We start from the raw sequence: 71707 nt of genomic DNA, 5'->3' as shown, positions 1-71707 counted from the left end.
CAAATCCACCGGCTAAACGTGGGGTAAGGCGCCAAAATTCAAACCCACGAAGCCATCATGCATTGAAGAAAAAACCGCCAAGAACGTGGAGGAAGAAGCAACACTATAAATAGGAAAAGCAGCAGCAGAAAAAAAGGGGTTCCCAACTCAAACTCTGAAAATTCACCAGAAAGCTCTAAATGTCCGCATCAATGAGACTCAAGGAGCAAAACGTGATGATGGAGGAGTATGTTGCAGAACCAACACTTTAGTTTTCTTGTATTTAAGCTTGTTAATTTCCAGTTCCTTTATGCATTTTCCTGTCGAAATCCACATTTCTTGTAGCTTTTGCGTTATTTTGATGTATGTGACTTCTTTGTAATTGGCCCATGCTTAATGAAATTCAGTTCTGTTTAAACCGATTCGTTGTTGTCGGAAAACACTCACACGCACACAACACTTTGGCAAAGCGTTTTCTCAAAAGGACCCTGAATCTAAACTTCCTTTAGTCGAACTAAGAGGATATTTGTTTACCAAAAATCAGTGTAAACAAATTGGCACACCTGGTGGGACCGTTTTTGTGAAAACTAAGTTTTACAGAAGCGTTTTGTGTGTTTAGTTTATCGCATGCTATTTGGTATTTGTTACTTGCCTTGATTGTGATTTATATGCACCTGAGAAGTGGTAAGACTATAAGTATGGCAAGCAATCGAGGAAGAACCTCCCCCCAAGGGTCTAACGTGGGCAATCAGGGTAACCCGGGGGAAGTAGTGGTAATAATGATGAAGAAGTGTCTACTAGGATGGGACCTGGCACCACTATGCCAACCCAGAATGTGGCAATCTCTGCAGTTGCAGAAATGCCTGTATCTACATCAGTGCAGGCACAAATTGTTCCAACTGTTACGAGAGGAGACATGCCTTATGGTATGCCTATGTCTGTAATGCAAGGCATACAGGGCTCATACTCGACATTCCCCGAGAATGTTCCTCCATTTAGCATACCCCCCTTTGGGGCAAATGGAACAATGTTGAACTTAGGGAGTCAAGTCAGCCCTCCTGGCCCTATCCCTGGGTCCAGTTCACAGATTTATTTGTCTACAGGTATGAACACTGGTTCACTTCAAGCCATTAGGCAGCAAGTAGATGATAGTAACCATGAAATGGTTAACATGCTATCTCGACAGATAGGTGAACTAATTAACCCTGTGCTCCAAAATAGTAATGCCAATAATCAGCATTTGGCACGTCAAATGGATCGTTTGGCTACAGCCCTGGGGGCACCAGTCGAAATGCAACCAGCACCAGGGATTAACCAAATCCCATTGCCTAACCATGTCCCTGCCCATGTGCGCTATCAAGCGCCACAACGTCAAGAAATGGGGGCAAACCCTTTGTTTAGGGGAAACGAGGCAGTGCAGCCACCATTGCAAAATGTGTATATGGTAAACAGGGAAGAGCACGCTGATGGCGTACTAGAAAGAATTCGACACCAGAATGCTGGGGGGCAACAAAATGTTGCTGCCGTAGTGGAACAATTGTTGAACCAACATGGCTTCAACATGGGTTTTGCGAATAGACCCCATTTTGTGTCAGCCTTTACAGAAGAGGTTCTCGAATCGGAACTTCCTCGAGGCTGGAAGGTCCCCAAATTCACTAAGTTCTCTGGGGATTCAGGAGAGTCTACTGTAGAGCACATAGCCAGGTACCAAATCGAGGCAGAGGATCTAGCCATCAATGAAAATTTAAAAATGAAGTACTTCCCGAGTTCTTTAACTAAAAATGCGTTCACTTGGTTCACCACCCTAGCCCCTAGGTCGGTTCATACATGGGCCCAATTGGAAAGAATTTTCCATGAACAATTCTTTAGGGGAGAGTGCAAAGTGAGTTTGAAAGATCTGGCTAGTGTCAAAAGAAAGCCAGCAGAGACCATTGATGATTACTTAAACAGGTTTAGGATGCTTAAATCTCGATGTTTCACTCATGTCCCTGAACATGAGCTAGTTGTCTTAGCTGCTGGAGGTCTAGAGTATTCTATTAGAAAGAAAATCGATACTCATAATATTCGAGATATGTCTCTACTCGCAGACAGAGTGAGGCACATCGAGTTACTAAGGGCCGAGAAATCTGAAGAAAAGGCCAAAACTACTAAGTGGCCAAAGAAGGAAAAAGTAGCGTACATAGACGCTGATCCAGTGTGTCAAATTCTTACAATTGAGCTAAAAAGTCTCTTACAATTGGTAACTTCCTCCTATTTATAGAGCTTGGGCACTACCTGTTGGGCTAATTGGGCCTCTGAAGTTGAGGCCCAACTTAAGGTCAGGCTCTCGCCCTTGGGTGGGCTGAACCCTGGGCGTCGCCCTTCTAGGGGCTCGCCCAGTCCACTAGTCCACAAGACACCGAGCTCGAAGTATGAGAGCTAAGTGTGTCTTTTAAATGCTCTTACATGCATCCTATGGTGTGCTGGAATCTAAGCTGCCAACATGGCTTGAGGGAAAAAAGAAGAAAACTACGTCGCCGACATGGCGTAAGCGAAAGGAAACAAGCATCTTTAGTCGCCCAGTCCACTGGTCTTGGCAAGCAACCCAAACCGGCAAGTCCACAGGTCCGCAGGCGGCGGGAACGATCGCTTTGTACTGACGATTAGTTGGAGTAGGCGAGCGTCTTTCGTCGGCGGGCTAGGTGGCAGGCGTTAATCATGTACTGATCATCCAAGTGTTGGCTGGCGATGCCCTTGGCAGGCGACTAAACTTCATTGGCGACATCGCTTGTTAGGCGATGGCGTTTAGTCTTCATGGTGGCGAGGCGTTTGGATTTCATGGTGGCGAGGCCTTTCGCGCTTTCCCTTATTTCAAAAACCTTTCAAATCTCTAACTGCTCCATGTGATACGTCAGTTACGTCAGTTTCCCCCTTTCTTCGCAACCGTCACCTCACTCCTCATAACTGTCCAATCATGTGCAGTAACTCCCCATCACACGCGTCCCACTTCCCAAAATCCATAATGACTTCCAACCTTCCACACGCGTCCACCACGCGTCACCCTTCCAACTCCCTTCTTTTGCCTATAAAAACCATTTTTCCCTACAATCATCCTTTTCCGAAACCTCTCTTTACTTCTCTTATCGCTTACCAAGCTCCCTCTTCCAATTTCCGCTCTGGTGCCGTCGCCTTTCACCCTTTCCGCTACCCACTCTTCACATCCTTATCCGGTGAGTCCTTGTTCCCTTATCTCTGCATCTTATCTCTACTTGTCTTTTCCTTTTCCTCACTTAATTGTCAAAGATGGCTTCAAACCCTAACTCCCCTAATCACACCTCTTCTTCTTCTGAGAATGACCCTGACTCTACCGCAGCCGGCGGCCTCCGTCTAGAGGTCCCAGAAATTCCCCATTACCGATCGAGAACTTTCGCGACCCTGCCCCTTCCAGTCCAGAGAGCACCCTCCCACGAAGCTATAGACCAACCCTCCGTTTTCCAGGATAGGGAGCTTATCGTGGAATTCGTGAGTAACCTTGGCGGTTTGTCTGACGATGATGAAATAAACGACAAACTCAGGATTTGGCCCTGCAGCGCTGAGGACCGCCCCTGGCTTCATAGGGTCGACGACGGTGTGAAGAGATCCAATTTTTTCTTTGTATATGAGTATATGTTTGGCGAGCTTGGAGTCAGGCTTCCCTTTTCGCCCTTCGTTCAAACCGTTCTCCGTGATATCAATGCGGCTCCTTGTCAACTCTATCCCAACGCCTGGGCCTTCATCCGGTGCTTCGAGATCTTGTGCGCCTCTGTTGGCACCGCCCCATCTCCCACCAGCTTCTTCTACCTTTACGATGTTGACTCCAAATCCATCAAAAACAGAGGATGGATCTCTTTAAAGGCCCGAGCCGACCGTAAGTGCTTAAACCCTCACAAGAGTAGCGCAAAGTCCTCCTTCTCCCGGAGATACTTCCGCGTGGCGGTTCACCCCGCCTATCCTGAGGCCTTTACCCTTAGGGACGGGACTACCCTTTTTCCCCTCTACTGGACGGAGAAGCCCAATGGGATTACCGACCCTTCAGAAGAATCTTTGTCTGTCAACGACAATCCTTTTTGAATCTCCTCGCCCCGCTTCCTATTCTTGACTGCGCAACAGTCCTTGAGGGCGCTCGCCTCTCAAGGACACCCAAATACTTAGGTCATTTATAGTTTATTTTTATCATCGCCATTTCTCTTTCGTTTTTTCATCATCATTTTCTTATCCCTTATGTTGCTACTGACCCCCTTTTTTTTATTTATTGTTGCAGAAGATATGAACTTTACCAACGCCGAGCTCGTGAAAGCCCGCGAGAGGAAAATGACCCGTTTCTCTCCAAAGTTCAACGCTGAGGGCGACGGGAAAAAACGGGGCGGTGCTGAGATCCAAACCGAGGGCGCTCAAGCCCCCAAGAGGAGGAGATTAGTCAAACCCTCCTCCGTCGCCCCGGGGTCTGCAGTCGCCGGCTCCTCCAACCCCGGCGCTCAACCCACCGCTGCCGCTGTGTCCAAAGGCAAGAATGTTGTCGCCGCTGCTACCATTGCAAGCTCCCAGCCTCCGACTGGCGGGACGAGCCAACTCCCTGCCGCCAAAGCTTCCGCCGCCGCGGCCACCAAGTCTGCCACTGTCACGGTTCCTAATTTCGCTACCGCTGGTACAGCCACCGTTGCCGCCTCTAAGTCCACCACTATAGGCGCCACAACCGCAACTGCTGACCAGTCATCAACTGCTGGCACAACCACCAACACTTCTCAACCCTCAGCTGTTGAGAAGCTTGCCACCATCAACGCCACAATCGCTGCCGCGTTCTCCAATGCTTCCGTTGGGGAGAAAGAAAGAGAAAAAGAAACCCCCAAGTCTCCCCCTCGCCAAGTCGCACCTCCTAGCCCGCCTCCAACGAATGATGGGCATTCCATGTCTCCCCCTCCTCGTCAAGAAGAAAGACCCCCTCCTGATGCCGCCCCTACCTTCGAAGCAGCCCGGATCGAGCAAGCTCCTGGCAATAAGGGCGGCTACTCTAGCTACTACAACATGCTTCCCAACGCCATTGAACCTTCAGAGTTCTTGCTTATCGGCCTCAACCGTGACGCCATAGAAAAAGAAGTTTCGAGCCAGGGTATTAATGAGACCAAAGAGGAGACCCTTGCTTGTCTTCTACGCGCTGGGTGTATCTTTGCCCCCGCGTTTGACAATTTCAACACCGCCGCTGCTGAAACTGAACGGTTGAAGGTTGAGAGTGCCCAGCACCAAGAAGCCGTTGCTGCTTGGAAAAAGCGCTTCGACAAACTGTTGGATCAAGCGGGAAAGGAAAAGGTCCAGGCCGACAAGTTGATTGGCGCGGCGGGGAACAGGATCGGTGAGCTGGAAGACCATCTGAAGCTGATGAAGGAGGAGGCGGACGGCCTTGATGCAAGCCTCCAAGCTTGGAAAAAGCAAAAAGATCAAGTAGAGAAGGACCTGGCCGCCAAAGGCGTGGCGCTGGCTGCCAAGGAGTCAGAGCTTGAAATATTGGGCGCTGAACTGGAGTCAGCGAAGAAGGCGCTGGCGGAGCAGGATGGGAAGTCTGCTGAGTCTTTGGCTTCGGCGAAGGCAGATCTGGAGGCGGTGATGCGAGCTACTACTGAAGAGATCAAGAAGGCGGACGAGGCTCATCGGGCAGCCCTCGCCGCGAGAGATGCTGAGATAACTTCCCATCTTGCGAGGATCAAAGAGCTAGAGAGAGAGCTGTCGGTGGAGAAAGCCAAAGCTGCTGAGGCGAGGGAACAAGCCGCCGATATTGCCTATGACAATCGCGAGCGCGGCTTCTACCTCGCCAAGGACCAGGCTCAACACTTGTTCCCGGATTTTGATTTTAGCGCCATGGGAATAATGAAAGAAATCACCGCTGAAGGACTGGGTTGTCCTGATGATCCTCCTTTGATTGACCAACATTTCTGGACCGCAACTGAAGAGGAGGAAGAAGAAACAGGAGAAGAAGAAAGAAATAACGAATAGCGTAACTTTAATTTTTACCTAGCCTTTACAGCCCTCTGTAATGCACTTTCCCGTTATTTCTATATATAAGTAACCTTTTCGCCATCGCTTTCATATCACTTTTAAATACTTTGTAAATTTTGTTGAATGCTTGCTTTCGCCGTAAATCTTTTTGTCGCCCCTTCGCAAATCGCCGCATTCTTATTGTTAAAAAATTTAAGAATGAATTTCATAGCTAAACGCCCCGACGCACCGGAGTAATAAAATACTCAACATCCTGAGTGACCAAGCACTCGCCTTCCACCTTATTCATTCGCCGACCTTATATCTTGCGCTATTTTTCACGCGTCATGTAATTGAATTACGCCTAACGATTTCGTGCATTAATTTTAACTAGGGCTTATTGCTTGGCATTTCTTCGTCAAGACTTTAAACATTTTCCACAAAAGGATAAATGGCCTCCATTCTTGAGGGCTTTGCCCGCTCGGGGCTTACAATGCTTGGGTCCCAATGGCCATTTGGGGGTCCCAAGACTTTTGCCTAGTTAATGGCGCTCGTCGTATTCTGGCGAGACTTACCCAACACATCGTTTATGGGACCGGCGATCACATCAGACTTTCCGGGGGGAGATTCCAAGGCGTCAAAGGCCATTTGTGGAATCGCCGCCACCTTCAGGGTTCCAGCAAGCCCCTTTGGGGATCAAGCTTGTCCCACCTAGTGATCGCCGTAATTCTTTACATCGATCGGCAATTCCGATCGTCAGGGAATCCCTGTAATCTTTGGACATGAATTTCATGAATTTTCGTTTTATTGATGGAGCGCCTCGTTAAAAAACTCCTTTCGGAGAAAAAGAGCACGCTTTTGTCATGGCGATACATTGGAGAGTTTGGAGATATTTTTAGAAAAATTGAAGACATCTAACTTTGGAGAATTCATTTTGTTCATCAGGAGTTCTTCCTTGGAGCTCCTCACCTTTCCAACTTTCTCGTCCACGATCAACTGTAATAATAGCGCAGGCTCAAACCGTTGAATGACCTGGGTAGTCGCCTTCCATCAAGCTCTTCCAAGTGATAGGCCCCTGTACCAAAAACTTTGACAATGCGGTAGGGACCTTCCCAGTTCGGAGTCAGCTTGTTTCCTGAGGTTCCTGATCGCCACTTGAGGACCAGATCGCCAACTTGCATATCCCGGGGCGAACCCTGCTATTGTACTTGGCGGCCACGCGCTGCTTCATCGCCGTCTCTCGAATGTGCACCTCGTCACGCGTTTCAGACAAAAGATCCAGCTCCATCGCCATATTGGCTTGATTCTCCCCCTCAAAATCCGGCCGAGTCCGCCATGTGAAATTGTCAATCTCCACCGGCAACATAGCATCTACCCCATAGGTCATTCTAAAGGGAGTTTCTCTTGTAGTAGATTTCTCAGTGGTGTTGTACGACCATAGTACCACAGGGAGCTCATCCAGCCAGGCTCCCTTAGCTTCCTCAAGCCGTCGCCTTAATCCGCGCAGAATCACCCTGTTTGCAGATTCTACTTGTCCGTTCGTTTGCAGATGCTCCACAGAGGCGAACCTCATCTGTATGCCCATTTCCTTGCAAAATTCCCTTGTCTGGTTGCTTGAAAACTGGGTCTCGTTGTCGGATACGATCGCCCTTGGGATCCCGAACCTGCAAACAATGCGCTTCCAGTAAAAGTTAACTATTTTTGCAGAGGTTATTTTGGCTAGGGGCTCAGCTTCAATCCATTTAGTAAAGTAGTCCACCGCCACTAATATAAACTTCATCTGCGACCTGGCGGTCGGAAATGGTCCTACTAAATCCACACCCCACATGGCGAAAGGCCATGGGGCTCTCATCGTTACCAGTTCCTTTGGCGGTGCCTTGGACAAATCCGCAAACACTTGACATTTTTTACACCGCTTCACAAAGTCCATACAATCCTTTCTGAGGGTGGGCCAGTAGAACCCCGCCCTTAACACCTAGCAGGCCAAAGACCTTCCTCCGATGTGGCTTGCACATACTCCTTCATGCACCTCAGACATTATCACCTCATATTTCTCTGGCGGCACACACTTTAACAGCGGCGTCGAAAAACCACGGCGATACAAATGTCCGTCAATGAGAGTATAATGGCTCGCCTCTCGCCGTTGCTCCTTCGTGCACTGCTCCACTTCCGCCGGGTCCCCCGCCAAGATAGATATAGATAAGATCAGCTGAACTTCCCTGATCCAGTAGTACCCACTTAACATTGAAACTATTCAACCTTAATTGCACCACTATTGGGTCATCCTTGTGAGGTTTAATCCCCTCAAAGTCTGCCATCGAGATTGTTATGTCAGGGTGCTCGAATCCGAAAGCAACTTCATAAACTGAATTAACTGCACAAACATGACGCTTCCGCGTCGCGTGGGTGTCGCCTCCACCGCCAAATCCTCTGGCGATGGTGTTTATGGTCCCTACGGGCGGTCCTGAGTGTTGGGCGAACGTGTCATCAGCCCCTCTTGTGGCGATAGCCGCTGATTCTTGCTTCTTCTCGCCCTTATTGTCTGTTCGCTCCTCCTCTCGCCTATCCACTTTGTTGCGATCGCCATTGTAGCGCCACTCCCTTTGGCGATTTCCTCGATATTGTCCAGCACCGGAACGATTTCCCTGACGTTCATCGCTGTGACGCTCGTCTCCTCGCCCATCGTGCCTGAAGTGGCCCGCCCGAATCAACTTGTCAATCTCCCGCTGCAAAGTCCAGCAGTTGTCCGTGTCATGCCCGATGGACCGATGGTATTCACACCACTTCTTGGGATTGGCGTCCCGTGGTTGATACTTTGGGGCTTCTGACTCATCCACTAGATGTGCGTCTCTCGCCTCGCAGAGCATATCCGTTAAATTGGTATTCATCACCATGTCAGTCTCTTCCCGCTGGCGATGAGACTTAGATTGCCAAGGTCGGCGCTGTTCATAATCATCGCGCCGTGGATACAACTGTTCCCTGGACGGTTTTACCACTGCCTTTCCTTTATCCTCTCTCTGCCGCCTGCCATCCCCCTTGCCTTCGCCATACTTATCTCTTTTCGCGCGCCTGGGTGACGTGTTGCCTTTTTCGAGTTTCGCGCGCTTTCTTTTGAAAGCATCGTCCTCCTCATCAAGAATATAAGTGCTAGCGCGAGCACGCATCTCTTCCATTGAACGTGCAGGCTTGCGTGTCAACTTGCTGTTCAACCTTCCCGGTAACAAACCATTCTTGAATGCTAGAGCACAAGCTCGAGGCTCCTCATCCTCTACCTTGACCGATGCAGCGCTGTACCTGGCCATATACTTCTTCAGTGACTCTCCTTCTCGCTGGCGAATGTTGTATAAGTCATTGATCGTCACCTGCTGATTCTTATTCGCCGAGAACTGTACTAGAAATTTGGATGAGAAGTCTCTGAAATTCGAAATCGATCCGCGCGGCAAAGTTGTGAACCACGCCATCGCCGTCGATTTGAAAGTCGATGGAAACATCCTGCACTTCACCGCATCTGATGCCGCAATTATCACCATCTTCGTGTTGAAATACAGAAGATGATCCTTCGGATCAGAATCCCCGCTGTAAGAATCCAGAACCAACGTTTTCATATTATCTGGAATCGCCACATTCTCAACGCCCTCCGAGAACGGACGGAAATCAGCTACGGAATCCGCTTCTCTGCCTCCATCGTCTTGTTGCTCGCGGCGGTAGAAATCCAACTGAGCTTGTAAATGCTCATTCCGCTGCTGGATGTCGCCAATGCTGCGCATCATATGGCGCCATTCCTCCTGCGTCACTGTCGGTTGTCGCTCCGGAGTAGGTGAATTCTCCGGGGAGAGCTCCGGAGATCCGATCTGCGAAGGCGATGGAGGAGGTGGTGGTGATGGAGGAGGAGAAGGCGGCAAAGAAGTGCGTGTAGCCTGTACTCTCGCTGTTCGCACCGGAGAATCCAAGACAACTCGTTGAGGCCGCCGAGGCGGCGAGATTCGCTGTCGCACCGGCGAATGATGCTGCTTCCTGCGTCGAGTCTCCATCTAAATCAGGAATGACACAAACTCGATCGGAAAACGAACGCCGGTCACAGAATCAGAATCGGAAAACTGCAGAATCGCCTAATCGTAATCAAAGATAGCCTCTTGCACAGTCAATCCACGTGAACGGGAGTAGAAAGTTTATCGGTCCCCACAGACGGCGCCAAATGTTCTAGGAAGGAACATTAAAGAGAGGGATAGTACCTAGAGAGTGGAAGAATGTGCCTAGAGAGTGGAAGAATGTGCTAGAGGGAGAAAGAGAATGAGAGAGAGAGTGCTGAATTTCATGTGTTATTCGATCAAATGAGCTAAAAAGTCCCTTACAATTGGTAACTACCTCCTATTTATAGAGCTTGGGCACTACCTATTGGGCCAATTGGGCCTCTGAAGTTGAGGCCCAACTTAAGGCCAGGCTCTCGCCCTTGGGCGGGCTGAACCCTGGGCGTCGCCCCTCTAGGGGCTCGCCCAGTCCACAGCCAATGTCGATTTAAAAGTGAAGATTTTGCCAAACAGAGGAGTACTTCATTTTTTAACTGGAAGAACACAGAACATGAGGCATTCCACAAGAATGTTTCTTTCTTAAAATAGCCCAAACCAGTTTGTGCGTCTTCTCTGCTATGTTTTGTTTGTATTTGAAATGGTTATGTACCTAACCTTACAACTCAAACTACAGTATAGGACTCTCTCTGTGTTTGATGTCATTCATTATCCATCAATTTACATTTCCAGGTAAACTAGAAACATATCAAGGCATCTCAGCATGCTAATGAGGCTTTCTAAAACCCTCCAACCAGTGAAACTTTTCAACTGTAATACCAATACTGAATAGCACATTGTCTTCAGACAACAATGACAAAAACAATGAGATCACCCATCAATATACCAAAGTGAACAAATTAACAACAACACACAAAAACTCAAGCAGTGCAGCACTTGTCCAATCATATACAACTACAACAATCTAGCCAAAGGAGAAGATGGAAGGTGGGGTATATGAATCAATGAATCAATTGCCAAGTTAAGCACTAGCACCGTCACCAGAGTCACCACCACTAAGCATGGGGGAGCCATTAGGGGATTCATTGTCATTGACACCTTTATCGGTTCTCCTCAGAGCAATGTAGAGGTAAAACAAAGCAGCGCCGATGAGGACGGAGAGAAGGAAGTTGAGCCAGAGGACGGTGTCGGAAACAGCGACGGCAGCGAAGATGGAGAGGACGGTAACGATGAGGCGGTCCCGCCACAGGCGGCGGTTGGAGATGATGGATTGGCCTGCTTCTTTCATGTTGGAGAACATTTTCGATGAGGAAGACATTTCTTTGTGTCTTAAAGATTCAAGAATGAAGATGATGAGATGAGATGAGATGAAGAGTGGATTTTATTTTATATGAATGGAATGAAGCTTCCATGGTATGAAAGTTTGTGTGTGCATTCTGCGCGTGTCTTCCATGAACGCAACCAAGATGAAGCTTCCTTCTAGGGGTGGTGAGCAGTTCCTTGTTGACTCACTAACTACCGACCATTGTGGATGTTGAAAACCTGAAAAACATGTCATATGTGTATGTGTTCCGCAAGACAACCTGTCCATCCTTTAAAATAATCACATATGTTGAAGAAGAAAACTATATATTATTGAAGTGTACTTTAAGGTAGAATATAAATCTATGTAATTGAAACATCATATAATATAGTGATTCTTGTAGACAAAGCCAACAAACTATAATCATTTGTCAATTCAAAGCTGGTGGATTTTTTTTGAGTGACAAGAAAGTGGAACATCCAAGAATTGACAGTTAAATGAAAATCAATTTAAACCATGTTGCCACAAGGAACCCCATATATGGTAGACTCATCCACTTAACCTTGGTGGCCATCTATCCGTTGGAGATGGTGAATGCATCATGTATGGTCTTGAACCTTTCAAGGGTCCCATGCGATATAGTTTGGAATGTCGCTGAAGTTCGTCTAGCAACTCAAGCTTGACACAACCCCCGTGCTACTGATGTTTCCCTAGTAATGCAGCAACATCTTTATACCCACAATTACCATCTATGGCTACATCTATTACGCTATCAATATGACACTGAGTGTTGTGGAAACTGATCGATGTATAGGATACCACTATGTGGAGGAATTTTCATGCGCTTCAACATGGTGGAAGGAACAATAGATGGAGAAACCCAAATTGCTGTTATCATGAACTGAGTTCATATACTTGTCAACATGCTCAAAATAGGGAAGTTCATGTTCCGTAGATCCTAATGGTTCACGTTTCAGCATCCCTTTGTTCTTAGCTGATCCGGAGGAGGACACATTGAAGTAGTATCAGGCCATGCAATCTTCTGAACCTTGTGTTTAATCGACAATTTTCCGAGTACATCTAATTTATTGAAATGAATAATCAAACATTCAGTCTCATAATTTAAATTCAATTTTATTGAAGGGTCTTCACATGGTGGTGTGTCCCAAGAAAGTTTCTTCCAGAAGATAAGAATGGTCAGTAATGGAACACAAGTATGCCTTAGAAGTTCAAAGATAGCCCACAAATAGTTCTGGACTTACACTAACATTGCTTAGATTCAATCCTCACACGGTTACAATAACATCAAACACTATTTGTATTTCAAAAAGGAATCAAAGATCAGATGATTGGTGTAACTACTAGGAGTAAGAAATCATATTATGGCATCATAAGAATTAATTTTGCAAGCAAGAAGTCAAGTAGAACAAGTCTAAGAATATGGTTATATTTACAATTATGGTTAATGAAGAAACAAGTTCACCGTGACAAAGCAATAAACTACCACAATAATCAGCGCATACTAGGAATGCCTTATAGCAACAACAAAAAATGCATGCACTGATGCCAGAACACATAAGCTAGGGGTAATATCAATCCATTTGGATGGAATCCAAAGAGTACTTATTGGAGCCAAATGGGCTCTATGTCCTACAGACAACAGCTATATAACCTTAGGCCATTTGGATCTGATCTATATCAGTCCAAGTTATTATTTGAACAATTCTAAGCGGTAAACAGAAACATTCAGAACAAGTAAAGGATTTGTAAGTGGAAAATGTAGGTTATAACAATCCCTAAGAGCATATAAGTATGCAGGAGCAACTATATACAGTAGAAGATCATGCCCAAGTGCTCATGACTTCAAGACTTGGCCAAGCCAATGAGTATCTACTTAGAATTGAAAGAAGCTGGCCATACAGCATAAGCAGGCCTAATTGTGCAGGTTGAGAGACCATTACTTCCAATTCTCCCTTCATTCATGCATTCTTTCAACTAAATAATGCCCAGAGCAAAGTTGCATAGAGTACATAAACTGAAGAAACACATAAAAAGAAAGATTCCCTAAGAAATGAAGTCATGATATATTCCCAGCATTCAAGTAAAGTGAAAGAACTATCCAGCATCATTAACCTTACAATTCAAACCACAGTATAGGACTCTCTCTGTGTTTGATGTTATTGTAATTGAGCTTCGCACAAGAAGACAGTCTTCAACATCTATCAAAATACTTTTACAGGTAAACAAGAAACATATCAAGGCATCTCTGCATGCAAATGATCCTTTCTAAAACCCTCCAACCAGTGAAACTTTTCAATTGTAATACTAATACTGAATAGCACATTGTCTTCACACAACAATGATAAAGACAAACATATCACCCAGCAATATAGCAAAGTAAACAAATTAACAACAACAACAAACACTCAAGCAATGCAGCACTTATCTAATCATCACACAACTCAACAATTCAGCAAAAGGTTATTTATCATACTCTACTTCTCATTAGATGAATTCACAATTCCAATCTACTACATGTTCAGTTGTTCACTATCACACACACAAACATATAGAAATGAACTGCTAAAACAAAATAGAAAGAAAGACATGGAAGGTGGGTATACATGTATATGAATCAAATGCCAAGCTACTAGTGAAATCTACAGTTAAAGAATAGAATCCAAAATTGACAACATTTTCCACAAATCACTAAGCACAAATGCCAAACCCTAGTGTCAGTTCACAGTTGTTGATAGTTGTTGATGACAAAATCAAACTCGGGTATAAGCACCAGCACCGTCACCAGAATCACCACCAAGCATGGGTCCATAGGGGGATTCATAGTCATCAACACCTTCATCAGTTCTCCTCAGAGCGGCATGGAAGCACACCAAAGCAGCGCCGACGAGGAAGGAGAGGAAAACGTTGAGCCAAACCCCGGTGGCCGCGACGGTGATGAGAGTGAACACGGCGAGGCCGATCACGATAATGCGGTCGTCGAGGGTGAGGACGCCGAAGAGGCTGACAGGGGGATCAGCGGCGTCGCGAGAGAAGAAGAGGAAGTTCCAGGCGGCGAGGAGGACGGCGAAGAGGAGGAGGGCGAAGGGGTGGTAGACGAGGCTGAGGGCGAGGGCGAAGAGGAGGAGGATGGCGTAGTGGAAGAGGAAGCGCGTGAGGTTGAGGGAGATGCGCGTGGTGGCTTCGGAGAGGGAGGATGGGAGGGAGATGGCGGAGAGAGATATGCACTCGCGGAATGGGCGGCGCGTGGCGATGATGGATTGGCCTGCTTCTTTCATGTTCGAGAGCATTTCCGATGAGGAAGACATTTCTGAAGATTCAAAGAAAGAAATGAAATGAGAATTTGAGTTTTCTTTTCACAATTTCTGAGAGTTTCTTCGATGAATGCAACAAAGATGAAGAAGCTTCCTTGTTGACCCACTTACTAGTCTACTACTCACCAATGTGTTTTGATTTTTGGGTTATTATCAACCTTTTGATAATTGGGCTTGTTGTCAATCATGGCTTTTTTTCCATGGGCTGCATTTTTAATTCAACCATAGCCCACAATGATACTGCATATTGGGACAAAACTACATACCCACCTCTCACAATATACCATCATCTAGGGTTGTCTATTGAACAAAAAAAAAAAGGTTGTCTAAAAAACTACTATCGACTGAAAATCGATTGACCTGACAAAACCGTCACTCGAGAAACCGAATTTGAACAACCCGTAGCAATTAATCGGTTGGTGGCGGGTCTTATTGTTTTGATGTTTTTCACTCGACAAAACTGACTATTTTGACGCGGGTCCGACTGAAACCGACCGATTTACATATGTTCCCTCAAACCCATCTAAATAGTTCAAAACTTTACATTATTCCCACTGCTATCTTTGTTGCTTGACATATCACCTTCCTCAAACTTTTCTCTTCTCTTTAACAAACATAATTCTGAAAGAGTCCTTGAAGGCTAGTTAGGTTTTGTTTAAGAGTTCCTTCATTCAGATGAGTGTGAACTATCCAAATACGTCACTGTCATGCACCATCAAGGCGGAGCCAACTTCGTAATGCATTTTCTTCTTTTTTTTGAACTTTTTATGGATTAACAACTCGTATGAACCCACCCGACAAAACCTGACCCGTGCAAACCGAACTCGAACAACTCGTAGCCATTAATCAGTCGGTGGCAGGTCTGGTATTTTGATATTTTTCACCCGATAAAATCGATTATTTTGGCCTGAGTCCGACCGAAACTGACCGATAGACAACCCTACCATCTTTCAATCTTTTCATCATCCCTTCCTCACGACACCACCATCCTTCAACCTTTTCACTATCTCCATTTTCTATCATCTTCCTTACCATTCTCCATCATCTTCTTCACCATCTTAATCATCTTACACACCCCTTGTGCATTTGATCATCTTACCCAATAACATATTAGTTTTTATTTCTCCTATGATGCACCTTATTAATAGGTGGTCTATATCTATTAAGTATAATAACAGCAAATTAAGCCACTAGACATCAATTATCCAACAAAAAGAAGCTTAATAACAATCTCTAAATCCAAGGGGTAGTGGCGCCAACGTCGTGCTTAGTCCTCTATGATTTAATAGGACCCAAACCGCTCTCACTAGCCTTCACTAGACCACCGTGGAAATGGTCGCGCCACAAAAACAAGGGGTAGTGACCATGCTTAGTCCTCTAGGGATTTTAGAAAATAGGATATGGGGTTTGAAGGGTGAGAAAGACGTTGAGAGTGAGGGGAAGTGGTTCAGACTTAGTTGATTAGGGTTTGTATCCCTGAAAACATTAATTTTTTAAAAAAAGTTATTAAGATTAAGATTAAGAATAAAATAATTATGCTTTTTTGTTTGTTTTGCTACCCACTGGACTAATAAGCCTTGTCAGCCATGGAACTATTTGGAATTCCCCTTGCAAGAAGGAAATTCACTTGGGTTAGGCCAAATGGTCAAGCTCAAAGCAGGCTTGAGAGGTTCCTAATCTCAAATGTCTGGAATTCTTTTTGGCCTAATAGCTAACAATTGGTCCTAAATAAGCGACATTTTTTTATCATTGTCTGCTGCTTATGAGATGTACTAACCATAATTGGGGGCCCAAACCCTTCAGAGTACTGAATTGCTGGTTTCACGATCCAAGTTTCAAGACTTTGTGGAGAAGTCTTGGTCTGAGCAACATGTTAATGGCTGGGGTGCTTTCGCGCTCAAGGAAAAATTGAAGGGTTTGAAATTTGATTTGAGAAAATGGAATAGGGAGGTGTTTAGGGACTTAAGTTCTAAAAGAAAGAAATGAGGCAATAATTAAGATAAATGATTTGGGTTCTATCAAGGTTCACTTCACCGTCATACAATCATACAAGCACATACGACCATTAATCACCCAATCATATAGTAATTCCCCTATATACTTAACTATGCCTAAAACTTCTCATGAACCAACTTAAGCTTCAAGATCAAGGGTTTGATTTTTGAAACAACACTTATAAGGATTTTTGGAGTTAAAACCTGGACCTTTAGTCCTCAAGGCTAGCAAAACAAAGCTTGCAAATCTCCTCTTGAAGTCATTACTTCATGAGCATATTGAAACATCAAGACTCAACCTTTTGAACAAAGACAAGGCTTATGATGAGTGGTCTCTTACTCGGCTTCCATTTTCAAAACCTATACTTCAAAACACAATAGCTTGATGCTCTAACAACAAGCATCAACCTTTTTCAAAACTCCTTTCACAAACAAGAAGCCAAAAAAGTTACAAGCTCATCACAAACGCAATAACAACTCAGATTTTGAAGGGATTAAAGAGAGTGATGGCTCCTTTTTGAGTTTGGAAACAATAAACATGATCCTCACCTTGAGTGCTAGCTCCTTCGTGAAGAGTAGAAGAGCAAAAGATCATTTCTTGATGGTGTTTGGAGGTGATTAGTGCATGGGTTCAACTCTAGGAAGAAGAAAATGAAGGTAAGCTTCTCTACACTCTCTCTCTCTCACTCTTCTCTCTAAACTTCTCTCTTTTCCATCACCTCAATCAGAAAAATATGATTGAGTGAGCTTGAAGAGAAGGTGGACGGCTAGCTTGACATAAATGGGAAGAATTGTGAGCTTGGCCTATTTCATCATGATACTAGTACATAGCTCTCGATTCATGAGCCAAATCTATTTCTTTTCCCTCCACAACTCAAAATCTTATTGTACAACTCCAACCTAAGAGAATGACTGATTAATTTCGTGATTTCCTCATTTACAGGCCGGAAACACTACCGGGCGAGTTTCTCGACCCCATAGCAATATTATAGTCAAAATTCACCAAATTATGCGTATATTATCATAATGATAAGGAAAATATTTATTTCTCCCTCGAATAATAATTCGATGGCAAGAAGGTGCTCTAAGCGAAAATGCATCGTATCAACCGTTTTACAAAGCGCAGCCGAATTCTCCAACAAACGAAGAATGAAACACTCATAAAATAATTTCAATAATGAAAATATTATTTCCATTGGATTAAATAGGGCTGAGCAACGGTCGGTTGCGGTCGGATTCGGGCCGTAAAAGCCAAATCCGATTGAAACCGAAACTCCAAAATCCTGGTCCGTTTCTGTCCGACCAGAGCCTCGGTATTGTCGGATTGCGGGTTTGTCGGTGAACGGGTTCACGGGTGGGTTTTGTCAGGTCTGTAAGTTAGGTTTGGCAACTTTTTACATTGTCCAAACCCAGAAAATTTTCGCCAAAAAGAAGAAAAAGAAGAAAGAATATTGCGCATAAGGGGTTGTAGGCTCAGTGGTGATTTTAAGGTGTTGTGAAGCGGAGGAAAATGATGAACGATGGTGATTCTTCCATGGTACTGCAATGCTGTGCTTGGTGGCTTGGATTCAACAGAGGAGAAAGAGACGAAAATCGATTGTTAGTAAGCTCTCATTCAGCTTCATTGCGGTATGTCTCCAGGTTAGGATCTGAATCGGGAAGTGGCGAGTAGCGACTATGGGTTTGTAAAGCTTCAAGCTTGGATGAGGAACAAAGCACTTAATACTAAGCCACTGCAATTCATTTTCTGCTATGCAAATGACATTGGTACTGTGATGAGACTAGAAAGATAAATGAATGGCATGAATGAATATTCTAGAGTCTAGACTTTATGTAATTATGTGGTAGATTACTAGATTTACTTATTATTTAATTCACCGAGGGAGTTAAATGATGGCAATGGAAGGCCTAATGGCCTATGAGTCAGAGGCTAAGGTATCGAAGCCACGTGAGTAGCATAGCTTTTCAGAAAAAGTAATACTAGAATAAGAAAAGTAATATTATTGAGGGGAAAAGTAAGTAAGTTTGGTCTGCTGTTATGTCTGGTTCGGTCGGGCCAGTCACCGACGGTTTTTATTTTTCTGAACCGAACCCGCCCGTGTGAACCCATATCGAACCGAAAATGTGACCCGCTGACCCGTGAACCCGTTTTGGACCACCCGTTTGCATTGAGTTGGGCTCGGGTGAACCGGGTCCGGTTCGGTCCGGCTTTTTTGAGCAGCCCTAGGATTAAATCCATCATTCAAAGTTAAGCATAAGATCATAGGTAAACATCAATATCTCGTCCTCTTCAAGCAGAAGTCATTATACGAAACAGAAAAGTTTGACAATTATCAGAAGACAAATGGATATGTTTGGCACCTAACCCTGCACACAAAAAAAGAGTTGTTTATAAAAGATGAAAAGGGTTGTGTTTTTAAAACAAGAAGAGAGCTGAGAGCTGGAGAGAAGTAAAAAACAAGGAAAAGACGCTCACGTAGTATTTTTCCTATTGCTTGCTATTCTTTTGGCATCTACTTAAAGAAGATTTCAGTCGTGTCATTGATGAATAATGGCATAGAGGATCGGATAGATCAACGACCCGAATCAGCTTCAAGCTTCAAGCTCCATCTTTCAAGGATATCCCTTCCCTCAAGCTCAGCTTCTAGCTCCTCCTCATGCTCGTAGCCAATAACGATAGGAAATACATTGTCAACCTTTTTTTATCGAAATAGTATCCGCAGAGAAGTGCGGGAGAGTGAAATAGGGGTGTGATTATGATCGGCGACAACAGAAATAGATCGGGGATAAGAATAAGAAGAAGCAGAGACTAGGGTTTTGAGGTGAGAAGAGAGAATCCTCCTCCACATGGCGAAGATCTCAGGTCATGCCCTCTTTCTGTTACTCTCTCTTGGTAGTGAATTGAGGTGCTAGGTTTTAACCTCTATCTTTTGCTTTTTTTTTTTTACTTAATACTTCTATGTATTTGGGTTCTAGCACCCATTGTGCTTGAGTTTGAATACAATTTGGCTTATCATAAGAAAACTAAAGTTATGTTCTTTATGATTTCTTTGGTTTTGTGGAGCAAGACATTAACGTTATATTGGATGATGACGATGACGATCTTCCCACTCTTCAAGGGATTCTACAAGATATGAATTACATGACCAAGGAAGCTTCGCCTACTGATATACTTATGGTTTTTTTTTTTGCGACCATGGGATTGTTTGGATGGTGGCATCAAGATAAAGGAATTTGAGTCCATCTCAAGTAGATATTTAACATGTATGTTTGACAGACCAATTTTTAACTAGTTATGATATAATTTGTACTCTTTATTTATATAGGTCGACAATTAAGGGATTGAGCACTAGAAACACAAAATCAGTGTTTTCAAGTTAGTATTAAGTTGTTGTTATTCAAGACATTTTACAAAATGCTTTAGTATGGTAGATGAGTTTAATGACCCTTAGATTGTTGCTTTTTTTTCCTGCCATGCTCACTAGCTAGCTTATACGACCAATATTGGCGGTTTGGTGTATTCACTTTTCGGTTATCATTTCCGTGAGGTGATCTGCGCTTATGGTGGTCATATTTTCATGAACCGAGAACTATTTCTGCAAGTATTTCTTCATGTCACTAATTACTACTATCCGTTCGTTATGAAATTCTCCATGATAGATTCTCCTTTAAGTTTTCTAAACTTTAGTTTTATACAATTGTAATAGACTTTGATGTTTTACGAAAAATCTATTATGAGTCATATTTTGTCTTATTTTCCCACAACTTATGCATTTTTTTACTGAATTGTGTTGCCTTTCACGTATGTGGGTGGGTTGAAGGAATATTAGTTAGAGAGTGAATACACACTCAATAAATTCAAGTGAATAGGCTGAACTTCTGCACTTAATTGATATGATTTCTCATTTTCTGTGTAACCACAATACGATTTGCTGTTGTATTTCTTTGAGGTGCTATGTTTTAACCTCTATATTTTCCTTTTTAACTTGATACTTATATGTATTTGGGTTCTAGCACCCCTTATGCTTGAGTTTGAATACAATTTGACTTATAAAAAAAACTTAAGCTTTGTTTTTCATGATTTATGTGGTTTTGTGGAGCAAGACATTAACATTATATTGGATTATGATGATCATGATGTGTCCACTGCTCAAGGGATTCTGTAAGAGATGTATATCATGCCAAGGCAACAAACATGACAAACACACGCGTTCCCCGGCTAGGCAAGGATCACTCTTCTTCCCAACCTTTTCCTCCCATCTCAATTAAATCCAAATTTTTTTTGGTACAAGTTTGCATTTTCTCTTTGTTGAGGTGAGAAGAGAGAAGCCTCTGCCACAGTTGTATAAAGTTGATGTTATTCAGGTTTCATTTTTCAAAATGCTTTCAATTTGGTGGATGAGTAGAATGACCCTTGAATTGTTGCTTTTTCTTCCTGCCTGCAAGCTCACCATCTAGCTTATACGACTAATTTTGGTAGTTTGGTGTATTCACTTTACGGTTATTATTTATGTAAGGTGATCCGCCCTTATGGCGGTCAAATTTTCACGAACCGACTAATATTTCAGCAAGTATTTCTTCATGTCGCTAATTACTACTATCAATTCATTATAAAATTCTCCATGCTAGATTTTCCTTTAGGTTTTCTAAACCTTAGTTTTTTACAATTGTAATAGACTTTGATGTTTTAGGAAAAACCTATTGTGAGTCATATTTTGTCTCAACTTATGGATCAATTTTACTGGATTGTGTTTCTTGTCACGTATCTGAGGTGACTTGCAAATAGTTATGTTGGAGAGTCAATGCACACTTAATAAGTCCAAGGTGAATATGCTAAACTTCTGCACTTAACCGATATGATTTCTCATTTTCTGGCTAACCACAATACCATTTGTTGTTGTATTTCTTGACGTGCTATGTTTTAACCTTTATCTTTTAATTTTTTTTACTTGATAATTCTATGTATTTGGGTTCTAGCACCCTTTGTGCTTAAGTTTGAATACAATTTGGCTTATAAAAAAAACTTAAGCTCTGTTCTTTATGGTTTATGTGGTTTTGTGGAGCAAGACATTAACGTTATATTGGACTATGATGATCATGATGTTTCTACTCCTTAAGAGATTCTGTAAGAGATGTATAACATGACCTTAGAGGTTGCGCGTGATGATATACTTCTATTATTTTATAGTGGTCGTGGGATTGAAATTGATAGTGGAATCGAGATAAATGAATTCGAGCCCATCTCATGTAGATATTTAACTTGTATGTTTCTTATGAGCACTTGGGGCATTTTTCAAAATTCTTTAAATTTGGTGCATGAGTCGAATAAAGGTGACAAAAGTCATGCTAAAAATAGGTTGACCGTGCCGGAGAAACAAGAGGTAGTGGTCGTGCCTAGTCCTCTAGGGTTTTAAGAAAATAGGAGATTGGATTTGACAAGTGAGAAAGACGTTGAGAGTGAGGGGAAGTGGTACAGACTTAAGTGATTAGGGTTTTTATTCCTGAAAACATTAATTTTTTAAAAATTATTGAGATTAAGTATAAAATAATCCACCCACTAAGACTAACGAGCCTTCTCAGCCCAACACATTTTTTTACCTTTTTGTTATGATTGTTTGGGCCAATATTAATCGAAAACTAGTTGGTTTGTCTTAATTCTAATTCAAATACCACTTTAAAGTGACATGTTAAGAAGAATGCTATTAGTTGGAATAGATTGGGATGATTCCTTGTAGCTCCATGAATGACGTTAATCACTTACGCTCCGTTCTTTATGATTTTTCAGTTTTTGCATACCAAAACATTAACGTTATATTGGATGATGACGATGAAAATCTCTGCTCAATGAAAACCAAAAACCAATACTAAGGTTGTGTTTGGATGGATGAATATTTGAGGGAAATGTAATTTTAGAGGGTATTTCAAATCAATTCAATTAAAATACCCTTTTTGGATATCTAATGTGGGGTCAAATTACTAGTAATTAAATGAGGTATTTTACTCAATAGAAAATCACCTCAAAATAGGAAGGAATTTCAAATTCTTCATCTCTCCCTTAACCCTGTCTAAATTCAGTCAAAAAAAATTAATCTCGGCTTAAAACCCTAAAATGGGCCATAAACTCGAAAGTCGGCCAAAAACTAAAAAATCGGCCTTAACCCTAAAAATTGGCCCGACACTCAAAAATTGGCCGAAAAACCTGAAAGTTGGTCCAAAACCCTAAAAATCGGCCCGACTCTCCAAAATCGGCCGAAAAATTGAAAGTTAGCACAAAACCCTAAGAATCGGTCGAAAACTTGAAATTCGGCCAGAAACTCAAAAATTGACCCAAACCCTAAAATCGGCTGAAAACTCAAAAATCATCCGAAAACTCAACAGTCGGCACAAAACCCAAAAAATCGCCCGATAATCCTAAAATTTGAAAGAAAACGTGAAAGTCGTCCCGAAACTAAAAAATAACCCAAAACCCTAAATCGGCCGAAAACACAAAAGTAAGCTCAAAACCCTAAAAATGGGACCGACTCTCAAAGAGCGGCCGAAAACTCGAAAGTCGGCACGAAACCCTAAAAATCGGCCGATATCCCTAAAAATCAGCCGAAAACATGAAAGTCGGCCCCAAACTCAAAAATTGATCCAAAACCCTAAAATCAGCCGAAAACTCGAAATTCGGCTGAAAACTCAAAATCGGCCCAAAACCCTAAAAATCGAATGAAAACCCGAACCCGAAAGGTCGGGTTTTAGGTTTTTCAGTCAATTTTTGAGTGTCGGGCCGATTTTTAGGGTTGTGCCGACTTTTGAGTTTTCGGCCGATTTTTTAGAGTTGGGTTGATTTTTAGGGTTATGGGCCGATTTTTTAGTTTTGAGCCGACTTTCACTTTTTCGGCATATTTTTAGAGTTTTCAGGCCATTTTAGGGTTTTGGGCCGCTTTTTTGGGTTTCGTGTCAACTTTTGAGTTTTCAGCCGAGTTTTTAGAGTCGGGCCGATTTTTAAGGTTTTCGGCCGATTTTAGGGTTTTCGGCCGTTTATTGGGTTTTCGAGTTTTCGGCCGACTTTCGGTTTTTCGGCCACTTTTTAAGGTTTTATGTCGACTTTTAAGTTTTCGGACGGTTTTTGAGAGTCGGGCTGGTTTTTAGGGTTTTTGGCCGATTATATTAAGATAAAAAAATTAAACCAAGGAACTTCAATTATATTACCCAAACAAAGAATTTTACAATTGAGGGAATTTCACCTTTTTATCCAAACAATAATATTTGAAATTCAAGGGAATTCAATTGAATTCCCTAGCATTTGAAATCCCTTGAATTTCTACAATCCCTCATCCAAACACAACCTGAGAGAATTTAAAAAGTAAAGTGGGTGAATTGCAGAGAGATACAATATCAGTAGTTTTGTCATTAACAATTTTGACATTTTCAGAGAATAAACATCAGTATCTCGTTCTCATTCGAAACAGAAAAATTTGACAATGATTTGAAGACAAATGATGAAATGAATATATTTGGCACCTAACCCTACACAAAAAAATAAGATATGAAGATAGTAGTGTTTTTAAAACAGGAAAAGAGCTGAGAGTTGGAGAGAAGAAGGAAACAAAGAAAAGACTCTCATGTGTTATTTTTCCTATCTATTACATGACCATGGAAGCTTCGCATGCTGATATACTTCTAGTTTTTTTTTTTCTTTTGCGACCATGGGATTGATTTGGATGGTGACATCGAGATAAATGAATTCAAGTTCATCTCAGGTAGATATTTAACATGTATTTTGATAGGTCAATTTTTAATTAGTTGTGATATAATTTGTACTCTTTTTTTTATATAGGTCGACAATTAAGGGATTGGGCACTTGACACACAAAATCAGTGTTTTCAAGTTACACTTGTATTAAGTTGCTATTATTTAGGGGTATTTTACAAAATGCTTTCAATTTGGTATATGAGCGGAATAACCCTTGGATTGTTGCTTTTTTCTTCCTGCCAAGCTCACCAGCTAGCTTACGGCTAATTTTGATGGTTTGGTGTATTCACTTTTCGGTTATCATTTCTATGAGGTGATCCGTGCTTATGGTGGTCAGATTTTCACGAACTGAGAACTATTTCTGCGAGTTTTTTTCCATGTCGCAAATTCTACTATCTGTTATTTGTTGGTAAATCCGCAAGTGTACGAATCCACCCGGTTTTAAATATCGAACCACAGGGATTGTGAGTGACTAAATTCAGTTTAAGTCTTGAGTATGAAGGTTTGTTTTATTGAAATAGAGATATGTCGATGTAGTAAAGATAAAATAAACAAAAACTCAGAAAAGAACATGCTTTGGGTTCTTGCTCAACTAGTCAATTCAAGTACATCATTCTAAGCACATGTTCTCATGAATCTCTCCTTGATGCTATAGCCTAGGTACTCACTTATTGATTCCTCACATAAGCAATTCTCCCACACTAAAAGCTAAGCCCAATTCCTTGTGTACTTAGTCATTTATATGAGGTTTTAGATCATGCAAATTCAGGCCAACAAACCTCAACCCTTTCTCTATTCCTAGTAGCCAAGATAGAAGGGGTAATCCCAGATCGGTTCCCTAATCTATAACAAACTTCCGTTCTGATTATAGAATAGCATAAAGCAAGCATGCATACAGGCTTGGATTGAAATTCAGAAAATGGGATTCAAGAAAAGAAGAAGAACATGTGGGAAAGAACTTAAGATTATAACCCAAATATGAAAAGTCTTACATGAAAACCAAAGCATAAGAAGAGAGATTAGTCAAGCATGGCTGGCTAAGAACCTGAATTACAAGCTTGGAAGCCTCTCTCTCACTCTCCTAGATGATCCTCTACCTCTGAATTTTACAAACATGAAGTAAAAACTGAATAAAAACTATAAAATAATCAAAGTGTAACAAAAAAGTACATTCATTCATCAGTTGATTTCCAAGTGTAACAAAAAATATACTATATATAAAGTAGTTATATTTTCTTTTTCATCTTAAGGACAAGGCTTTATCAAATTATATGTTGATTTGATTTCTGTAGTTTTCAGAGACCGACTTACGTACCGACTCTCTATGTTTTAGTAAAGGACGCAAGATTTAATGCAAACTTGAGCTGGCAATCGCATCTCATCAACCTAGTTGCCAATTTTGACATTCACCCCTTGTAATCTGTGAGCTCAAGTTGCTAAACATGTACTATTATACTATATCATCCAAGACCTGAAGAAAAGTCTTACATGAAAAATCTATATATAACATGGCATCTTCCCTTCTCAATTAATCATATCTAACTCACATTTCCCACTTTATCCACATATTTTTCTCAATTAATCATGCTTGTTCCAATGGCTACCTCACTAAAACTCTTCATCTTTTCATCCTTTCTCTCATTGATGATCACCTCCTCCATAGCACAAACCTCATTCAGACCAAAAGCACTTGTTCTCCCCATCACCAAAGATGTCACTTCCTCTCTTCCTCAATACATCACTCAAATCAAACAAAGAACACCACTTGTCCCAGTTAAACTAACACTTGATCTTGGTGGCGGTTACCTCTGGGTGAACTGTGAAAACCGCCAGTATGTCTCATCCACCTTCAAACCTGCCCGATGTGGGTCTTCACAGTGCTCACTTTTCGGCCTAACTGGTTGCAGTGGTGACAAAATCTGTGGCCGTTCACCAAGCAACACTGTCACTGGTGTCTCCAGTTATGGTGACATTCATTCAGATGTTGTCTCTGTTAATTCCACAGATGGAACCACCCCTACCAAGGTTGTTTCTGTGCCTAACTTCCTCTTCATTTGTGGGTCAAAGGTTGTTCAAAATGGTCTTGCTAAAGGTGTCACAGGCATGGCTGGTCTTGGTAGAACCAGAGTTTCACTCCCTTCACAGTTTTCCTCTGCTTTCAGCTTCCATAGAAAATTTGCAATTTGCTTGACTGCTAACTCTGGAGCTGATGGGGTGATGTTTTTTGGTGATGGGCCTTATAATTTGAACCAGGATGTGTCCAAAGTTCTCACCTATACTCCTCTGATTACAAACCCTGTTAGCACTGCTCCTAGTGCTTTCTTGGGTGAACCATCAGTGGAGTATTTCATTGGAGTGAAATCCATCAAAGTTTCTGAGAAAAATGTACCTTTGAACACAACCCTTTTGTCTATAAACAAAAATGGAGTTGGAGGGACTAAAATCAGCACTGTTAATCCCTACACTGTGATGGAGACAACTATTTACAAAGCTGTTGCTGATGCTTTTGTGAAAAGTTTGGGTGCTCCTACTGTTTCACCTGTTGCTCCATTTGGGACTTGTTTTGCAACTAAGGACATTTCTTTTTCAAGAATTGGACCTGGTGTGCCTGCTATTGATCTTGTGCTGCAGAATGGGGTGGAGTGGCCCATTATTGGGGCTAACTCAATGGTGCAGTTTGATGATGTGATTTGCTTGGGTTTTGTGGATGCTGGGTCAAACCCAAAAGCTTCACAAGTTGGATTTGTGAATGGTGGTTCACACCCTGTGACTTCTATCACTATTGGAGCTCATCAGTTGGAGAACAACTTGCTCAAATTTGATTTGGCAGCTTCAAGGCTTGGGTTCAGATCACTGTTCTTGGAGCATGACAATTGTCAAAACTTTAGATTTACCTCTTCTACTTAGAGTTTGATTGTTCTGGTCCAATCAAACTTAGGGAGCACGTTTTGTGCTGAAACTATAAGGTCTGTGTGTGTAGGTTAGGAGCTGAATAAGTGAGGTTCTATTGATGTATGGCCTCCTAGAATTAAATTTCTTTTTGTTTACAAAATAAAGACCAAAGTTGTCTGATGGAACTGCTATAGTGGACAAATGAATCTTACATATTGAATTGCCTTTCACTGTTTTGTTCTCCCTCAACTCAATGAGTCATAAAATGCAAAGTGACCAACTACACAAGAGAAATAAATATTCTAAGACATTTAACATGGAAAACATTAACGAATGAAATGATTTCCTATTTAGAAGACCGCAAGAGGAAACTAATGTTCAATAATAGTACTTAGATTCCTAAAAAAAATTAAACTGATTCTTTCACCTAGTATTTGTTAATTTTGCTTAATATGTTGAATCTTCGCCTCCCGTATCCATTTTTTCTAGTTCTATCCCTGAGTGGAAGTGTAAATAATCATAGCTCAAAATTTAAGCATACTAGTGGGCACTTAACAAACTATGATTTAGGTCAGCTTAAATTTTCATGCGGATCGCAATGGTTTAGTCTCTTTTTTTTTGTGAAGAGTATATTAATTATAGGTCAAATGACACTTGAGAAACTAAAATCTCAATAGAGACAACATCAAATAGATGCATCAGGCATCAAACCAACTAGTTTGTAATTACACTGCTAAAGATAGAAACTAATTCAAACAAATAAAAACCCAGGAACAAAAGACCATAAACTTCACAACTCTTCCTTGTCGTTTGATCCAAACCAATAGTACGTACCTGTCTATACTACTTTACATCTTGCAGAATAGTTCACAAAACCTCTGCCACCATCTTCTTTTAATCAAATTGTATCATATTATCCTCCAGCTTGAGGGGGTGATAGAGGTTATGATTTCTATTTGAAGTAAGTAGTAGAAGTTTCAGTTGGTGATAGAGTTACTTAGTTTCATCTCAGTTAGATTCACTTAGTTCTTACCATTTTGTATAAGTAGCTGTTAACACAATGCACATAATGAGAAATTCAATTCCTTCATTCATTTAGTTTCACAATTATGTTTCCTCTCTCTTCAAATTCTCTCTAACCAATCTGCTAACACTTTGATTGAATGAGAAAAGAAGTGTTTAAACAAACCACAAATCAATACAAAATCCTGCTAAAAGAGAAAGTCAGCAATCAGCATAGGTTTTTCAGCTAAAACTTTGACAGTATATTCTTTTTTTCCCAGAAAGGTAGGCAGAACTCTTCAAGTACTAAGAATAAAATGATGATGATATGAGGATAATTTATTGTGTAGGATATTAATTTATAGTTAGTATGCAGGATCGTCAGAATATGTATTATTATGGACCTCCCCATCAACAGACATAATTTACAATGTTGGCTATTTTTCCAACCCTGTATTCTATTGTAGGATTAAAAAGCTTTTGCACCCCAGATTGAGAAAATAGCCACAGAAAACAAAGTCAAAGCATAGGCTAAATCAACTGCCGCACTTAAATATCACAAGATTTTCTTCCCATGAGTTAACCAGCTGCTACTGGATATTTATGAGTAAGAGCAGCATTAACCTCACATAGCTTCTGCATTGAAAATTAATTTTTATTAGTAGCATACAGATCCAACAAAAAATCATAAAGGGAGGGTAATAAAAACAAGAAAACCTCAATCGAGATGCTAAGCCATAAACTCTCTTAGCAGACTCTCTCCAACAAACGTTTTCTCATTGGTTAAAATTCATGTGATATCTACTATAACATGTGGATTCCACTCCAATGTATGGGTTCCATTTAATATGGGGAGGGTTCCATGTGAATTTCAAACAATTAGAATGATTTTGTTTAAGAGAGTTTTGCTAGCACTCCTCTAGAAATCAAGATTTTTCTAATAAAAGAAACTATGAATCCCAATGAATTACAAACTACTATGCACTAATGATCATGCTCAGTTCCAAAAGTATTATCAACAGTATCATAAAACTGAAGGGTCATGAGATCAACTGGGCATGTGCACAAGGCTCTGAAAATGATAGGAGGGAATCTAGGGCCTTTTTTATTATAAAACAAAATTTAGTTTTTAAAAACAGAAAAACTCATTTGAGATTAAGAGTTTTAAAAAACTACTATTAAAAACAGTTCTTATTTCCAGGGCTTGAGTATTATCGCAAACATTTATTCAAATAACTGTTCTGAGGATTTTCTTTGTTTAAGACTATATTTTCATTTCTTTTCTCCTTTGAAAATATAAGCAACTTACCATCTTTCTTTCAACTCTGCTCCATGTCAATCTATTCTTGCCATGGCCATTTCAGACTAGAAGATGAGGAACACTGTTGCGGGACAGAAAATGAATATGTGCTTGTAGTTGTACTCTGCTTCTTACATGAAGAGTCGGCTGTAGAACACACGTCTTGATCAATGCCTGACACTGAAACCTCAGCATCTTTATCATGATTTTGTGAATTATCCTGGTTCTGTCCCGCCTCAGCGACACATTTCGATCTCTTCCGAATAGGTTGACCATTCTTGGGGTCCTGAAGTGCAGGCACCTCCTGATCATTAGCTGAAACAGTAGGGCCCAGAGTCTTGCCCTGCAAGACAACTTTTGGAATGTCTAAGTTTTCAGCACTGTTGGAGTTGTCTACAACTTCTTCACTCCTTGCTTCAGATTTTGCTGCCGCCTCAGCTTCCCACATCTTGAATATAGCTTTAGTCAGTCTATCTCTGGCCAAATCTATATCAATTATTGGATTTGGATAATTTTGACCCAGCTCAACTCCTGCCGCTGCAAGAACACTAAGTGGTGCGTCCCAAGGGTGGTGGATCCACTCAGTTGGCATTCGTGCTAACTCGGGTAGCCACTGCCTTACATATTCACCCTCTGGATCGAATTTCGCCCCTAGAATCTGTCTCAAAAATGAGACCAAAACTAAAAATGTCAGAATGCTTGCTTCTATGCATTATGGTTTTTTTAGACTCTGAAGAGGTAGCATTTAAAAGAGAGATACTAGTCTCAGTTAGCAAAGCATCTCTTTAAACTACAGCAATTTTGCTTAGGACTTCTCATCTACAGAGCTTTTGAAAAGAAAATAGAATCAAGAAAGTCATGGATATTCAATTAGACTAATAATAAAAAATAGCTCAAAATACAACTGGTATTCCCTAAACTAATACATGAATCAGAACTTCAAATTATCTATGTCAAATGCGAAGGAAATATAAATAAAGTATTTAACAATTATTCCTTTCAAAACTTGTAAGTCAATATTAACAGATAAATTTCACCTGATATAAAATGCGTTGTATGAAGAATGAAAATAAAATCTCTAATTTTTCTACAAGCAAGACGGTTAACTTGAATTGTGGAAGTTTTTGGTCTATGCACAAATTATTTTCTTCCAATTTTATGCAGTGTTACTAGCTACTAGGTTGAGTGTAATCAAACTCCTTAGATCTCAAAAAGTGCCATATTATTATTAGGTGGGAATAAAGTCACAATAAATGTTGCTGAAGTAAAATCAAATGTTATAGCAGATTATGATGTTATACAGCTCATGTTGATTTCACAAGCTTAAAAATGCATAGAAATTAAATTGTTGAATATAAGATCATCACAATTCACATCTAATCGATACCAAGCAAACAGTAAAACCTTTGAATGATGGAAAATGTAACAAACCTCAGGATCGTCCAAGCGCTCAAGCTCATGACCATCTGGTAAGCATCCTGAGATATACTGCCAGCCCAAGATATCATTTTCAAGGTCTGCATCCAACAGTGTATCCCAGAAATATTTCATTCCCCATCTCCAGGGTAGAAGCAACACTTTCACAGCAAAACTGGAAATTATCACTCTTGTTCTGTTGTGTATCCACCCTGTTGCCCAAAGTTCTCTCATACCTGCATCTACTAAAGGATAGCCAGTCCTTCCTTGTCTCCAACTCTTGAAGTTCACAGGATCAGTATTCCAAGGAAAAAACTTCAAATGCCCGAGAAGTGGCCTCTCATGAGTGAATGGAAAATTGAAACAGAGATAGCGTGAGTACTCTCTAAGACCAATGGCCCTGAGGAAAAGAGTGACACTCTCTTCGCCATCGCAGTTGCCTTCATTAGCCCATAATATCTGCTTCATACGTGCCAATTGAAAGACTTTCCGCACACTCACTTCTCCAAAATGAAGATATGGGGACAAGAGTGAGGTGGAGTCTCCCCCAACCTTTAGCCTATTCTTGGAGTAGTGCAGTAGATGCTTCTCCACAAATTCTGTTAAAGCCTTGTCAGCATTGCTCCAACCTGGAGACCATGCTCGTCCTAGTAAAGCATTACTGGCTTTTTCTAATTCATTTTCAAGACCTAGTTCTTCAATTGAGCAGTCTTCAACTTTTCCTGTCATCCATAGTGGAAGAAAAAGGAATTATTAATTCCCAACTGATCTGTTTTTCTATTTTACAGCACCTTCCAAACAAAATAAAAAAGAAAAACATAGAAGTCCTTCCCATGTTTTCTATGTCCATGTATAAAGAAGACAATTGGAAGACAGATGATATAGTAACAGAAGAACTTTGATCACATCCCCTATAGATTCCATAATATTAATCTTAGAACTATACCTCCTTCCTATAGCGAAAAACTGATATTAACATTTAGAAGTATTATAAAAAACATTCATTTGTGTTCACCCAATAACTTAAATCTTAGGGATAGCTAGATTATGACATGGTATCAGAGCCTCCATTGATCAATTAGTCTGAAGTTTGATTCTTGTTTTCCCCAGTTATTCTGATAAAAAAATGAATTTTACCACAAGATATATGGTTCTGTGCATTGTGCATGCAAGAGCCAATTGGGCATCCAGTGGCTAAGCTAGTACCATGGCTGCCCAACAAAATTAAGATCAATGGCTTTTGAGTGAGGCATGTGTTAGAAATATAATATAATATAAAACCATTTATGTGTCCTTACCTGATAGCTAAGTTTTTGGGAAAATTGCTTCATGATATTAACAATCATATTACCAAGAAACAATAAATAATACTGTAGTAACCTGCATATAGTCATTTGATACCTTCAGCTGGAATTAATTGCCATGCAGGAATGAGTGAAACGGCTTTCGCTTGCATGTGCAAGCATCTCTGCCAAAAAGGATCAAAGGTTGTGAAAGCATGTCCACTCTTGTCATACACTTCCCATGGCTCATACAATAGATCCCCATTGTAACTTTGCACAGAGATGCCAAGTTCCACTAGTTTTTCTTTGATGGTGTGATCACGGACAAGTGAAACAGGATCTGTTAAAACAATCAAGGTAAGAAATTTCAGTTAGCTGACTAGCATTGAAATGTAAAGAATATATCTGGTAATTATTTTGTTCAGTATAGTGAAATCCTGCTAATAGTAATACCAGTTAATTCTCATGTCTCAACTAGTTAAAGCTGCCCTCTCAAAACAGAAGCAGTAGAATGCTTGAAACATGTCACTCTTTTATTTACATGCATTAAATATGTCACTCTAATATGTTCATGCATTTGTGTCTCAATAAACATATAGGTTCACACTTCACCCAAAACTCCATGTTACTTGCAATATAATGATTTTCAAAGTGTTCTGGCATTTCAAGAATCAATGAATTATCTATTAAACTTCTCTGCTTTGACAAATATGCATTCTTCATTTTTAGTAATAGAGTGCCCCCAATAATAATGGCTATATATCATTTACCATTTCAGTAACTTGTCAAAGTTATCAATGTCAATTTGCTTTATATTCAACATATAATAACTTCAGATAATACATAAAAGAGCCAAGATAAAAAGAACTAGAAATCTTCTCAGAATAGAATTTTAGCTGATTGATTTCAAGAACTATCCTACCTAGAAGGTTGAAGCTCTATCCTAAACCTTCTGAAAGTTGTCAATACAAAAAGCCTACTTACTTACTTTCTCAACATTGGAGATTCAAAACAACAAGGGCACTAACTATATGCGTGTTGGGATCAGCACTTTCACAACTGATTTTGGATAAAATTTATTTTGGCAAAATTTATTTTAGTAAAAGTGAGTTCGATGTGCAGTGATTTATGTTTGGATACATTTATGAAAAAATGTGGTCTTTGTAGGGTAATTTTGTGAAACTTAGTTAAATCTCATAGTTGATTATGTTCAATTCTCTAGATACAAGCAGAATTGATTTTGGGACTGAAATCCATTCTCCAAAATGATACCCAAACATCTATATTGTCATCCAAAATTGATTTTAATCTATTAGAATAGATTCTGAGATTTCCCAAACTGGAACTAAGCACACACTCTATAATAGGAAGCCATTCAACTTTAGAAAAAGCATTTAAAACAGACGGCTAATGCTGTACAACAGTACTTACCATAGAGATGGTTATATACAAGTTTTGTTGCTTGAATAGCATTTATACCCTCCACAAGAGCAGAAAGAGTACTGTGGGTTTTGATCAGCACAAGTCCAGCTCCAAGAGATTTCAGTGACTGATCCAACTGAGCAAGAGACTGCTTCAGCCACCACCTTGACACTCTTCCAGGATAAAATTGCTCTTCTTCTTTAGGGCACCATATGAACACAGGGAATACTGAACCCTCCTTAACAGCAGCAGTTAATGCAGGATTGTCCTCAATTCTAAGGTCCCTTCTAAACCAAACAATGGTCCTTTGGCTCCTCATGTTGTGAGCTTCAGATGATTCATGAGATAGCCAAAGCCTCAAACCTCATATGATAGCTCAAAGTAGCTTCTCCACAAGATTCTTATACCCAATTAAAAAATGCAAGGACTTCACCTCAAGAGCTCATGATTCCCCTGTTCAAAATCACTACCATCAGAAAAAACCTGTGGAATAAAGATTGATGATCCATATATAGGTTACAAAACTTGGATTTAGGTTTTTTCCACAAAATAAAATCATCTATAGCAGCATGTGATAACAGCCTCAAATCATTAGTAAAGTAGACCCTAACATGTAGCTGCTTATCAGAATGTCCAACTTGCATGTCACTTAGCTTTCTGTAAGGTATCTATCCATTATCCTTAGAGGATGGCCAACAGATTGTCATTATCTAACATATCCAACCTAAATCCAACTCAGAGAACCTTACCCCACATGTCTCACTCACCAATTCAAAGACCACCAGTTAAATAAATTAATTAATTAAAAATAGAAATGGAAAATCTCCAATTGAGAAAGAAAAAACAACTTTGTAAATCCTTCCATGCTTCTATAATTGATTCTAAAGTTGAAACCAATTCTAAATGGAAACTTTGATGAGTAGCTTCTAAGTGTCAGAATTAATTCATGCTATAAAATTATAATAAAGGTTGCAAAATCATACATAATAAAGAATATTATCACAAACAGATAGAGCTGGAAGATGTCAAACTAGATAATATAATTAATCCTTGAAGATAAAAGAGATGACAAACAGGAAAGTTCTTCAAATCCAGCCTCAAACTCACTTCAAATTCGAGCTGTTTATAAGGAAGACAACAACCCCATCAAAGTTTAGCTAGCTGAAGAAGTAACAATCAAAGTATGCAGATGCAGATGTATATAGGAACAGAGGAGTTCAACAAAATGATTGACCATGGTGGTGTGAGTTGTGATAATCTGATTAGTGAGTAGCGTGTGATGATCACGTGGGGGGAGAAGAAACGTACAGTGATAGTGACTAGTGTGAGACAAGACAGAGAACAGAGGCAAAAGGATAGAAGCATTCAACGTGCCACTAGGGGCTACTAGAACCAACCTTCAACAATTTCATATACTATGTAGGGATTCCTCATTAATATTCAAACACCAACATGATTGTTACCATCACTTTTTCTCAAACACTCTCTGATCAACACTCTTATTCATTAGTTAAAATTTAGATAACTGTTACTCTCTGAAGTCTGATCAACACTCTTCATTAGTTGAAATTCACAGAACTGTCAGTTTTAATAACAGAGTGTTGAATAATAAACTATTTAAAAAAAGTATTGCTAGAATTTTTCTAATTTAAATATTTTATTTTTTGTACTTTTTTTTAATTAGTCATTAATAATTTATTTATTGTGTTAATTTTTCATCATCTTTTTTATTTTTCAGATAATATTTTCCATTATATTTTGATATTTACAAATATCTTAATTTTCAAATAATTGGTGTATATAATTTTTTTATGAATAATGTAGGACTTAATTGCAATTAATTGAATTTATTCAAGTTTTCAGTTTCTTATTTTTAATATCATCTCAGCATAAGTCTTTTCTACGTTACAACTTGTTTAATTGGTCATTAAACAATAGATTTGTGGCATTTGATCACGAATATATCTGTTGCAAAGAAAATGATATTTGACGGTTTTTCTATAAGAAAAAGTAATCCTCTGATTGAGGTGTTGAACATTCTCCTATTCCAGTAACGGCGAGGTGCTTTAGGTGGCTTCTTAGATGGTGTTATGCATGTCTCGTCGGGTCGTGTGATCTCGGCTGAACGCGATTTCTCTTGAAGTAAACTTTTTTTTATGAAAAAGATTTCTCCTGAAGGATACTCTTTTGAAGAAAATGATTGTCAAAACGATTTCTCCTGAAATAAACTCTTTTAAAGAAAATGATTATGAAAATCATATCTCTTGAAGTAAACTTTTTTGATGAAAATGATTGTAAAAGTGATTTCTTCTAATGTGAATTCTTTTGAAGAAAATGATTGTCAAAGCGATATCTCCATAAACTAATGATTTGTGGTTGGTACATTTTTAGTTGTCATCATACCTAGCGATGTAGACATGGCTCTGTTCGATGCTTCTATATACTTTCTTGCTTTGGCATTGTGGGTGTGTGGTACATTTAGTGGTGTTGGGTCTATTGTTCATGAGGGTGTATGAGTTGCGATTGGGTTGTTTTTCTTGCTTGCCTCCATGCTCTTAGGCTTTGGCCACCACCACAATCTACATCGGTCAATGTCCCGAGTCAATTGGCGGACCGGCTTGCACCGTTCCACATCCGACCGAGACACATCGTCAGCCCCCATCCGCTTCCCTCTCGACAACTTCAACTACTCTTTGACTATCTTTTCAAAGTCCTTTTCATCTTTGTCTTGCGGTACTTGTTCGCTATCGGTGTCTCGCCAGTATTTAGCCTTGGATGAAATTTACCGCTCGATTATGGTTGCATTCCCAAACAACTCAACTCGCCGGTAGCGCCTCGTGGCGCGACAGGGTCCGGGCACAACATGGCTCTCATCCTCTTTGACGCCCCTTTCTAGGGACTTGGGTCCGGTCCGCTACTGAGGGTGTTTCTCATACTACAATTTAGACGCCGGTAGCGACCAGTTCTCATGGTGAGCTCCTCCCAGTTCGCTCGCGTTACTAAGGGAATCCTTGTTAGTTTATTTTCATCCGCTTATTGATATACTTAAACTTAGCGGGTAGCCCCACCTGACCTGAGGTCTCATTATGAGCGTAGAGCTCAAGTTTTCAGTTTCTTATTTTTAATATCATCTCAGCTTAAGTCTTTTCTACGTTACAACTTGTTTAATTGGTCATTAAACATTAGATTTTTGGCCTTTGATCATGAATATATCCGTTGCAAAGAAAATGATATTTGACGGTTTTTCTGTTAGAAAAAGTAATCCTCCGATTGAGGTGTTGAACATTCTCCTATTCTAGTAACGGCGAGGTGCTTTACGTGGCTTCTTAGACGGTGTTATGCATGTCTCGTCGGGTCGTGTGATCTCGGCTGAACGCGATTTCTCCTGAAGTAAACTTTTTTTGATGAAAACGATTTCTCCTGAAGGATACTCTTTTGAAGAAAATGATTGTCAAAACGATTTCTCCTAAAGTAAACTCTTTTAAAGAAAATGATTATGAAAATCATATCTCTTGAAGTAAACTTTTTTTTGATGAAAATGATTGTAAAAGTGATTTCTTCTAATGTGAATTCTTTTGAAGAAAATGATTGTCAAAGCGATATCTCCATAAACTAATGATTTGTGGTTGGTGCATTTTTAGTTGTCATCAAACCTAGCGATGTAGACATGACTCTGCTCGATGCTTCTGTATACTTTCTTTCTTTGGCATTGTGGGTGTGTGGTACATTTAGTGGTGTTGGGTCTATTGTTCATGAGGGTGTAAGAGTTGCGATTGGGTTGTTTTTCGTGCTTGCCTCCATGCTCTTAGGCTTTGGCCACCACCACAATCTGCATCGGTCAATGTCCCGAGTCGATTGGCGGACCGGCTTGCACCGTTCCACATCCGACCGAGACACATCGTCTGCCCCCATTCGCTTCCCTCCTGACAACTTCAAGCACTCTTTGACTATCTTTTCAAAGTCCTATTCATCTTTCCCTTGCGGTACTTGTTCGCTATCAGTGTCTCGCCAGTATTTAGCCTTGGACGAAATTTGCCGCTCGATTATGGTTGCACTCCCAAACAACTCAACTCGCCGATAGCGCCTCGTGGTGCGACAGGGTCCGGGCAAAACACTACAACAAAACAGGCAGTTAGCGGCGGTTGAAAGTGGGACCGGCGGCGGTTAAAACCGCCGCTAAATATATCTGCCGGCGGTTGGCCAAGCGCCGCTAAGTTGAGCGTCGCGAGAGCTTTAGCGGCGGTTGTGCGGAACCGCCACGCAAACCGTCCCAAGATAGTTTGCGGCGGTTGTAACCGCCGCTAAGATCAATACATAAACGCATTCAATCTAAGAGTTTCCCGGCGATTTTAACCGCCGCTATTTATTTGGTGAACTTAACGGCGGTTTCAACCGCCGCCATGTCTCCAGAAAATTGAAAAAAAAAATTGCAAATTTTTTCAACCTGCTTTCTAATTTTGCATACATAATAAATTGATCCAAACAAGTTATACCACAAGAACTCCATTCAAACAAACCAAAATACTTCCATAAGTATTGTGTAGTAGAACACTAAGTATAAAAGAAATCAATTCCAAGTTCCAACCATACACTAAGTAACGCAACCTGCCAACCTCTAATGATAGAAAAAGCAAAATGCATAACAGATGAGTAAATTCTTAACAAACAGAGAAAGCAAGTTCCAGGATCCTCTTAATGCTTATGAGGGTCCTTGGCAAGAAATGAAGTTTGTGCATTTTACCTCTGCTCTTCCTCTTAAAATTAAGCAAATCAGCAACTCGAAAGAAAGAGAAAACCCAGTTTTCACTGCTTTTTCTCCAGCATGTCAATTCTGCCCAAAGAAAAAAATACTCTTATTATTCCATTGTTCTTTACACATACATAATAAAGCTTAGGTGTTTATATATGTTTAGCTAGGAATCCACCTAAGTCTATAAGAAGCATAAAAACAGTTAATCATATTACTTATAAAACAAAGAAGAACCATATTCATCCAACACATTTGGAAATAGACCATGAAAGAGTAAGTTGGAAGAATAATTTATGAATGTTATTTCTTGAGTTTGAATTGTACAGAAGTGATTTACATTATATAGACTTGTGAAAATTACTATTTGCCAAAAACAGAGCTATATTAAAGGAAGAGCTTAATACAAATATTTATAATAATTACTCAACTTCAGTTTGTTCAAGATTTGAGCTTGGGAAGTGCGAGTTTATATCAGCAGCTTCAACCTAAGTCAAAATGATAGAGTTACAACATTATTCACTATCATCCTATTCCAACCTTAGTGATAAGACATACAAAATGATTATAGTTACAAGAATATAAAAAATCATTAAAGGAATCTTGATACATCAAAGTTGAAGGGACTAGAAGTTACAAAAACATTATAAAAGGAATTACCAAGAAAGCATCCGAGTTTCTAGTTTCAGGAACATTATACGTTTCCATACCAGAACAGCCACCACTGTAGACAGTCCAAGAAACAAAACATAAGCACACATAACAATTCAAAAACTACTAAATGATAGAAAATAACATCAGAGATACAATGCAGAAAAACTATTGGGGGCACTTATCAATCAAGGATTAACACAATGAAGACTCAACAAACAACTAACTAATCAAATATCACTCTACCAATCAAACAAATTTGCCCTGCACCACTCCAGTTCGGTTGAACCCTAGATGCACATCTACAAAATGCTTCTAAATGGAGGAGCCAATACAGACACCCTTGAATTTCAGCTATTAAAATTACACAACAGCCAACTCAAGATCTCCAAAATCGAAATACAGAAACCAATTCCACAACGAAACCAAATAATGAAAAATTCAACTCCAACAAGCACAATCAAGTGCCCCACCGCAAACAAACACACAAGCAGAACCACAAAAGACCTACAATTATTCACAACGCATTGATGAAAAAGAACTTCAATCACAAAACAGAAATGAGGAATCGGCATGTAGAGAAAAGCGAAATTACCCAAAAACAAAGAAGGAGAAAATCAATCAATGCGTGGTCAGCGAAGAGCTTTTTGCAGAATCGGCGTTGTTGGAAGGGGCAAAGAGAGATGACGCAAGAGGGTTCTGCAACATCTTGTGATTGGAATCACGAAACCCTAACCATGAACACGAAACAGTGAAGATGGGAAACCAATTTTCCATAGAATAGATCTGAAACCTACCATGGAGATGATGCGAGACAGAGCGTGGCGATGTGCGTCGAGAAACGAAACGGAGATGAAGCTTAGCCGAGGGAGGAGAATCGAGTTCGAATTGGTTGTAGGTTTTGTCGTGGCTGAGTTTGGTAGCTCGATGGCGTCGTGGCTACTGATGGGTCGACGGTGAGGAGAGGGTCTCGAACCACAGGTGCCATGGTGGCTTAGGTCGATGGGGGTGAACCTAACCTAACATTTAGGGTTTTGTAGAAGAAGGTTGTGTCGTTATGATGAGAGAGGATGAAGATGGAGAAGACGACATGGTAGAGAGGACCATGGTGGAGAGGACGGAAAACAGACGGTTTGTGAGCGACACAGAGAGAGGTATGAGGGTCTTGGTGAAAGATTGGAATAGAGGGAACTGCAATTCTCTTCGTGCGTGTTGAGGATTTTGGATTTAAAAAACAGATACCGGCGGTTGGAACCGTCGTTAGCATAAAACATTTACCGGCAGACAAGACCAACCGCCGCAAACTGCCAAGTTTTAAATAGGAGCGACGACGGTTGCATAAACCGCCGCAAAAAAGTGGCCGCTAAATGCCTGCTTTCTTGTAGTGAAACATGGCTCCCATCCTCTTTGACGCCCCTTTCTAGGGACTTGGGTCCGGTCCGCTACTGAGGATGTTTCTCCAGACTACAATTCAGACGCCGGTAGCGACCGATTCTCATGGTGAGCTCTTTCCAGTTCGCTCGCTTTACTAAGGGAATCCTTGTTAGTTTATTTTCCTCCGCTTATTGATATACTTAAACTTAGCGGGTAGCCCCACCTGACCTGAGGTCTCATTATGAGCGTAGAGCTCAAGCAAGATAAAGTTTCCGTGATTGGTCTCGAGTGTTACTTATCCACCATCAATTATATTTTGATATTTAAAAATATCTTAACTTTCAAATAATTGGTGTATACAATTTTTTTTATGAATAATGTAGGAATTAATGACATTCAATTGAATTTATTCAAGTTTTCAGTTTCTTGCTTTTAATATCATCTTTTCAGCTTAAGTCTTTTCTACGTTACAACTTGTTAAATTGATCGTTAAACATTAGATTTATGGCCTTTGATCAGGAATATATATGTTGCAAAGAAACGGATATTTGACGGTTTTTTATAAGAAAAAGTAAAGGAGTGGTTGAAATATAGAGAAAAACCTCTTCCCCTAGAGTTTTTTTTATACATATTAAAATATTCACTTTTTATTTTATTTTGAGCATTGTTGTAGAGACTCCAATTCGTTTCGTTTTGAGTGCACAAATGTTGGGGAACATTGAGACGAGTTCTTCTTGTTTCATCTGTCTCTGGCTTCGGTGTGGAAGCAAACAACCTCCTCTAGCTTGAGTTGTTGCCTACGACTAGCTATGGTGCGATTAGCATGCTGTGTTGGTGTGGAATGCGTTGGACTTTGCTGGCGTTGTTCTCTTCAGTTTTGTTGTGTGTTGCCTCTGTTGTCATACATTGTTTTGTTGTGTTTTTGTTTCCTCCTTTTCAGGTTTTTTTGTTGTTGTATTGTTGTGCTTTTTCCTTCCTTCTTTTCTTGTTTGTTATTTTGTTGTTACCTTGAACTAGCCTCACTTAGGAGAGTATGTTTCCAAAACCTCTTTTATATCTATTTATCAATTCTCTTAAAAAAACACTTAAGCACAAATGTTAACATTCTTTACTTCTAAAAAAGTGATTATTCATTTTGATGATTAAATTTCCTTTTAATTAATGTATTAGTCAAACTTAAAAATGAAATGTAACTCGGTTTTAATGAAAGGATTGATAAATAAAAATTATTCAGATATATAAATTCACTAGTTAGAGTGCATGATGCATGTGCTTCTATTTATATAAAAAAATTGACCTTTCAGATCATTGTTCATAAAATAAATATGTGTGTTTGGTGGTTAGGGTATGATCAGAGCAGCATGATAGTGATTAGTGGGAGACAAGACAAACACAGATGAGAACAGAGGCAAAAGGATAGAGCATTGAACATGCCACAACAAGGGCTACTAGAAACTTCAACAATTTCATTAATATGGTATGCAGGGACTCCCTAGCTTCATTAATATTCAAACATGAAACATGATTGTTAGCAGTGTTTTCTGTCAAATACTCTTTATTCATCACTTTCTTATTCATCAGTTGAAATTCATATCACTATCTATCTCATATTTTTAGTGAACCTACTTGAATCTTAACGAATGATAGAGTGTTGAATAAACTATTAAAAAAGATAGTATCACTAGCAGTTTTCCAATTTAAATGTTGTATTATTTGTAATGTTTTTTTAATTAATCATTAGTAATTTTATTTATTGTGTTAATTTTTCACCCCTCTTATTTATTTTTCAGACAAAATTTCCTCTATATTTTGATATTTAAGAATATCTTAATTTTCAAATAATTCGTGTATTAAACTTTCTTTATGAATAATCTCAAAAAATAAAAATTCATTTTGATTGTTAAATTGCCTTTTTATTATTGCATCAGTCAAACTTATCAATGAAATGTAACTTAGTTATAATGAAATGATTAGTAAATAAAAATTATTTAGATATGTAAATTCATTAGAGTGCATGATGAATGTGCTTATATTTATGTGAGAAATGTGGACTTTTCATATCGTTGTTCATATAAAAGATACGCCTGTTTGGTGGCTATGATATGATAAGAGCAGGATGATAGTGATTAGAATGACAAGACATACATAGATAAGAGCGGAGCTAAAAGGATAGAGCATTGAACATGTCACTACTAAGGGCTACCAGAAACTTCCACAATTTCATTAATATGGTATGTAGGGATTTCCTAGTTTCAATAGTATTCAAACATGAAACATGATTATTAGCAATACTTTCTATCCAACACTCTCTATTTTACACTTCTTTTCATTAGTTGAAATTCAGATGACTGTCAGTCTCATATGTTTAGTTGACCTACTTGAACTTTAACCAATGACAGAGTGTTGAATAATCTATTGATAAAGAAAGTATTACTAGCACTTTTCCAATTTAAATGTTGTATTTGTTGTTAAAAAATGATTATTCATTTAGAACAACGATATTTAACAAAAACAACATTTAATTGGAAAAATGCTAGCAATACTTTCTTTTTAAATAGTTTTTTCAACACTCTATCATTGTTAAGATTTAAGTAGGTCCATTATAAATATGAGACTGACAGTTATCTGAATTTCAGCTGATGATTAGAAAGTGTGGAACAAAGAGTGTTGGGTAGAAAGTATTTCTAACAATCGTGTTCCATGTTAGAATATTAATGAAGTTAGGGAATCTCTGCATACAAAATTAATGAAATTGTGGAAGTTTTTGGTAGCCCCTAGTAGTGGCATGTTAAATGTTCTATCCTTCTGCTTATGTTCTCATATGTGTATGTTGTCTTCCACTAACCACTATCATCCTGCTCGTATCATATACTAACCACCAAAGATACATATTTTTTTATGAACAACGATCTAAAAGGTCCACCTTTTTCAAATAAATAGAAGCATATTCATCAGACACTCTAATGAATTTACATTTCTAAATAATTTTTATTTACTAATCCTTCATTAAAACAGAGTTACATTATATTTGAAAATTTGACTGATAAATTAATTAAAAGGTCATTTAATAATCAAAATGAATAATCACTTTTTTTAGATTATTCATAAAAAAAATTTATACACGAATTATTTGAAAATTAAGATATTTTTAAATATTAAAATATAGAGGAAATTTTGTCTGAAAAATACATAAGAGAGGTGAAAAATTAACACAATAAATAAAATTATTAATGACTAGTTAAAAAAACATTACAACAAATACAACATTTAAGTTGGCAAAATGCTAGTGATACTTTCTTTTTTAATAGTTTATTCAACACTCTGTCATTGGTTAAGATTCAAATAGGTCCACTAAAAATATGAGACAGATAGTGATCTGAGTTTCAACTGATGAATAAGAAAGTGTTGAATAAAGAGTGTTGGACAGAAAATATTGCTAACAATTATGTTTTATGTTTGAATATTAATGAAGCTAGAGAATCTCTGCATGACATATTAATGAAATTGTGTAAGTTTGTGGTAGCCCCTTGTAGTGGCATGTTCAATGCTCTATCCTTTTGCCTCTGTTCTTGTCTTGTCTCCCAATAATCACTATCATCCTGCTCTTGTCTTGTCTCCCAATAATCACTATCATCATGTTCTTATCATATCCTAACCACCAAACACACGTATTTATTTTATGAACAACGATTTGAAAGGTCCAACTTTTTTACATAAATAAAAGCACATTCATCATGCACTCTAGTGAATTTATATATTAATAATTTTTATTTAGGCTTAAAAGCACATTTGGTCCCCCACGAATGCGATATGTGTAAACATGGTCCCAAAACTATAAAAATGACATTCTTAGTCCCCGACGTTTCTCTCTGTTAACAATTTTGGTCCAGTTTCCCTTTTTCGTTAAAAGATAACGTTTTCTGGAAAACTCAGTCACCACCTTCATCTTCATTCTCTCCATTCTTCAACCACACAAACCAAACCATATCCGTCCTCACTCCTCGCTCAGCCACCACCACGACCAGAGGAACATATCTTTTGGGTAACGCCTGCGAAACAGAGGAAACTAGTAGTAGCTTACGAAATAGAGGAAGACATGAAGCCAGTAACCAGATAAAGCCAAAACAGATCTTTTGTTCTAAGCATAGACATGGGAGGTATCGATACATCTTCATCATCATTTGCAATTTCTATTTCACTCCTCACTTCCTCACAATTTCTCTGGTTCTTCAAATCAAGAAATTTCAACCTTTGAAGCTCTATCCCCATCTTCCCCAAGAATACCTTAGCCACCACCCACCAACCCAATCGCCTCGTCTTCTCCTCTTCTTCACTATTTTCAACCACCAAACCGAAATCTGCAGCCACCACAACAAATCTTCAAGCAAAGATTCAGATCTCGATGATGGGTCACCGAATCCCCCTTTTGGAACGAGAAATTTTGACAGAGACGGTGATGGGTAATCATTGCTACGATGGTGTGGGTGTTGGGAGTTGAGGGATTGGAGGAGGACGAAGCGTTCATATATAGGGTAAGTTTTCAGATCTAGGGGAAGCTATACTGATCTGAGAGGATGAAAGGCTACAAAGCAAGGAGTGAGTGGTAATGTTTTTTTATGGGAGATGAGTGGTACTGGATTCGTGGATAGGAAAAAAGATGATTTTCTTTCTTTTGGGATGGAAGATGATTTGTTGTCAATGGAATTGTTGAAAAATCATGTTTTATTTATTTATTTTGGGTTTGGTTGTAATGAGTATGGAATACTGTAGATGAAGATTAGAATGAAAGACGATGATTTTTTTTTCCTGGGTTTTCTAGAGAAAATGATGAAGATGATACTTGAAGATGGTGAATTTTTTTCTGGGTTTTCCAGAAAACGTTATTTTTTAACGGAAAAGGGAAAAAGGGACCAAAATTGATGACGGAGGGTAACGTCGGGGACTAAAAATGCTATTTTTAAAGTGTAGGGACCATGTTTGCACATATCACATTTGTGGGGGACCAAATATGCTTTTAAGCCTTAGCCTTTTATTTATCAATCCTTTCATTAAAACTGAGTTACTTTTCATTGATAAGTTTGACTGATATTAATTAAAAGGAAATTTAATAATCAAAATGAATAATCATTTTTATAGAAGTAAAGAAAGTTAACATTTATGCTTAAGTGTTTTTTTAATTATATATATATATATATATATATATATATATATATATATATATATATAAAAGAGGTATTGGGAACACACTCTTCTAAGTGAGTTTGAATTTGCCTCCTTAAAGATATGGAAGACCCTTGCACAATTCGCTTCAAGCATAAGTCTATCAATCTGGTTTAATTCTTGCAGCAATTTCCAAGGGCGATTCTGCTTCCTGCCCACCCATCCCACCGCTAGTGTAGAGCGATCTCAATAATAACATTTTGTACCCGGAACTCACTGTAGAACAACAAAGCATGCAGAATTTCTTACACCTTGGCCTGAAACGTCCATAAGATTCATGTGGCTTTGGAGAATAGAAATTTGTTATCTTATCCAGGCAGGATAAGTTCTGATTCAACTCTCCCCTTAGGATAACTTTTACACATGATAGTAAGATAAAAGACATAATTGCGTTATCCTATCTTGCTGTCACAACAAACAACATATTGTAGTAGGATATCATTACACTATTATATCTTGTCTGTTTATCATGCCCACCAAACAGACTCATAGTTCTGTCAACTATTACATACAAGTTTGAAAAGGTGATCAATTTTATTCCCTCCTATAGGGTCTAGATTGATTTTTTTTTCATCATTTTTTTTTTCATCTTTCATGGATTGTTTTGCTTATTTCTGTGGTTGAGAAACTGAAATGACTAACCTTAAATATTTCAGCGACAAATGTATATGAATGAAACATGACTTGAGTACAAGTCGTAAGGTATTATTAGCATTCGGAAGACCTAAGCAAGAAAACCACTTACCATATAAGGGTAAGTATTATGTGATGTGATTGAATTTGTAATAACTATTGAATATAGATAAACTTTATAAAGAAAGTTTTTTATTTCTTAGGAGGAACAAAACTGTCACTTACTTACAACATAATTTATGAAGAAAGTTGGTGGTGGATTTTATAGAGATCGTCATCGCCAACAATTTCATGGATTAAAACTTGATTAGAACCATGTGATTTCACAACACAAAGAGTGAGGTGAAATTCAACGTAAATATTGTCATCTTTAGGAAAAAATTCCAAATAAGGAAGTAGAAGGGTTTTGAAAGGGAATTAGAACATGTAGATTAACTAGGGTGCAAGATGAATGTGGAGGGATATTTGCTGCTCTCTTCCATGATATGTGCAAAAAGTTGACCACTTCGATCGTTGTTGATAAACAATAGGCTTAATAGCAGTTTTGGTCTCTAACTTATCATGAGTTGATAGTTCTGGTCCCTCAAGAAATTTATTAGCCTATAACGTCCCTCACGTTTATTAACTGTTGCAATTTTAATTTTTCATCAACTTTCATCCAATATTTAACGGGTTTTAATTAAAAAGTCAATTAAAAATAAGGCTTGAAGAACAGTTTTATGTTTTATGATTAACAATTTTATGGTTTATGGTTTTTTAATTGATATTTTAATTAAAAACCGTTAAATATTAGATGAAAGTTGACGGAAAACCAAAACTGCAACAATTCGTAAACGTGAGGGACGTTGTAGGCTAATAAATTCCATAAGGGACCCGAACTGCCAAATCGTGATAAGTGAGGGACCAAAAATGCTATTAAGCTTAAACAATACTGCTTAGTTCTTTCAACTATTACTGAAAAGTTTTAAAAGAAGATTAATTTTAGTCCCTATGATGACTAAATTTAACATTTTTTCATCTTTCAAATTCCTTTTTGCCTATTTATAATGTTGAAAACTAAACAGGCCGAGCCCTAAATATTTAAGGGACCAGTGTGTTTATTCAGTCTTTATTAGTAATATGAATGATACATGAGTTGAGTACAAGTAGTAAAGATATTAGCATTAGGATGACTAAGCAAGAATCCCACATAGCAAAAGAGTGAGTATTATGTAATCGAATCGAATATATAATAATATTCTATGTAGAACTATTGAAACTAGACAAACTTGATGAAGAAAGAAAGTGAAAGGGTTTAAACGAGAGTTAAAACATTGAGATTTTATAGTGCATCACGAATGTATTGGAATCCTCATTGCTTTCCTCCATGTTATGTGCAAAAAGTAGACCTTTTCAATCGTTGTTGATAAACAACACTTCTAGTTCTTTCAATCATAATTGAAAAGTTTCAAAAGCTGATCGATTTTAGTCCCTATAAGGACCAATTTTAAGAAATACTTCCTATCCTAGTGCTTCAGAAAAACAATGTTCTAAGGTTTGGACTAGAAACAAAAATACTAACAGGCAACAAATCAGATTCACAAAATGCCTCCATTGACAGAATTAAAATTTTATAGAACATAAGTCAAATTTTCAATACCCATGGTCATATTAATCTGCACCTGAGAAGCATCATGGTAGTAAGAAAGAGCTCAAATTCCCCGGCACTGAGGTTTCTGAGGAAGGAACCCTTAATCAGCCTTCAAAGGTGTAGATTATGTACTTTCAAACTAATCTATTTATGTAAAATGTGCCAGAACAGATTAAAGACCATATTAAAACTCAAGGGTATCAGTCAACCACATTCCCTGAGGCCTCAGATATCCTAACTACGTCACCCAGATATAACCCTTTCAGCTTGTGTAGGTGCTCAGTTTGCACGGTCTCGGAGGACTTCGAGATCCATCTCCGTTGGGTCTGTTGCCTGAATCTCATAATGTATTCCCTGCAGCTCCCTTCTGAACCTGTCTTTCGATGTTGCATAAAGCATCTTAGGGCGAATTCGGGCTACAGAAGGAGACCTGTGAAATATTCAGTTCAAGCAAAACTAAGGCAAAAAGAAATGTGCCAAACTACATAACAGTGAAACTTGCTCTGGTTTAATGCCACGACAGTAAATAAAAGGTGAATTTCCTCTGCATGAGAGATAAGATCTCCATATGCAAGTAGAAAATATTAGTGAATCAGACTTCAAAACTATAAACAAGCATTTTTTTTTTCAAGACTGTCCATCTTGCAGCCATACCCAGTTTACAAAATAATCACAACAGCTAAGAATAATCAACAGAGAAGCAAAGAAATGGATGAGCGATGGTTTAAGATACCATATGCAGAGACATGATACAATAGTTAGTATAAAGTGAAAAGTAAAAAAAAAATTATTGATAACACTGGTAATTTCCTCTGATTATTATTGATAAGAATAGAGAGATTACAACCTAGAAGCTCAATAGCAAATTGAACTGGAATCTAATTTCCAGCATGACTTCACCAACAAGCTATCCCCTATTTATACTACATAATTCTGCTAACGGTTTCTAACAACCTACAGCTGGCAACAGCTGTTTATTTAACCAACTAATACTAATTACATCTTAGGTCCCCAATCTAATTCACTTCACATTAGAACCCCTTCTTCTAGAGTAGACCCCTTCTTCTAGAGTAGACATGCTTGAACCTATTAATACTCCCCCTGAAAATTCACCTTGTCCTCAAGGTGAAGGACTGAATCCAATTGAATGCCAATGCTGAAAATGCACCACTATTCCACCAGGGTCCCATAGCCGAAAGCAAAGAGTCCAAAACATGTATGACTTGGGAAAAATCTTCACTGTCCTAAAATTCTTATTACTTATGCCCAGACTTTAAAGTATTTCTTTGAAATGTACTTAAAAACTAATTGGTGTGGTTCCCAATTCAACAAGGTATTTTACTAATTGAATTTCAATTTTGCTTGATCATACAGAAACAATTCCATACTCCATTTGAAAATATTAACTTGGAATACACCCTCGTATTATTTTCTTCTATTCTATCTAATAATAAAACTTGGACATCCATAAGCTTCTTTAAGCATACATACAAATAGACTAAAAAAGGAATATTGTCCTTTTCAAAAAACACAGATCTCAAACCAAGAGACTAGAAATCCTTCTACCTTAAAAAGTAAGTAACAAAACAACCAGTCTCTAATTCTAACCCATGACTTAAAGCATCGCCTCTATACTAAGTTTATTCTTTTATTTTGTTTTTCAATATTAAGCAAAGAGAAACCAATTGCTTAACTGAGATCTGCATTCCAATCCATGACTTCAAGAAAAGAGATTCATCCCAGATTCTGTAATTCTAACAAGAGAGTCAAGAGAAAAGTGTTCATTTATTCAAATCTATGGACTATTCTTTCGATGTATGTTTTTCAAGAAAATCCTATGATTGGTAAAGATCTAGTTAAATAATGATAGAATGTAAGTTAGACAATTCAAATAATTAAACACACTGAGAACTAGAAAGAGAGCTTTCATGGAGCAGCCATATCCTTGACAACAAGATGTTAAGCAAATAAAAAATGATAAAAAGAAAATATAGAAGTCTTTCAATTTGATATAAAAATATTGGAAACAAGATATAGTCTGGCTGTCAAATACATGAAACAATTTAGATTTAAGGATTTGTCAAAAAAGACTCAAAACACTTGATTGAGTCTCTGGTGCATACACGATGGACCTTGACACGAAGATTAAGAACAGGCATTACAAAGAAGAATACTAATCAAGTGAATAACAGGAATCATATCTAGACGTAAAAGATAATTCTATCATTGTTTAGAATTTACATTTGGTCAGCCACTTTCCACTTTGCCCCCGGATATATCTTCAGACGAGCACAGTGATTACTAAGCCCTCAGACTTCTTTTCTTAATTAACAATAATATATCTGTATTTGAAGACTTGAGTGTAGGGTATGCAAATGCAAGTATGGAACAGTAAATGCCATAGACACACACATGAAAAGCAGTGTGTAGCAAGAACTGTGTAATAAAATAGAACAAGTTAACATGCAACCTTTATGATTATAAAAGAAACTAAGTAACTACCATGCAATAAAAAAGATTTTGCTCTTTTGGCAGTTCTCAGGTGTCACAAAGTCAAAGTCAAAGACAGCATATCTGCAATCGTTCTCAGGCAAGGATGCAGTGAAATCTTCATAGCTCTCAGCAGGGCTTCCAGTTTTTTCGACCACAACCTCTTTCTTATTCTCATCAATTTTGAAAATAACATATCGATGTATTTTCTTCTTCTGCAGTTCCAGGAATGTGCTTACGCTTTGCTCAGCAACACCCATTCCAGAAGAGGCATTTCCCTACATTGAAGCTAAACATTAATTACATCTAAAAACCAAATTAATCCCAGCAATCAGAACAACAGCATGCTTAGCAAAGATTTTTTTTAAGAAACTAATAGCTTTTCTTTGAAAACTCTCTCAGGAAGAGGTCAAGAAGGAAAAATTACTTCAACAATTCAAAAGGGGAAACTATCATATACTTCTGGGGCTTGTGAATACTCTTACTTCAGGGGCATGAGGACAAAGATGCACATGCAGTATGTGTGTGAAAAATATGTCAAAGCTGACAACATGTGCCTACTTGTCTTGCATTAGAGAAATCTCTTAATTCTCATACAATAGACTAAGTGTGAAGACAAGCCTCCTAAAGCTGTTCACATCTCATTTGATAAGTAAGGCATGAAGTATCCAACAAGCTTTCATTTGATAGCATATGATCCAGTCTGATTTCTTATTAACCTTTTCACAATATCATCTGTAGCATGAACCCATTGAAACTTAGACCAAGGGGAGATCTTCTCATTTCTAAGTGCTGCAGAAATTGGCAAAGCAGGTTGAGAACTGGTTAACAGCTGCTTCTTGCTTCAGTTTTGGTTTAGGCTTGTAGCAAGAACCTTGTGCAGCATTTCCTGATTTACTCACTAAGCCCCATCCCTTGCCTCAGTTTCAGCACCTTATGAGCAAGATGGGAATTCTTAATCTCCATCTCCCATCTTGAGGGGGGTATTAGAGAGTTATACTGTTACTTATCGGTTAATTACATTCTGTTTTAGAGTTAGTTGTTAGCTCTATTATCTGTTTTTGATGTAGTTAGTTAACTGAGTAGATTGTAGTCATGTACATGTGATCTATTGGTACACCAAAAAGGCTAATGAAGAATCATCCAATTCTTACCAAATTTTCTGTAATCAACTTCTAATAACAACCATTACCAACATTGTACCGAAAACATTACACATGCAAGTTCCATCTCAAATGCATAATCAAAGAAGCATAGAAATACCAGAAGACAACACAAAAAATGAATAAAAGGACAAAAAAGTTGGATAGAGAAAACATCTATAATAAGATCAACATGGAACAAACTAAAAACTCGTGATTAAACAAGAAATTATATTCTAAACAAGAAAAACCGTAGCTCAGAATAGGAGGCGCCGACAAAGCAAAAATTAAGAAAAAAAAAATGAGACCCAAAATTTGTTATGTGAAGAACATCAAAATAAGCCAATGAACAAGCCAAATCCGACAGAGACAGAGGAAAAAACAACAACATTCGATGAAATCAATTAAGCAGACAACAGCATAGAGAAAATAAGGAAAATAAATTGAAGAAAAATTGGTGGAGAAAGCAGAGGGAAGCTTACCCCTCCAACCCTAGCTCTGAAAGCCATAGCTATGGAGTGTGGTAGTGCTACAGTGACTGAGGAGCAAAGAAAGAAAGAAACAAGACGGACTTTGTAGAGAGAAATTGTGTGGAGAGTGAAAGAGGGGAAAATAAAATACTGAGCCACCTAAAGGGGAAAATGAATTTTTGTTTTTTTTTTACTACTTGGAAAACAGTTCAGAATTTATGTGTAAAAAAAAAGTATACTCCAGAAAAATAAAATGAAAATAAAGTAAAAAAATGTCCTTGTCACTTGTCTCGAGGTAAAGGTAAGAGGAAGAGTAGATAGTAAATAGTAAATTGGAAGTAAAAAAGAAAACAAGGCAAAGCCTCTTTCCATCATATGACAATGGAAAGTTAACATGTGAATTTTTGTACATTTGAAAGATAAATTGCACTTTTTAGGAATTGAATAGGTCTCTTACACTTACCATTTGAGTTATCATTTGATATGACAAATGTAATGTATCCTTCTATTAAAATAACAACTTTAACACCAAAATGTGCATTTGAAATGTGTTATTTTTTATTTCATACTACCTCTCTCTGTTTTTTATTAACTACCCGCTCTGAAGAAAAAATTTGTTCATATATATTTGTCCACTTAGAGTTTCAAGAAAACATTAAATGATGTTTTTCCAAGAAATGTCCTTGCAGAAACAATAAATGAGGAAAAATAAAATGTATTATAAAGAGCGAAAAGAAAACAAATAATACTTTCATGAAATAAAAAAATTAATTGGACTTCTTAATATATGTATTTCTTCTCTTTCTAGACAGTTATATAGGAACAAAGGTAGTATTATCTAATGAGTATCTATAAAGTAAGGAATGCTTGGTTCAAGAAGTAAGTTGGATAAAAATGTTGAAAGGAAGAAAAATTGTATAAAAAACAAGGCTTAATACATCAGAAGGCCCATGTAATTGTAAAGGGAATCAAATCCAGGGCCTGAAAAATTTTCGCATCAAATTGGGTCCTTAAGAGTTTTTTTTTAATTCAATTGAGGCCAAAGTGTGCCAGCCCTCAATTTTGTCCCAGTCATCAATACCACGTGGCTTTTTTTATTATTTTTTAATTAAAAAAATAAAAAAAATTTCATTCCAACTCAATAATTAAATCAGAAAAAAATTTAAAAACTTAATAAAAAATCTTTATCATCATCATCCAATCCCTGATACATTTCATCATCCTCTTTAATTAACCCTATTAACACTTTAAAAAAAAACCTATTAACAGGGAAAAAAAACTCATCATCATCATCAAATTCCCCACCCTACCCTGCATCCTCACCCGCAACCCAACCTCAACCCCCACCCCACCCGCAACCTCACCTCCCCACCCGCAACCTCAACCTCAACCCGACCCCTAACCCCAACCTCAACCTCAACCCCACTGCCACCATACCCACCTAAATCCTGTTCTGATTTTCGTTTGGTGTGGATTTGGGGTTCCTGAGAGAGAGAAGCACAGAGATGACGAGTGCCACCACTAGCCACGCGGAGAAGGAGCTTCACATTTTGCAGAATCGAGCCTGCTCCCACAAATGCTTTAGAACCGAAACGCTCATCTGGATTAAACCCTTGTTCCGGTTCACCAAATACAACGCCACCGCGATGAAGATCATAACCAGCAACACGTTATCGGAAGTGGGTCCTCAGATTTGGTTGCAGATGGGGGTGGGGTGGGGTTGGGGTTCACTGATCTGGTTGCAGGTGGGGGTGGGGCTCACAGATCTTGTTGCAGGTGGAGGAGGGTTTGGGTGAGGAGGTTTGGTGTGAGGTCGTGAGGGTGATGCCGTGGATAACCCTTTGAATTTGTTGAGAGTGGAGGAGGGTTTGGGTGAGGAGGTTTGGTTCACTAATCTGGTTGCAGGCATAAAAGTGTTGTTGAATTCCAACCCTTTGAATTTGTTGCTACTGGCAGTAGCATGTTTTCTCCTTACAGGTAGCATTTGTTGTTGGATCAAGATTTTGCTGGGTTTCTTCAAGATGTTGCTGGAAATTGATTATGTGTTTCTGGGTTTATGTATTATTAGATTAGTTTATTATTTAGATTATTAGATTGTTTAGTCAAGGGATTATTAGATTAGGTTTTTATTAAGTTTTTAAATTATTTTTTTCTGATTATTTAATTGAGTTGAAATTAAAAATTATTTTTTTAATTTTTTTAATCAAAAAATAATAGTAAAAGTCACGTGGTATTGATGACTGGGACAATATTGAGGGCTGACACACTTTGGCCTTAATTGAATTAAAAAATAATTTCTAGAGACCCAATTTGATGCAAAAATTTTTTAGGCCCTGAATTTAATTCCCTTTACAATTACAGGGCCTTCTGATTAATTAAGCCAAAAAAACAATGTTCAGAATATCAGACGAGTCATTGAACTGCTCAAAACATCACGTTAAGATTACTCTCCAAAAAAAACATCGAGTTAAGATTCAATGTGTGAACGTAGTTGAATCAGTAGAAATAAAATAATATTTTTTAATTTTATTAGTTATGTACTTCCTTCGTTCCAAAACTATTGTAGTTTAATGTTTTTGCACAAAGTTCAAGAGTTCATTAATTGATGTTATAATTTGACTGAAACACCCTTATTTAATATGAGTTGTAGGAAAGAGAGAAAATACAATTTATTGGTTAACTAATTGGTGAGAATTGTGATTGGTAGAAATAAGAGGTGATACTTGAGAAATACAATATTAAATGAGGGCAAGAGTGGAAGAGAATTAGATAAAGTGTTTTGGATATGTAAAACAACAATGGTTTTGGAACAAAACAAAAAAGCTAAAACTATAATAGTTTTGGAATGGAGGGAATAATATATTCACATAAGATATTAATAAATTTAGACTAATAAAATTTTAAATTATTATAGATTGTTGAACGTATACTAGTTTGCAAGCTAGACATCAAGTAAGCGGCTTGCTGAGGATAACTAAGCTGACACGCCGGAGTTAGCTGCTGACACAATAGGGTGGTGCCTTACCGCACCGCGGGCGAACACACGGTAGCGTTCATGGTGTTTATATTTTTTGGTACATTAACTTATATAATTTATATGATATAAATAAATAATAAATGAGTAAAAATATTTCTAAATTAAAAAGCAAAAGAAAACTAAAAATAATAACTGAACGGTTCAACCACGTTTTCAACGATTCTTGACCAATTTTTGTCGCCGATCTAACTTTCAAAATACTAATAAAAAGAAGGGTTAAATGACTCCCTGTAGAATATATTAAGTTTAAAAATGGTTACTCTTCGGAGCAAAATTTGAACTTAGACCATACTATTTGATAAACTACCTGATTTTAGTCTTCGTCGACGTCGAAGGTGGCAATCCGGTGACCTCTACAACTGAAGTGCCTACTAAGGAATTTATGGAAAGCAATACCGCAGGTAGATATTCTTCATAAAATTAAGGTCTTCCTGTGAAAACTGTGCAAAGGTGCTCTTGTTGTAAAGGTAAACTTGAGGTAAAGGAATTGCTTCATAGATGACTTGTGTCCATTAATTTGTGGAGCAACTAGCGAAAAAATGACTCATACTTTCGTGGAGTGCTCATGGACTAGACTAGTTTGGTTTGGAGGGTCTCTTCAACTCACAATCTCCACCCCATAACAAGGATGGATTCCTTGCTCTACAAGCATTTTATGATGTTCAAATCACAAGGGTGCAACTCATCACTTTTCTTCTACCTAGGCTTCTCACTATAGGAAATTTGGAAGTTGATAAACCTAGCCAAAGGCATCGCACCAGTCGTACGTTACACCGCATGATGAGGGTATTGTATTCATTTACAGATCAATATTTATTATTCATATATAATTTCGGCTAGTCTCATTAGATCGTGTGCACAAGTCATGATGTTTATTTTTTTCGGTCTACAATATTATTTAATTATTTTAACATTAGTGATCAAGTCAAAATATGTGTACTTCATTATTAGTTTTGAGTTTTTGTTATGAATATTTAGATGCCTATCAGAGTTAAAAGTTCATGGGCCAGACCCATATGTATACTTGTTCAACACTTCAAACCTAATATTATAAATACAAGGGAGTAGGTCTCTCCCAACAAATGCTTCTCCATACGCACCGCCCGGGAATCGAACCCTGGACTAAATGGTTAAGGAGTCCAATTATCTACCAGTTGTGTTACACTTTGTTGGTGATTACTCCCCTTTCTCATTATATATGGTAGAGTTTTGTATATAATATTTTTATTTTTATCGGGTTGAATTAAAGCATATTTTTTTCCCAAGTTACAGCTAAATTATAAGATTAATTCATTGAGATTAGGTAGTGTTTGGCCAAATTTTTTTTTAACTTTTAAGTGACTTTTAAGCTAAAACTGGGTCAAAACAATTTTAAAAAAGTTCTAAAATTTTAAGTAACTAATTTTTTATAACATAAAATAGAAATAAATAACTTTTTAGAAAAAGTTGTGGACGACAATGGATTCATAATCCCCCTTTTTTTTTCTTTTTCGTTGGTTTTTCTTTTAATTGAACATGATATGGAAGAGTTTAGTCAAAGAAATTATCCTGTTGATGAAGATGAGTGCTTCATCTATGCAAAAATGTTTCTGATACGTATAAGCTTATTTTTGCTTACCAACTGTTTGATAAAATATTTATATAAGTATATGTGAAAAGACAGATTATCAATCAAACAACTTTTAATTTAAAAGTTACATTTAAGATGTGAAAAATATGAAAACAACCAAACAGTTTTAGCCTTATTTTTAAAGCTCTTATATTTAACTTTTACTTATAAGTAATCTTTAAGCTATAAAAAAATAAGTCAAATGCTAAGAAATCACATTAAATAAGTAGACATCTCTTAACAAACTATTCTCCATCTTTTAAATTCTATTAATCGAAACTTTAAAATATTGTACTAAACTACTTGGGTGACTAGCTTATTTGTCAAGCTAAGGCTTATCTCGCATGCCCACATGATAGGTATGTGACGGTAGATGGACTAAAACCAAATTTTGATGACTTTAGGGGGACAAAAAATTTTATATTATCTATAAAATTAGATTTTCTCATCGGTTAAATCCTATTTTTCATCCCTTCGTTTTTATCTCTCATCATCACCCAGAACACTCTTCAAACCCGAAACATAAAATCCAAAATTCAAAATTGCTTTGTTACAAAACTTAATTTTAGACTAAAATATATATCAATCTATTCCTGTGTAACAGTTCGGAAATAGAAGAATTTTAGACTAAAAATGCAATTAATTTTGTTGATTTTTTTAAGAATGAATTATATTTTCCAATTTTAATCTTTTGAATTCTCTTAATCATTATTATCTCTCATATGCATCATTTATTCTCATACATAAGAAGAATTATAATTTAAAAAATTAATATAAGAGGATTCATTTGCATTTTTCGTATGGTATTTAATTTTTATGGGAAGTGAGAATATCATAATTTATTAAAATATGGTATTATTGAAATAAAAATTGTTTAATTTTATCTTAATTAAAATTGTAAGTGTTCACAATGATAATTCAAGTGGTAAAAGTTGAAAGACATTTGTGTTGGGAGGGGAAGGTTCAGGGTTCAATCCCTGGCGGGTGGAATTTAAATTCTGATGTAGAAAAAAAAATTAAAATTGTAAGTAACCAGTTAAATATATAATAATAAATTTCTTCAAAAGTGTATATAAACTGATCTTGGTTCAAAAGTTAATTAATTGGTTAATCAGCCCTACATCTCCCATAATGTAATCCTGCTTGATAATTAATTCATTGCTTGGCTTAGAAAAATCCCTTCCTATAGACACATAAGCCCCACTGTCGTCCCAGTTTATATGTGGACTGTGGACATATATGCTTTGTTTGGACTTACAAGTCCTTTTAGTTGACGGAAGAATAAGATAGGACATATATCACAAGAAATGTAAGGATCGTATATCGCTTTCGCCCCCTAATTAATACTGCTGTTTTAACATGACTAAAAGTTTATTATATTTTCAAAGAATTCTCTAATTGAATAAAATTTCCCATCATCAACAGCTAGCGGTCAAAACTCATTTCAATTATATAAAACATGAAACAATATCGGCTCCTACATGCACCTTTTTATAAAATAAAACTATCAACATGGAATTTGTGTTTTTACTCTAACATTCATGCATTTGACAACAAGCCATCATATTGCATGTCGACATTGACAATTTCATATTTGAAACGTTATATATATTATTAGCGTGCCTTTATTGACAACTTCTTAACTGAAACACAAAAATATATATCACCCATATCATACATAAAAAAAAATAAGGCTTAATTCACTTTGGGCCCCTGATCTTTCAAACATGAGCGATCGGGGCCCCCTGTGTTTAAACGTAGCGGTCAGACACCTTAACATTTCGAAAACGTGCGTTCCAAGCCCTTCTGTTAGGTTCTGTTAGTTTGACCAAACAGAGCCATTTACATGGCTTTTCTTTTTTTATTTTAACATTATTTTTTTACCCAAAATCCCCCCCCCCCCAATTCTCTCTCAATCTCGACATCTCTCCCTCTCTCACTTTCTTCTCCATTTTTCTCTGAAAATCCTAAAACCACACAACATCACTGCGCCTCCTTCTTCTTCTTCTTCTTCCATGAGAGCCACCGCCGGTCACACCATCACCTCCTCATCATCCTCGCGCGAACCTAAAGGGCAGCCACCATGGCCACCACGTGGAAGCCATCACCACCATGAAACCCTAGGACCGCCGCCTTCAAAGTCCGATCTACGGCGAACCGCTCACGATCTCGACAAACTAACACCACCGTTGTGCTCCTCGCCTAGTCCGCAACAAAATCCACAAAGAAATTTCCGATTCCGATGCCCTCCGCCGTGATCCGCTGTGCGCCGGCGCCGGAGGCGATTTCCGGCGACTAGCCCTTTTTGGCTTAATTCCAGCTAACGGCAGTTCATCTCCCATCAATTGCGCATCTCTCTCCTTCCTCATCTTTCTCATTGAACCTGGGTTTGCTAGGGTAAGGGTTGGCTTATGGGTGGTGGCTTGATTGTTGATGGTGGGGGTGGGCTTGTTGGGTTTGCTGGGATGGGTTGGGTTAGGTTTATGGATTTGGACGTTGATGGGTTCCTGAGTTTGGAGAGACCTAGATCGACGAAGAGAAGAGGGTGAGGAAGGTTAGGTTTTCAGGTTGTGTTTTCTAGGACGTTGAGGACGGAAGGTTGAGGAAGATGAAGATTAATTTTGTGACGAATTTAATTAAGTTTGTGACGGATTATTTCCGTCACTAATTTGCTTTTTCAGAATTAATGAATTTAATAATTCTGATTTAATAATAAAAAATAATAATAAGTGCAGCGTCAGCGAGTTCCGTTTAGTCAACTGACGGAACTTAACTGAAGGACCTCAATAGATCGTTTTAGAATCATGAGGGGTGTTGACCGCTACGTTTAAACACGGGGGGCCCCGATTGCTCATTTTTAAAAGATCAGGGGCCCAAAGTGGAATTAAGCCTAAAAATAATGTTAGCAACTATTATATACGTATCGTATGAGAATTAACAATTTTATTACATGTCTTAGAATATAAATATATATAAAATCATGATATTTATCTAACAAGCTTTTAAAATAATTAGTTGTTTAATGGTATCAGAGTCTCTATAACTGAAAGATCTAGACTTCGATCATTGTCATTCCCATTTTCTAATAAAATATAGAATTTCAGTACATGGTAGGTGACATGTGTATTATTCACTCTTCAAGCCAAACTAAACTCTCGTGTGAGAAGACATGTTAAAAATATAATATAAAATCATTCATGTAAAACGGTTTAAGTTTTTTGTTATATTTATTCATATTATTTCTTGTAGAAAAAAACAGCAAATGTATGCCATTTTGACTAAAAAGACCAAACACAAGTGGCTGGATACACACGGGTGCAAATAAACAACGCATACGACAGACTGCCTTTGACACATGCACATGTAATATAAAAGTATTATTTTTCGTATGAATATTTTTGAAGATTTAGTAGTCCATACAACTAAAGTTTTCTGCTTTAACAAAAAACTAGTTTTCTTTGATGTGTTAAAAAAAAAACTTTGATGTAAAAAACTTGAGTTTTCTTTTACTTTCAGAAGGATATGTAAATTAAATTCATTTTTGTTTTTGGTTATAAGAGAAAGGTTAGAAGGATAATTAACTAATGGAAAACATTTTTATAAAGAAGCTCAATGATGGCAGGGGCGTAGAATGCAAACATACAGCGAGGATCTCTCATGCGAAGCGAAGCTTGCTTCGTCATATAGTCTGTTGCAATATTCATATCTTTGGAAACAAGATCAATCTTAACTGTCCAGGTTCAAGATAATATGAGATAGCAAAATTCAGTTAGTCGATAATCATAAATGGATTTCAAATATAAAATGATTATTTCATTTTAATTATAAGATAGCACTATTTAGTTTAATTGATTATCATAAAAAGATCATGTAGAAAAAAAAAGTTGCTTTTCTTCTAGCCTTGTATGGTATGGATTTTTGTGACTCATATTTTTCATGTATTTCAATACATTTCTTATGAACTTGTAAGGTATGAATATTCAGAATTCAAATTTTTTTAAAAAAATTCTAATACTCGTAGGATATTAAAAATTATACTACGGTAGTTCTTTGAGCCTTAGGATATTAAATATTCCACTATGGTACTTATGGACTGGATATGAATATTCAGGATTCATATAAAAAATTTCACTTCGGTAATTTTGGGCTCATACGATATGAATTTTCAAGGTTCTTTTAAAAAAAACACCCCACTAGGGTTCTTCAGGAATCGTGCGATATGAATCTTCAGGATTCATAAAAAAATATTGCACTACGGTTCTTCAAGATTTATAAATAATTTGAAATAAATTAAATATTTAAAGGACAATTATTCTAAAATGAATATCATATAAGTAAGTAAAGTAATGCTTAAGATATGGGTTGGTCAAGGGCTTCCTAATCGAGGGGCTCGCCTGAGAGACACTCAAGCCACGCAGCGGGCGTCTTCATGAAGGGCCATTAAGATGCAATTTGCTTTCATATGCTTCAAGCACAATGTATTGTGGGTTGGTCAGGGGCTTCCCAATTGCGAGGCTCGCCCAAGAGACGCTTAAGCCATGGAAGAGTCGCCCCGTAAGATTATTCGGAAGTCTTTCTCCAGTCAACTTTCCTATATAATTTGAAGGTCTTCGTGTCGCCAGAAGGGCAGTCATTTGTATGTTAGGATTGACTCACCCATATGGAGAGAACTCTCATATAAATGGATCGTATGAATAAAGAACTTGTACTTTATTGCTTGCTATATGGGTGGATTCTTGGCTGAGTCTATGTATGGCCCAAGAGTCCAATAGAGAATTAAGGTTGACTTGTAACAAGGATGATCTTTCCACTTACTTCATATACAACAACGATTAGAGTTTAAAGCGTACTTTTACTTCCGACAAGGGTTTTCCCTGGTCACCATCATAGTTCACTCAACATGAACAATAAACAAACAATTGTATCCTCCTACCCGGTCAAATTAAAGGACCCTTTAGCTTTAAGGTATCTTGAGCCCAACTCTGGCTCATAGCGCGCGATAGGTTCATAAAGGGTTGTGTACCCTCCTAGGTGGTTGGTAATGGTTGCGAGGACCACATCTGGAAATAAAGCAGAAACAAGTCTCCAAGACATTTACATGAACTAGGAATGACGTGGAACATAAATTCAAGCAATTATAAAGGGAAGATATTAAATAGTACGTACATATCAAGAAAGTAGAGGGGTGTATTGCCTAACGATTTGCACGTTTAAAAGAACATAGTGGCAACAACATTACTTGACAAAACAAAGGAGCAGTTGGGCTGAGAAATGAAGCCCAATATTGAAAATGATTAGAAGAAAGAAGAAAATATGTTAATTTATATAGAAACTAAACATATTACAAAGCCTAGGTGTCAGTGTCACCCCAAATTTCTCTGCTAGAGTTCAAAGACTACAACAACACCACCCTCCTTTGGGGGCCTCCTCCCCCTTTGGGCAGTTCCTCTTTTTCCATGGAGGCTTTCTCTCCTTATAGTTAGGTGTTTTCTTCCATAATAGGCGATCTCTTCCACACTAGGTAGATTTGTTATGTACCCAATAATGGGTTTTCCCCTTTATAGTTTGATTTTTCTCCTTGTTTTGTGGCCTTCCTCCACCCCATCACCATTGCATCCATCTCTAGTTGCCTCTGTCGACGACGCCGTGCATTGATGTCGTGACGCCACCATGACACCCTCGTCTCCTCGGCCGTGACCATCCATTCCCTCCACTGCCACCACCACCCTCATCTGCCCCTTATGTCCTCTACTGTTAATGGGTAAAGTTGGTTCTGAAGTTGTCTCTTTCCTTGACCTCAGTGTCGGTGGTAGGTCTCATTTCGGTGTCGTTGAGACCACGACGTGCCATGTGGGCTTCCTTGAAGGCCTTTAGATCACAAGTCCGGAAAATCTGAATGACTTGCAACATTCGAAGTTGTTGATTAAACTGGAAAGAAATCCTGCTCGGAGTGTCAGCCTGATTCACTGTTTGTAGGAATTTAGACTTAGAGGCAATTTGTATGGATTCTAGTATGGTTATCAGTTGTATCAGCATGAATGAGTTGAGATGCTTTCTCCTTAAATGTTGTATCACTTTTTGAGATTTTAATTCCACTAATGTAAGTAATGTAAGTGCAGCTAGGCAACCGTTTGGCGTCAAAGCATCATTAAAAACAAACTACATATAGTCATAGTAATAGGGATTATTAAAGTTTCTCATCTCATGTATGGCTTGTAACTTCTGTAAGAGAAGAGAAAAATATGATAATATTGTACAAATATATGTATAGAATTAATATAACTCACCAACAATGTATATGTCTAGTGGTAAGTAAGTTAGACCATGTACGTAAGAATAAGAACACAAGTTCAAATTCCATAAAAGACATATGTTAAGAGGGACATGCAAACGTTTTTCAAACATCAATAACATCCGTTAAAAAAAATCTCAAAATCATTTTATAACTCCCAAGTCTCATATCCAACAGATTAAATTATTAATAGTTTTCTTTTCCATTGTAGGAGAGAGAGACATAGAGATCCCGTTTCGCGGAACCAGCTAAATAGTTTGAATATAGAAATATGCTTTTCTTGTCTTGGACCATTCTAGTCATGGCGTGCGGAATATCCAAGGATAAATACCCACCACGGGTCTTTGGAAACGAAGTTGAAGGACAGAGAAAGGAGCTAGCTAGCCACAAGAGTGTAGTAAGTGCCTAGCAAACTTTACTAGTGCATTCTTCTTCTTCTACCATCCTTTTGTTTTGCCACAAAACAAGACTCCATATAACAAATCAAGATGGTAAGAGCTCCTTGTTGTGAAAAAATGGGACTGAAAAAGGGTCCTTGGGCTGCTGAGGAAGATGAAATCCTCACATCATACATCCAAAAACATGGCCATGGCAACTGGCGTGCCCTTCCAAAGCAAGCAGGTACTTTCAATTTCATCATTCAACACAATATATTTCCAATTTATGTGACAACTATTTGGTTAAGACTTAAGAATGAGTAAGACAAAATACTATATAAAAGATGTGACTCACAATCTCACATGCTCAATGCTTTAAGCTTTGAACAAAGATGAGTTGCTTGGTTCTTTTGGTATCCTGAAACCTTCTTGAGTTTTCCACTTTGTTTTATATGTTTGGGATGATTTGGTAATGTCATTCTTAGAATTCGCCTCATGTCAAATTCTACTCCAAAAATTAGTTTAGAAACGAGAGTTGATGTACTGTTTATAGTGACTTAATTATTTTACTATATTTGATATCTCAAATTAATGTGAAACTTTAACGGTTATGATATGTGTATTAATTTTCTTCTGCTTTCTCTGATCAAATTCTCAGGCTTGTTAAGGTGTGGGAAGAGCTGCAGACTGCGCTGGATTAACTATTTGAGGCCTGATATCAAGAGAGGGAATTTCACAGCCGAAGAGGAGGAATCAATCATTAAGCTGCATGAAATGCTTGGGAACAGGTATTAATCCATTGAAATTGATTGATCTCCTTCCTAGAATACTTAATGGCATTAATTCATATTAACTTCACACAAAAAATAAACCTTAACAAGACAAAACATCATGATGCCACCGATCCTGTTCTTGTACTCCCTCCGGTCCTATTTATAAGCATGAAAGAGAAGAAAAACCTTGGTCCTTTTTATAAGAACCAAATGAAAGTTTGAGCTATATTAATTAATTTTTTCCAATGATGCCCTTATTAATTCTAACTTGTAAAATGTGTCTCATTAATTATTCTCTCTCTTTCCCACTTTCCAACACTAATAACAAAGGGTAATTTTGGAAGTTTATTTTGATTTAAGACAAATTTAATGCATTTTATCTAGTTTAACTACATTTCTTAAACTATGTGAATTTTTTTTTTTGTTGCTTATAAATAGAACCGGAGGGAGTATATCACATGTTGCTGTCTGTCCCTGTTTAGTGATCTTAAGTTCAATGTACTGAAATCATAAATGCTTGATTGTGTCATCAATAACAAGAAGATTTGGACTCATCCTTCATTTTTTCCCTTAGTACTCCAGATAAACAACATTAATTGAAGTGGTGGGAGCCATGGGCATTAATTGACAACATTCAAGAAAATTAAAATGAATAAGAGGTGTTAAGTAATATTTATTCCATAGGGAGACTAGAGTAGATCATTTAATCCCAACATCATGGCTAACTGGTTTTAATTCTCTCATATTGTTGAAATAAGTTATCACAATCATTTATTGAAATTTATTGAAAAATAAACAATCTTGAGTGTAATTATATATGAGGTAGTCTAAATGACCTATGAGAAAATTTGGATTAAATAACTCATCATTCAATCACATTGAAGATAAGTGAGTTAAAATTTCTATATTTTATTTATAAAAAATCATGTTGGTCCATTGAGTTGTGAGTTAGTAACTCACATAGGAGTCATTTAGACAACCCATTATATATACTTGCAAAATTTTAATAAACTGTGGAGTTCTTCAAATCTCAATGGTTTATTTCACAATGTTATGATAATCAATTTATAGGAGCAATATACAAAAAGTGATGAAGAAATGATGCGTAAAAATATGCAAGATACATTTATAATACAAATTGAAATCATTTGCTCTCAATTAATGTCTTCTTCTTTATTTAATGTCTTCTTCTATGTCTCACAGATCAAATTATGTAATTTAATTGGTGAGTTAGAGAATGAAACACCAAATAGAAAAGGAGGATCTTCATCCTCAAATGCATAAGCTAAAAGTCTATAACTAATGATGTATCAAGAAAGAAATAGGAGAGTGGGATTAAAGTTATCATTCTATAACATCACAACCAATAACTACAAACTAAAAATAAAGGTGAGGCTGCAACTACAACAAGAATCTCTGATTTAGATCTGCCTTGCACAGAACTTTGAATGGCAGTTTATGGCACATGCAGCAATATGTAAAATGTGCAATGAGATTCACTGTCCTTGTAATCTGTAATTTATTAAGATATATAATATCAAAGTTTGTTGTTTTCTAGTCCACTATAAATAAATAAACTAAACGCGAATCTCGTGCAATTATTTCATAAATATATTAGTTAATTAATCAAAATTTTGATCCTTATTTTCAGGTGGTCAGCAATTGCAGCAAAATTACCAGGAAGAACAGACAATGAAATAAAAAATGTGTGGCACACTCATTTGAAGAAGAAGCTGCCAAAAACAGAACACCAACAACAACCAAGCTCAAAACCCAAAATTAGAGTCTCTAAATCGAAAATTAAACGCTCTGATTCCAATTCCAGCACCATAACTCAATCATCAGAACCTGTTACTCTTAGTTTCCGTGACATGGAGTCTTCATCAGCATGCACTACAACAACTTCTAGTGATTTTTCATCAGTCACTGTTGGTGATGAGAGCCAAAAAAATGCTAAAAGTGAAGAAGATACAGAGTCTATGGAGACAATGCCTGAAATTGATGAGAGTTTCTGGTCAGAAGCAGCTATGGATGATGAAATTGAAACCCCCTCATTGCCATCTTTGACAGTCTCAAATGAATTACCACTTGAAGAACCATTTAATTATGATGAAACTTTCAAGCAGAGCTATGGCTCTAATTCAAACTTTGATGATGGCATGGATTTCTGGTATGACATATTCATCAAAACTGAGGATCCAGTAGAACTGCCCGAGTTCTGAATTTGTCACAAGCATGATCAATGAGGGTATTATTAAATTGGGGAGATCATAGATTAGTTTTAATGACATGGTAACTCGAATTTGACCGTTTGACAACATTATTATCATGTTTGGATCAACTAATTTATCCTCAGAATCAATTCAACCTCGAGAAGCTACCCACGTAAGCTTCTCCGGCTACTTATATGGAAAAGGGAGTGCAAGTGAAATACTGACTTTTTTTTTCCTTCTTTTATGTATACTGTGCAAATCAGCAAGTCTCTCTAACTTTTTTTGCTTTTCTACAAATTAGTGTTTAGTTAGGTCAGAGTTAATTGATTGTAATACTAATAAATGATGTACTTTTATGATGAAGTGTTCAAAATTCTCATGCCCTTTGTTGAGCTTTCTTATCAACTTTCAATAATGTTTTCTTTATAGTATGATTGTGTAGGGGTGAACATGGCCGAGTAAATCCAATGAACCCGTCCAACCCAATCCGATCTAATAGAAAAAATGCGGGTTGGATCAGACAATCTGGTTAGTCGGATGGATTTTACTACAAACCAACCAAGTTCGGATCGGATTTCGGATTCAGTTCAAATCCATCCAACCCAACCCAGAATCCATACATATAAAAATAATTTTTATAATTTTACTCATACTTGGAGTGCTAGTGTCGGAGTGATGACTTTTTGAAACTTTAAGACTTAAGTATTTGTAGTTATTTGTCATATTTGAACTTAGAGTATTTATTCGTAGTTATTTGTTACATGTTTATACATAGTTATTTGACATGTTGGAGAAATCTAAGTTCTAAGTGTTATGACATGATATTTAGTGTTGTTTTTCACTTTTTAGATACTATTTATATTAGATTGTTTCATGTCATTTGGTAATGAAGTTTTATGTTTTCATGATATTTGGTTATATGTCATTTATGTGGTATTATTTCTATAACTTTTTGTGTCTTTTTCATGCTATTTAGTAGTATAACATATTTAGTATTTTTTATAACTTTTTTCTGAATTTATAATAATTTTTGTAAGATTTTTTAATATTTCAGATATATTATTATTTTAATATAGTGACCCAATAAATCTATCCAACCCAATCTAAACTTCGTCGGGTTGGTTCGGATCGGGTCCGAAGAAGAAATTCATTTAATCCAACTCAATCCAACCCAGACAATTTTGATCGGTTCAAATTTTATTTTAACCAAAATTCATCAAACCCAACTCATGTGCACCCCTATGATTGTGCATGAATAATGCACTCAAATGGATGATCAAATTAAAGTTGAAAAGGTCCACCATGAACTTTGTTTACTTGCTACAAACGATCAATAGTAGATGACGGAAAGTACATTATTTTGGCTGCCTAGGTAACTGTGCAGTGAGACAAGTGGGTGGGGTAGTACAATTTGGACTACATAATATCAACTGCTGTACAAAAGAGAAATTTAAAGTGCAATTAGATATTATTTTAAGAGTATCAAACTAAATTATTAAGATGGCTAAAATAAAGGTTAGTGGCTGTCAAATACTTATGTTTTTTATCATTCGATCAGCGAAAGAAAGTTTTAGGAAGAGACAAACCTCAAGTCGATCAAGTGAGGTCTTTTCTACTTCTAAACTTATCAAAGATGGTTATGCTGTTAGTAACTTTCAACAGTTTACCGACGGTTAAATTGACAATCATATTTAACTCGTTGGTAAACTAATAGAATTTAATTTAGGAAATTGGACCACCATTCTCTCACCCTAAATTTTTCGCAAATAAACCGATAACGTTGAACTACCGACAACTACACCTAGGAATGAGCTAGGTTGATGATTAAGACGGCCCCCCAAGAAAAAAAAATTATTAACGACTTTATATTTGATATGGTCCATTCGTAAGTATATTTTGTTTTGTACTGAGGGTGGATAGTGTATTGCAATAAAGACAAAACTATGTGGACATGTGGAGACCAATGACATGAATTGGAGCCTTAACAAGGAGAAGAAATGTCATATCTTCAACCAACAATAGAGGTTCATAAAATTTAGGGTTACATAAACTGTAAGTGGAGCATATGATGATTGTTAAGATATTGAACAATAAGAAGAAAGTGGTGGTGGTGATGATGTTTAGATACAGATTTTTTTCTCGCATGTTCATTGACGATCAGAGTTGTTGATAGTTTTTCAACGACTTTGGACATTGTTAACATATGGACAGCAGGAACTTGACAGGTCGGTAATTTACCGACAGCCAACGTTGTCGGTAAATTACAGACGATTATACCCAAAAGCGGCCGGTACAAGTTTTCAACAATGTAAATACCGACAAGAACTAGACTGTCCGAAATTTGTCTGTATTGACTGTTTTCGAACGTCACTAATTTTTTTTCTTGATAAGATCGAACATTACTGATGACTTTTGATTGTCAATAATGACACGTTTTCTTGTTGGTCAATTATTTACTTGATCTACCAACTTTCTTTTCAACAAAGACTTTAGAACATAAGATGATTAAGCATCTTGTAAGACCAAGATTTGGTTTTGTGTACATCTCTAGGTTTTGATGATAACAAGTATATATTTTGAGTTTGAACAACTTTGGTACTCTAACGTTTTTCGTTTGTGTATATGACAAACAGTTTCTGATTCTGATTGAAAGGAGTTTTTCATCAGAAGTCAAAGACCAAAGTGTCGACCAACAAACCGCTTCTGCACTCACTACGTTCTGATGAACGGTAGTTTACTGCTTCAGATGTTCTGAAGATTAAAGCTCTGATAAGGGTTCTGAAGAATTGAGTGCTGAAGACCAGAAGTTCTAAAGTGAACGGTCAAAGACTCTGAAGACTTGAAGATTCTGAAGACCCAATGAAAGCTGGCTCTGAAGACCAAGTGCTTCTATTATGAAGACCAGAAGTTTTGAAGGGAACGGTCCAGAAGCTGAAGACTTGAAGTTCTGAAGATCCAAGCATCCTCGTGACTCTGACTAGAAGCTCCACAAGTTCACATTTGAAGCGCGCCTCTAAAGATCAGAAGTCAACAGTAAAGGACAAATGGTCACTATCAAATAGTACATTTGCAGTGTACTATTATGACCAGTCTACCTACGAGGATCAACCATTGTACGTTCTGGAAATTTCATAAGTACCCTCCAACAGATAGAATTTCACAACGGAAATATCAACTTATGCTTGGAGTATTTAAGGGCTGAAGAAAGGAAGAAAAAGACTAATACACTGCATTGCAATACAACTCTCATTCAAGCGATAAACCTTAGCAATCTTTTTCTTCATTATTCTTAATTTGTTTACACTGCTTGTTTAGAAGCAACTTTCTTGTAAACACAATCTTTCAAACTCTTGATTGTATTTCGTTAATGGACCGGTTAGACCAGTAGGCCTTGAGAAGACTAAGACTTGTGTGTCTTAGTGTTTACTAGTTCTTAGGATTGTTAGTCACTGAGCAAGGTGTGCTAGTGCAGTTGTAACATCATTTGATTAGTGGATTACCTTCATTCGACGAAGGAAGAAATCACCTTAATGAGTGGACTGGATTAGCTTGAGGATTTGTTCAAGTGAACCAGGATAAAATCATTGTGTGTTTCTCTCTTTACTCTTTGCTCTCCTTCTTTTGATTCCGAAAGTTTACGTGAACTTAAAAAGAAACCATTTTTACTTCAAAACCCTATTTAAACCCCATTTTTAGTGTTTTTCATACCTTCACATCTTTTACTGCCATTATAACAAGGTTTTATTTCCTACCTATGCGGAATTATTTAATTCTAATACCTTCTTTTCTCTCCTTTATTTTCCTTGTACAAATGGACCACAATGTTGTTTTCCTCATAACAATACATTCTTCACAAACTTATGAAGGAGATGTAAATTTAAGAAAACCGATCAACATGTTTATGTTCTTATTCTAATATTCCACCAAAAATTAGATGTCCAATTAAAAAATTCGATAGCCATGTATCTACCCTCAAATTTAGACTAGCTTTGTGCAGATAAAGAGGAAACATTCGGTTTTCTGTCTTTTTGGCTTCAACAATTAAAATTAATTTTCAATCCATGATTTTGCATTCTAGCTCCATCTCTAAAGGATAATTTATATCCATTTTAATGTATCAACCAACACTCAACAAGTTTATGTTAAAATTCAGGACAGCGAAAACATCACAGGTAAGCCCATTAGGATTATCTTTATTCAGAATTTTTGTCTCTCAATATTTCTCATGATGGAAATGTTGGACTTATCTCCTAGCTTCACTTTATCATGATAGTAAGTCTCGTCCAATTTAGGAAGCAATAATACTCATATTTGATTGTAATAGTTCGTGTTTTAGAACCACAAAGTTCTGATTGCTTCTTTGCTTGACAGAAGGTTAGGAAAAAGACTTCTTTTGTTGTTCAGAGAAGTTATATTTCCCACCATTTTCATCAATTGACATATGATGAAGGTGCTTTGATTCAACAAAAAACAAAAATTGTGTAATTACTAATTTTTTTTGAAAGTGGTGTAATTTACTAATTAAACTTTGGCATAATTGATCATAGAGTTTGGCTTTGATACCATTTAACGAGTTGAAACCAGAATATTTTTATCACTTAAAATAAGCAAAAAAGTTCCGTTGCCGGGACTTGAACCCGGGTCTCTCGGGTGAGAGCCGAGTATCCTGACCAACTAGACTACAACGGAATGTTGAATAGATAAGCAAATTAAATGTATAAATCCAGTATGGTTCTTGCACCAAGATGTGGGATCTTACAAGCAAGATGTTCTCTTCCTGCCACCAGCCACTCTTATAATCCACCTTCTCCATGTCTCTCTAGAACCAGCTATCTCTACCGCTTACTTGCATAGCTTCGACCAATGAGCCATATAGACTCCAGAGATCAACAAGGTCTTCTTCCTTTTCAAAGCATTGATTTTGGCCAAAAATGGCTAAAGAAGAAAACATAGTAATGGAGGCTAACTTCAATGAAATGTGATAGCATAGCTACCACAATGCTAAAATAACTTTATCAAAGCCAAAAAGTTGTGGAAGTTGAAACAAAAAAACATGGAAGTTTGCTGCATTTTATGTGTTTGAACTTAGTGGTAGTGGTTAGTGAGTTTTCTTAGTATTCATTTCAGTAATTAGGGCAGTTTAGAAATTAGATCAAGCAAGCCTATCTTTAATTTACTGTGCTTTTTACACCTATGTGCCTATGTTGTATTGCTCATTGTTAGGGTTAGATTACCCTCTTTGTAAGTGTTGTTTGAATTGAATTGAATTAATTCAATCTCCATTAAAGTTACAATATAAAGAATAAAATGCATTCAGGGAAAATTCGAACATTCACACCAACGCCACTGAATTTTGCAGGAGGTGGCCTATTTATTATA

The 71707-nt window shown here is 37.7% G+C and overlaps 5 protein-coding genes, 1 long non-coding RNA gene and 1 other non-coding gene across 11 annotated transcripts; 2 read left to right on the top strand and 5 right to left on the bottom strand.

Annotated features, from left to right (window-relative positions):
• Window positions 1–10753: 10753 nt before the first annotated feature.
• On the bottom strand, window positions 10754–14740 carry LOC130718835 (PRA1 family protein D-like). The gene has a single exon (XM_057569463.1). The coding sequence runs from the start codon at window positions 14616–14618 to the stop codon at window positions 14064–14066; it is 555 nt and encodes a 184-aa protein (XP_057425446.1). The 5' UTR covers window positions 14619–14740; the 3' UTR covers window positions 10754–14063.
• An 11095-nt stretch (window positions 14741–25835) lies between these two features.
• Window positions 25836–27477, top strand: LOC130717987 (probable aspartic proteinase GIP2). Its single transcript, XM_057568413.1, has one exon. The coding sequence runs from the start codon at window positions 25940–25942 to the stop codon at window positions 27260–27262; it is 1323 nt and encodes a 440-aa protein (XP_057424396.1). The 5' UTR covers window positions 25836–25939; the 3' UTR covers window positions 27263–27477.
• Window positions 27478–28553: 1076 nt separating this feature from the next.
• Window positions 28554–34942, bottom strand: LOC130717986 (cryptochrome-1-like). 4 transcript variants are annotated; one of them, XM_057568412.1, is made up of 6 exons: window positions 34778–34942; window positions 33680–34123; window positions 32367–32588; window positions 30981–31687; window positions 29559–30207; window positions 28554–28882 (listed from the first exon to the last, which is right to left on the bottom strand). In XM_057568412.1, exons 2-5 carry the CDS (start codon window positions 33987–33989, stop codon window positions 29590–29592), a joined length of 1857 nt encoding a protein of 618 aa, XP_057424395.1. In that variant the 5' UTR covers window positions 33990–34123; window positions 34778–34942; the 3' UTR covers window positions 28554–28882; window positions 29559–29589. The 4 variants fall into 4 exon arrangements, with proteins under 4 accessions (XP_057424395.1, XP_057424391.1, XP_057424394.1 ...); XM_057568408.1 differs by having other exon boundaries at window positions 28554–28885; window positions 34778–34940; XM_057568411.1 differs by lacking the exon at window positions 34778–34942 and adding an exon at window positions 34745–34763 and having other exon boundaries at window positions 28554–28885.
• A 2314-nt stretch (window positions 34943–37256) lies between these two features.
• LOC130717988 (uncharacterized) lies at window positions 37257–40362 on the bottom strand. 2 transcript variants are annotated; one of them, XR_009012504.1, is made up of 5 exons: window positions 39866–40362; window positions 39664–39799; window positions 39078–39141; window positions 38412–38905; window positions 37257–37784 (listed from the first exon to the last, which is right to left on the bottom strand). It is a non-coding gene; the product is annotated as an uncharacterized LOC130717988 (long non-coding RNA). The 2 variants fall into 2 exon arrangements; XR_009012505.1 differs by having other exon boundaries at window positions 38412–38501.
• A 7509-nt stretch (window positions 40363–47871) lies between these two features.
• LOC130718294 (actin-depolymerizing factor-like) lies at window positions 47872–52194 on the bottom strand. The gene is made up of 3 exons (XM_057568845.1): window positions 52040–52194; window positions 50428–50693; window positions 47872–48355 (listed from the first exon to the last, which is right to left on the bottom strand). Exons 1-3 carry the CDS (start codon window positions 52064–52066, stop codon window positions 48205–48207), a joined length of 444 nt encoding a protein of 147 aa, XP_057424828.1. The 5' UTR covers window positions 52067–52194; the 3' UTR covers window positions 47872–48204.
• An 11067-nt stretch (window positions 52195–63261) lies between these two features.
• LOC130718727 (transcription factor MYB30-like) lies at window positions 63262–66712 on the top strand. The gene is made up of 3 exons (XM_057569352.1): window positions 63262–63586; window positions 64001–64130; window positions 65767–66712. Exons 1-3 carry the CDS (start codon window positions 63454–63456, stop codon window positions 66335–66337), a joined length of 834 nt encoding a protein of 277 aa, XP_057425335.1. The 5' UTR covers window positions 63262–63453; the 3' UTR covers window positions 66338–66712.
• A 4232-nt stretch (window positions 66713–70944) lies between these two features.
• On the bottom strand, window positions 70945–71017 carry TRNAE-CUC (transfer RNA glutamic acid (anticodon CUC)). Its single transcript has one exon. It is a non-coding gene; the product is annotated as a tRNA-Glu (tRNA).
• Window positions 71018–71707: the final 690 nt, after the last annotated feature.

The sequence above is a fragment of the Lotus japonicus genome, chromosome 5, assembly GCF_012489685.1.
Source record: "Lotus japonicus ecotype B-129 chromosome 5, LjGifu_v1.2".
Lineage (NCBI taxonomy): Eukaryota > Viridiplantae > Streptophyta > Magnoliopsida > Fabales > Fabaceae > Lotus > Lotus japonicus.
This window is presented reverse-complemented; position numbering and strand designations above follow the sequence as displayed.

Bases quoted from the DNA above. Each gene is read 5' to 3' on its own strand.
- LOC130718835 (XM_057569463.1), bottom strand. From the start codon at position 14,618: ATGTCTTCCTCATCGGAAATGCTCTCGAACATGAAAGAAGCAGGCCAA.
- LOC130717986 (XM_057568412.1), bottom strand. From the start codon at position 33,989: ATGAGGAGCCAAAGGACCATTGTTTGGTTTAGAAGGGACCTTAGAATT. The intron at 32,589-33,679 runs GTAAGTACTGTT...TTGTTTTAACAG, and splicing joins TGTATATAACCATCTCTATG to ATCCTGTTTCACTTGTCCGT. The intron at 30,208-30,980 runs GTTTGTTACATT...TTTTTGAGACAG, and splicing joins AGCGCTTGGACGATCCTGAG to ATTCTAGGGGCGAAATTCGA.
- LOC130718727 (XM_057569352.1), top strand. From the start codon at position 63,454: ATGGTAAGAGCTCCTTGTTGTGAAAAAATGGGACTGAAAAAGGGTCCT. The intron at 63,587-64,000 runs GTACTTTCAATT...TCAAATTCTCAG, and splicing joins TGCCCTTCCAAAGCAAGCAG to GCTTGTTAAGGTGTGGGAAG. The intron at 64,131-65,766 runs GTATTAATCCAT...CCTTATTTTCAG, and splicing joins CATGAAATGCTTGGGAACAG to GTGGTCAGCAATTGCAGCAA.
- LOC130717987 (XM_057568413.1), top strand. From the start codon at position 25,940: ATGCTTGTTCCAATGGCTACCTCACTAAAACTCTTCATCTTTTCATCC.
- LOC130718294 (XM_057568845.1), bottom strand. From the start codon at position 52,066: ATGGCTTTCAGAGCTAGGGTTGGAGGG. The intron at 50,694-52,039 runs GTAAGCTTCCCT...GCTTCAATGTAG, and splicing joins TCAGAGCTAGGGTTGGAGGG to GGAAATGCCTCTTCTGGAAT. The intron at 48,356-50,427 runs GTAGTTACTTAG...AATATTTCACAG, and splicing joins AAAATCTTTTTTATTGCATG to GTCTCCTTCTGTAGCCCGAA.